A 71,352-nucleotide genomic window follows, 5' to 3' on the forward strand; every position below is an offset into this window, starting at 1 on the left:
ACAGTACAGAGCTCTTTTAATGTTAGAGGTTTGTAATCTTTATCATCTCTAATTTATTAGTACCTTCAGGAAATAAGAAAATATTTCAAACTTACACAGTAAGAGATAAAGACTTTACTCAATTATAGCCATATAAACACAATAAGAGCTCACAGCATCATTTCTACAGCTGTAGCCATGGATCAAAAATAAACACAGAAAACAAAATCTTATCAGTCCAGATCTTGAAGGGTCATTTTCCTTTCCAGGGAAATATTGTCATGGTTGATTTAGCTCATTAAAAAACAAACAAAAAGACTAATAATTTCCATTTCCCTCTGATATGTCACCAGCAGAAGATAATTCCTTACCTCCACCTGAGAGAAATCACTGAGTGGTCAGATCATAAAACAAAATTTCTAGTTACCACTGTCTCTAAAAAGGAATAATTTTTAGGTTACGCACAAATTATGTTCCTATATGCAGGGTACTCTCCTGACTGCTCAGCTGAGTCCAGCCTAATGGTCTGATAACCACTAGATCCTGGATCCAGTTGTAGAAAGACCCAAGCAAGAAATTTTATAGACAAGTTGCCCTGTTGTTTATGTAGTCACAATCAGTTCATCTGATAACCATTAATCTTCAACCTCAGGTGTGGAAGGAATACAGTCCTAAATCTGACATAGAGACATCACAGATAAATATACCTAGCCAAAAACCAGAAACACAGAAGCACAGAAATAGAAAGAAGAAAAAAAAAACCTGAGAAACTGAGATTCAACAAAGGAAAGGTTCTTGGAATTCTGGGAAGCACCGACTATGAGTTTAGGTTTAAACAGCCCAGGAGCTGCATGTCTCCAGAATCATAGATTAATTGACTCTGATAGCTGAGTCCACTAAGAACGTTGGTGAGATTACCTCAGCAATTGTTATACTAATTAGTCGTATGATTTTCAGAAAGTTGAAAACACGATTCATACAAATATACAATGAAAATATGTCAAAATTTAATTCACTCATGAGGATATCCAGCAGATGTTTAAGACAGCTTCTAAGGGAATTTCTGGAATGCTCTCAGAAACAGCATACTGAAGTAAGTGTGCTAAGTTAAAAGAAAAATTTTAAAGTTAGTGTCAAATGTCCAATGGGGCAATAAAACTGCATCCTTTGAGGTTCTCTTTTTTTTGAATTTTTTTGAGACAAAATTCCTCTAGAGAGTTGGGTAATTTCTGGAAGGACCCATTAGACAGTTTTCTGAATGACAAGCCTCTCTTTCTCCTAATTTCCTATATTTGACATTTTTTCTTAACAGGCCCATGAGAGATATTTGTTTTTAGTATGGATCCCACAGGAGTGATTCTCTCCACCAAAATAGTACAATTCCTACACCTTCCATTGTTTCCTTAATTAAGAATGTTCTCCAAGTCTGCAGAGATCAGGGATAGAATTCAGGCCACCCCACTACTCTCCAGTACTTTCTGGTGCTTTATGTCATTGCTCAAAAGTTTTGATCATTGCCTGCATACTACCAACTCATTAACCTCTTTTCATAATAACTCTGCAAAATGGAAGAATGACTCATATTTGCTTCCAAATCTGCTAAATATTGTTATTTTTACTGTCTTGCAAAGGGAACATTCAATATCAAGATCAATACATCTGAACATTTTCATATGAGTTATCTAGTAAGTGAAAGGAACAAAGAAAAGATGGCTTGGAGCTGACAACATAGAATGCTTGGATAATATTTAACCTCCTAAAACATTTTGTAAAATTTACATTTTTGCTCATGAACATATTGACAGAGGATCTGTAAGTTGTTTCCCAGGTCATTTTCAATGTTTCAAAGGTCATTTTCAAATCTTTTCATTTTCTCTGTCACTTTATAGCACTTCCTACTCACAGATGAGGTTACATATTTACTGCTACATCTCTATGTTTCCAGTGAGGCAGAGCTTCACTATTCTTTTAGGAGTTTGTCAATTTAGTCAACTGTTTTATGACTTACACCCAAATAATGGGGCTTTTTGTGGAGAAGGGCAGGATAGGAAAGAAGGAAGGAAGGAGAGAGGAAAAGTGATAAACTCTATCATATTGGGATTGCCTTTAAAATCCCACACAGACTTTCCCCCATTCAGATAACTTGCTGACCTTATCCTATGCAACATCTGATTGCAATTACTTCAGTTTGTTAGGCTGACCAATTTTAGAAACTTGGACAATGTACTTCGTTGCAATCAGATCAGAGCGAAAACCCAGAAATGAAGGATAAATCAGTTACTGCCACTGAAGTTGTTAGGGCATATTTTCCCAAAAGAAATATTCTCATGTCAGCAGGCCTGAATTTTCATTTCTCCAAACTTCTTACATATCTTCTGAAAATAAGTCTGGTATCTTCTACATAATTAATCTATAATGTCACAAAACTCAATTATAAGTTGTTTCAAAAAACATTTTTTCCTAGTTCTTCTTTGTAAATTGTGTAAGTGGCAAAAAATTTAAGGTACAAAGACAAAGAGGAAAAACACTGAGACTTACAACATAAATTTTTCAGCATTAGACTATAGACCTTTCCCGATCACTCATAAATTTCAATTTATCTTTCTATAGGTTGCCATGTCCACGGGTGGAGTGATCTGCCCATTTCTTAACACAATGTGTTTGAAGGGCACAAAAGAAGCTATGTCTGATTTCTAAATTCCCTCCACAAATTGGCTTAGCCTCCAAAATCCCCATCCTTTCCTTCTGGAGCAGAGGTCTGGAAGCAGAATGTCTGTTAAAATGTAAATGTTTCATCTGAAAGTGGACTCCAGGATCTATGCTTAACATTTTGTAATTTCCCAAGTATAGAGCAAAGCCTCGAGATGAGATGGAACTTCAGGAAGACACAGTGAGTCAAAGATAGATGCAGGGCCTTTAGAGCATCTAGGCACACCCTCTTGGAATTATAAAATTATGTCTGTTTTTGTTGGCAGGGAAGAGCAGGACTAGGTGAAATACTTTGGCAGGACCTCCAACAGGTGTGAGATAATGAGAGCGCCAGCTGCTTGCCAAGCACTGGTGCTATCAAATACGTTATCTCGTCTCACTTAATCCTCAAGGTAAGCATGAGTGTTAGGGGATACTATACTGATGGAGAAGAAAAAATGAGCCCTAAGGGACCCAAGTTCACAGAGCTACTTTTTATCCACATCTGGATTTGAATTCATGTCCAATACTTTCAACTTCACTATTTCACAGAAAAAGCAGGAAGGCAGAACAAGTGGCACGTAACACACGTGGGAAATGGAGGAAGCAGAAAGTCACTGGTGCCTACTTCTCAATTCCCCTTCTTGCCATGTGTGGCACGTGAAAGTGAAATGAACCCAAATTCTGATTAACTCTAAACAGTCTAGAAAAACTGGTTTCCAGATGAGTAAGTAGCTACAAATTTATTTCATGAGGTTCCTCTCCCATCTCTTCCCTGCATTCACCCTATGCTCCAATATCCCACTCTGCCCTATCTATGCATTTGCTCATGCCTGTCCCTCCACCAGGAAAAGTTTCTTCATCTGTGTTTGTCAAAATCTAATAAACCAGAGAAACTTCTGGCACCTCTGGTCAGGTTGTAATGTCAACACACAGGTATAATCAATTCAAAGTTACTCTGTGAAATTCCTGAAATCACCTTTCCCTGGACTTGTCCTTGCAAACCTCTACAGCACGAAAGGACTAGAGACATTGAAGGATGGGCAGATTCACAGCTCCGGTCTCATGCTCCCTCCAGAATGTATCTCATTAAATAGAAAGGGGGTTGGAAACTGCTGTACCCTAACATAGTTGCTTTGCTTCTTTCTTCCTCCCTCCCAATTAGAGCATGTATAATTCAATTCAAGTAAATTACGCATTTGATACAGCTTTTCAGTAACTCATTCAAACAGGACAAATATGACGCTTCTTCAACAGATACAACACTGCCTTTTCACTTCTTTGACACTTATTCTCCCTTATGATGTTATTTTTATTAGACTTTTTCTTCTACAATCCATGTAGACAATTTAGCCACAAGAGATTATCTAAAGAGTTCTGTAGTCTAGAGATTTCTGTAGTCACAAGTTGTGTTTCATGCATGTTTCTAGGTCCTGCTATGTATAACCAATGTGTTGAATTTAATCAAAGTAAGCAGATAGTTGTATATAGATAGTTCTATAGTAGCCAGAATCACTTGCTAAAAAGTATCCAGGTATTTTATAATTTCTGTGTGTGTCAGAGTGATCTTTATGGGTAACAGGAAGGTTGTGGGGAGTAGGAAACTCCTAGGAGAGCAGAGGCCCACGTCTGCCTGGCAACAGGTCTAACCTGTGGCATCAGTGAGGCAAAGCCAGTGGTTCTGGGTTAAGGTCAGGAAAGGGCCCATCTCCCTGCCATCCTCAGGAAGTGCCAGAGGGGTGCTATAGTGCTCTGTCAAGGTGGCCCCACCTTGGGAATCATGGACTGTTTACTGGAGTCCACAGTGCCTCAGTGCAAATAGAACACTGCTGAGGAAGAGAAGTGAACAGAAGTCATTGCAAAAATTTAGGAAGAAGTTTCACAATGAATTGAAAGGCAGACTTTCAAAGCTGTTTCCATGAGAGGCCAACAGGCATATAAATTCCATCTGAAGAAGTGAACTAAAATAAGTACAGTGGGGAGATTTTTCTTTCCCACCCTCTTATGGACTCAATGCTGGTTTCTCTGTTTAAATGTCTGTTCACCCTGAATTTATCTTTCACTGTTGGCAGGTTTTAGGTTATGTGACCTTGAGTGAGTTCTCAACTGTTCTGTCCCTCAGTTTTTCATCTCTCAGGTGGAAATAATTGTTATGCTTACCTCAGGGGGCAATTTGATGGATAAATGAGCTAGTCTATACAAATAACACAGGAAAGTATTTGACTCTTCATAAGCTCTCAATAAATACCAACCTTGCACCTTATTAATCATTATCAATTCATTTGTTAAGTGCGATTTGGCTTTCTATCCTATTTCCCACTGCTTAACTTCACATGCCCCAGCCTCTGTACCATCTCAGTTTCAAGAGTGCTTGCATTCCTCTCTCCAGTTGAATGGCAGATCTATTAGTGCCTCCTATTATCTTTTCTCTACCTCTTTCCCCTGAGTTTTACCTGGGCCCCAAGCCAGCCAGTTGAAGACTACAATTCCCAGACTTCCTTGAAGCTAAATGTAGCCATGTGACTAAATGATGGCCAATGGGACCTGAGATACATGAGTATATGCAATTTCCAGAATGCCATTAATAAAGAAGGGGGATGCCCTCAACTCTGCTGGCTGAAGTGTGGCCGTACAACAAGATGGAAGCCACGTTGTGAGGATAACAGAGAAAGAAGACAGGATGAGCCTGGGTCTAAGTTGACTTCCTGGAGCAAAGCCACCCACATTTAAGCAAACACAACAGATTAATTTATTGTCCTTATGACATTCTTTTCTACTTGGTACCTCTATTCTTTATGGTCTATTATAACCTATATGAGTCACAAATATATTAACACAGCGAATCAGTTTGGGGTACAAGAACTTCTGACCTTGAGAGATCTGAAAGTGAAAAAAATGTCAAGCTGTTTTTTCCAGATTCCACTTTAAAGACACTTTCCAGGCTGGGGTCTTGCCCCTTCTTTGCTTCCCTTTTGGTTTGAGGAAAACTGAATTCTCATCACCTACCTCTTTTTCTTACTAATCAGTACAATTTCTAAAATGGAGGTACTTTGGCTAAATCCAAAATTTTTTATGCAAATACCTTCCTTATAAACATTTGCCATGACTCATCTATGATTGTTCCAAAGATTTATATGACCAATGCATGTCAGTTTTTCCACAGCATGATCTTCATTTTTTCTCAATATCTGTCAGCACACATCTGTGCTGTGTGTACAAAATTTCACCTCTTGAGAGCCCCACATATGACAGAATCAAGTTGCCTCATTTTTCAAACAGTGTTAATTCAGTTTAAAAATACTTTTCTCATTATGTTATTGCAAGGGTCTACTTTTTTTTCCATCTCATGCTTTAGTCTATCCTGGATCTAACACTTACTTAATTAGAATGTTACTGTTGGGAAGGAGGAGATCAATAAAATTTGGCTACCGTTTCCCACCCCTGTCACATTTTTTGTGGTGCATCAGAGGGATGAAGGAAGGTATTACTTCTTCAGATAACACGAGACAAAAACTAGATATGCAATCCATTTAGAAAATGTCTTCCTCATATCTTTTATCTGTAGAGTAATTTCCTTTGTAGTGGGTTTCACAATGCAAATTAGACACAGTTTGTTTATACCCAAGTCCAGGAAAATGAATTTATACGTACCCCAGAGTTAAAGCTTCATGAAAACATCCAGTTTTCCTCACTTTAAGATTGTAAGAATCTCTATAGTATGTCCCCTTCTGTAAAGATAATAGGGATATCCAATAGAGTCAGTTTTCATAAGGCAAGATAGCTCTGCCCCTGCTCTGCGTGGGAGACTAACTAGAATCATCACTATCACTTTAAATGGTCAGTGTGTTGTTACAGTATAATTCAATCACCAACATAGATTTATTGATTTAAAATTAGAAGATAAATGCTGCCTTTCTAAGAGATACAAGAAAGTATATTTCTGCCCTTGCAGTTGTGGAAATCCAGTTGCAGAAACTTGTAAGAGTCTCTAGTCTCTCAAGTCATTTTCAGAACAAAGTCTAAAAAAGTCACCCCTCAGAATGACTACACTGTCCCTTGGCTTTTCAAATTCATTATATTTCTCATCACATCACCTGAGTTTGAGTAAACTTTTTAATCTTCAGTGAATTGATTTCTTAGCAGGGGCTGCATCCTATAAATCCTTTCCTCAATGCCTAATCTAATGCTGTATACACTAAATACATTAATGAATGAATGAGCGAATGAAAGAGTGAATAAGTAAACTTTTGATACACTGCCAATATAGTTAACAAAACTAATTTGTTTTCAGGTCTACATCCAACACAAAAATAGCACAATCATATCTATTTACGCCCCAGGACTGAAGATCCCTTGCTTCCACTTACATCCATCCAAATCTTTAAGTATTTATTGAGGGCTCAGTATGTGTCAGATAATGTTTTGATGGTGAGAATACAGTGATGAATAAGCCAAGAATTTGTCCTAATGAAGCTCACATTCTAGGGAGGAAGTAATGCTGAGGAAAGAATTTCTGTATGGTAAGTAAAGCAGCCAGTAGGGCAGGAAGGAAGATTACAACCATGTCGTCCTGGCTTATAGGTAAGCAGAATTTATTTACTCAGGCTTTATAAAATTGAGCAACAAAACCGTTTTGGTCTCACAAGTCAATAAACCAAAATGAATTATCCCATGAAAAATAGAAATGAAAATTTATTACAATTCTCCTGTACCTTATTGGTACTTCCATAAGGGAGACATTTTAAAACTAAACTAAACTAAAAATTTTTAATGCACCTCAGGAAAGAAATAGCTGAATTATCACTTTGCATGAAATTTTATTCTGTGCTGTAAGCCAATATTTCTCTAGTTTATGTGCTATCCTCTCTCAATTCCTTCTGTCTCTTTTAACAGTCCCTTACCAATGCATTAATTTCTTCACTAAAATTCACATGAGGAGAGAAACACTGAAAGACGCCCAATTTAAAAAAATTACTTATATCTTATGTAATCTACTGAATAAAATACTGTTAATGGAAAACACAAAAGTGATGCATTTAACGCATATGCAAGTTTAACTGTTCTTAGCTTCCTCCCTGTGACCCCCCACCCCCCCAACGCTCCCTGGAATGAGTGGCTGTGTTCAGGATTAGTGATAAATGAAGTGAAAGTTTCTTTCAAAAATTTAAATTTCTAATTTGGTATCAAATTGAATCAGGATTTAGCCAGGTCCCTATCATCACCATATGTAAAGGTGGAGAGTGGAAATACAACTTTCATTAATTTGAAGAATTATTTTTAAAGTAGGAAATTTGGACTTAAAATGTTACTGTTTATTCTTTATTATAAGTACTGCTAAATCTTGAATTGATCTAGATATAGTTTCCTCCACATATTTGTGACTGCTGAAAATATTTGGCTAAATTCATTGTGAAAATACTTCACTTCTATGACTTGATCTAGGCAATGACTATGTCAGGAAGTTTGCATCTTTTCTGTTGAAAATAATATACTGATATATAGTTGTCAGCCATATTTTAGTCTCATTTTTACTCTTTTAATTCTTGATGATTAAACATATTTTAAAGTAATTCCTTCTGAATTTTCTTCTAGACCATCTGTCCATCACTGAGTTAAGCTTCCCAGTAGGGAAGTATTGGTACCTGGACCAATAAGGTACCTTCAGGGAGGGAGGGGCAGAAAATGGAAATCTCTCATCAAAGCACCTAGAACTCAGTAGACTCTAGAAAGGAAGAAACACGGAGAGAGACAAGGGGAAGAACAGACGGAGGCAGACATCTGTGTACAGCTGGCCGGATAATAACAAACTAATTTCTTCTGCTGCATTCAGAAATAAGGTATATTTGCCACCCCCTTGCAGGGGGGAGTGGCTATCAGACTGAGTTCTGTGGGATGAATGTAGGAGGATTGCCACCTCCAGGCTTGAGCCACGAAACTGGCAGCACAAACCTGCGCACACGCCTTCTCCTCTGTTCTCTTCTGGGTTTAGCCACTACAGAGGGTAAAGGGAAACCCTCTCGGGAAGCACCAGGTGGTAGAGCACGCAGCAAAGCACCCACGTTGGATGGGTGACATGAGGGAGCAATAAATCTTTTCTGCCCTAAGTCACTGAAGTTTGGGGTTGTTTCTTGTAGCTGTAGCCTTTCCTGATTAATATAGCACCCGAAGAAATGAATTGGTAATGACGAACTCCTTAGCTTCTAGTCCTGTGAAGTAGCTGATCCTTCTCAATAAGACAATTAGGACATCTACAATGAGAAAAGCGCAGCACTAGAAGCTTCTCCACATCCACCCAGCAAAGGATGCAGCCTGTGCATTTATACACCATAAACATCAGGGGGAGGATTTCATTGCTCCACATGGAGATTTAATATTCTTTGAAGCTGTATTGATGGCCAATGATCTCTTTATTCCTTTGTGGGGAGGCGAGAATCTTGGGGCAGGAATGTTAGATTTCACTGACATACAAAGCAATTTTGGCAAACCTAGTGAGCCTTTTGGTTGTGATTTATATCTAGTCAGGGAGAAATGACATCTGGGATGTCTGATTTATTCACTAGCAAAATGTTGGCTGAACCTAAAATAAGAAAATAGAGATTTATGTAACAGATTGCTGTGCCTTAATTTAAGAATGGATAGGAAACCAGCAGACACTCCATGGCTCTACTTTGCTTGGAATTATGTGCTGCAAGCTAATATTACCTTTTTCAAAGTATTAAGTCACATGTTGAGAGTTAGGGCATTATTTCTTCACCTGAACATTTTCTAGGTAACTATTTCATATCCAAGTAAGTCCTGGCATTCAGTACATGTTGACTGCCATAAAAAAGCAAATAGTTTTTGTGGAATGCAGTAGACAGCTATAGTCTATTATAAGCCTACTTGCAAGCCCACAAGCTACTTCATATTAAACTCCATGCCAGGAGAAGCAGGAAATACTGGAACTTGAGAGTAAGGAATTCTGTCCCCTCTACTAAGGCACCACTTGAAGTCAGTGTCATAATTGTTTCCTTTCCAAAACCTAACAAAGTGTTCCTGGAACATGCTCAATGTTGTAAACACCAAAATGTGATTTCTCTCAGGGCCCCCACTGGGTATGCTCCTCCTGAGCTACCGATTTCTTCTTGTCTTGGGAACACCAAGACATTAACAGAGTCCTGCTTCCGGCTCTGCATTGGCTATGAGAAAGCTCAAAGCCAGCACACAACCCCCTCTTGAGAATGTGAGGACTCCCCGGCATGACTGTGGTGTGCTAACCTTGTTCTGACTCTTCCCTGCATTTCCCTCTGTGTTCTGTCATTGTTACCCATGTTCTCATCATGCATTCGTTGATCAAGCAAGACATTAATGATGTTAGCTGGCTGGGGTTCTTTCTGAAAAAGGCTGGGGGACCCACAGCAAGTGTAAAATGATAAAAGAGAAAAGAACAATGAAGTAAGAAGGGAAGAAAAAAGGGAGAGAGGAAGCAAAAGAGGATAGGGAAGGAGCAATAGGATAGAGGGAGGGACCCAGGCCATATTTCCATCAGTGTTTGCCAGGACAGAAAGTCGAGTGCCTTAGCAAAGGATGGTTCAGTAGGTGTATTTAACTTTTCTTTAGAAAAACTAAGGCTCTTGCATTGTTACTTCCTTCTTTTAAATTCCCCCCACAGTGAAGGGATTGCACTGAAAAATCTCTCTTGCAATGTGAGATTTTGTTGCCTTATCCTGCTTTCCTTAATGTTGAGATTTGGGGAGAGACACTGTTGTATGACTGGGGGTGAGATTTTCAAGATGAACCTTGAAAAGCCTGCTGAGGCTGTTCAGCTGCCCCATTTACTTTTTTACCTTCTACTGGAGATGGATTGTAAGTGTTTAGGGAAACATGGTTTCATGATCTTTAACCCTTTACTCTGAGCATCGCGGCTCTCAGGATAAATAGTGAAATGATTAAGTCCTATCTTCCTTCCCCTTTCAGGAATATAGCCCTTTGCTTAGGCAGACCGTGCCAGCTCACTATCCATGGACACTTCACTGGCTTGGCAAAAAGCCTCTGCCTCTGTATCTAGCCCCAAAAGTCCTAGGATGAAGACTTGATTCTTTTTCCCATAAAAATTCAGTGCTTCCTTCCTCTCTTTCCTTGTAAGAATTTAATAAATCATTTTTCCATTAAATACTAGCAGGTTCCACTGCCATAAGGAATGGGAAGAAGATAAAGTCACAGAATCTGTCAATATGGACTTTTATTATGTGTTTAGAAATCATGCCTTTATATGCAGCCAGACAGCCAGACAGGTGGCCTTGAAGGTGAGCTATGAGCATTCCTTCTTGTCCATCTTTTGGGGTGTTTGATCATGAACACTAGGTTATACTTCCTGTAGAAATGTTTGTCCATTGAACAACAAAATTTTTTCTCTAGTCAAAGGGATGGATATGTAGTAGATATGAAGTTTGGTACACAACACGAGAGGGCAAAATATGTCACATTTATTTCTTTTCTCAATGTTCTCCAAGTTCACTTTTCTCTGAAGTTATGAGAAATCCAATTGCTGTCATTATTGGGGCTCTTGTCCCACCTCCCAGTCATGCAAAGTTCCCTGTGATTTTATGCCTTTGACAGTTTTAGGGGAAAGGCCCTGGTTTTCTGTTCATATGTGGTCATCACTGATATGCCTGCTTCTCAAGCCCACAGTGACCCCCAAAAGGCAGGGAATTCCTTAGCTTCTGTGCCACCCCTAGGCCCTAGCGGCTCAACTTTTATGATAATCCATTCCTACCCCCGAGAGAAATCCCTCCTGTGGGGATACGTGAATGATAGGCATAGTATCTGATGCTTTCTTGGGCTTCTAATTTCTTTTCCTCCTTTTCAGCCCAGTCAACCCTATCCTTTGAATTCCAAGCAGTATAAGTCATCTGCCCACTCCTCCTCCAGGACCATCCAGTATGACAAGCTTGATTTCTCACAAATGAACAGTGAGCATCTAAGAAAGAGAATTGCAGTCTTTGCCTTGAAATGCCTGCCTTTCTCTCTCTACCACACATGCTTCCAGGGTAAGTGAACACAGAGACCTGGCCACAGAAGAAATAACAATCAACAACTCAAAAATGATCCTTCCAGAAATAATAAGATGTGGAATGAGAGGCATTACTGAATAGCTGACATGGAAGAAAACGTAGGGCTGAGTGGGCCCTTGCCTGGCACCACGCCCCTCCCCTGGGGAAGGAGCACTACCACATGTAGAACAACTTTTTGACAGAAAAATTAAGACTCAAATATGGATTCTATTATTTAGAACCTGTGTGACAGGGTGCAAATAAACCTCTATGCTGTATTTTTGTGCTCTCTCCATAAAATGGGACAGGAACACCTCCGTGCTATACTAAAGTCCTCTCTAGGATGCTGGGCGGAAGGGCAGGAATGGCAGAAAGTCCAGGGGGAGGCATCCTAAAAATCTACAGAGAGTTTCCTCTCCAGCTCAATGTCTTATTAGGCTCCACCTGCCAGACAGAGCAGGTGAAAGGCAGTGCTTGAAACGGAAGGCCACTATTCCTACCTCCTGCCTTCTTCCTGTGGCCCTGAAGGTGATCTTCCCAAATACAGCATCACAGGTAAACTCCAAAGCCTTACAGTTGATTGGACCTAGGTCTGGATCTCAGCTTCATCGTGGGCACATGGAGTGAGCCCATAGTGTCTGAAACAGGGCCAATCCAAAGTGCAATAGGAGTTATTGTATGAAAAAAATGAGATGACACACAAAAGGTTTAGTCCAGTGGTTGCCATTCGTCACGGCACTCCTATTTTATTATCATAATCGTGAACAGCTGTCTGCTTGCTAAGAAACCTTTCAATAAAATACATCAGTTACCAAGACTTTTCCTCTTGTTTAGCTGATTTCATTCTCAAACAATCTCTTTAGCCTCTCCCTGATTATGTTTGCTCATGCGTGAATTCCATTAATCCACTAATTGGGAATCCTAATCACCGTCAGTCATTCCACAGCAGCTCCAAGGTACGCGAGGTCACAGACAATGCAGAGTCGCTTCCATGGAGCTACGATGCATCCACGCTGCCCCGCAAAGCGTGCAAAGGATACAGGCTTATAAACAGTCTCTCCTTCACCCAGGATACCATCTTTTGTTAGTATTGTTATTCTCTTTTTTCCTCTTCAAGGCTGACAAGTTGCACCAGGTATTTCCTTCTTGCTTAGATACCAAAATAAAGACTCTTCCAGAACTTGGGGCTTTTGAGTTCTTATGCCAGGACGTCAGAGCCAGCGCTTCAGGCCGAGGGGAGGTGGTTTTCATTTCAGAAACTTGGCTCAGCTTCCTGGAGACTAAACACAGCAGCATGAATAAATAGGGGAGAAAGGAGGCAGTGATAAGAGGAATTTAAACTTCAGTTTCAATATCAATTGACAAGTATATAATAGTGAAACATGGCTATACAACAGAATGTATTTCTTTTTGGTAAGGGTAGGATCAAAATCAGAGGCAGCACATGGCTGGATTCTGCCATCACACAGCCAACATGGACGTACACAGCATTTTCCAAAATGCACAGCCTTTTAATTGAAGTAGCCCAGACTTTTCCTGATGGGTGTTTTTAAGTACCGTTTTTTTTTCTTTCTTCATTCTGCAAATATTTATAAGCACCACCTATGTACCAGATGCTGGGGACACTCAAGGAAGGAGATGTCAATGGCCCCAGACTCCATAGAGCTTACCTTGTTCTGGGAAAGCTCCTAAATAAGGATCTGTCCCCAAACCAAGGGAAGATGAATTAATTGTGACCCTGGGCAAGTGTCTTATCCTTCTCATGCCACTATTTCCTCGTCTGCCTATGAAGAATATTAATAGTCCTTACATCAGAGGCTTGGTGCGGGAGTGAATCACCATGAGTTACGGCTGTGGCTGGCCCAGGGCAGGCCTCCGCTAGGTGTCAGCTGTTCGTACCCCTGCTGGACAGCGAGCTCAGAGTTTTGTTCTGTTCACTGCCATATCCCCCGTGTTTAGAACAGTGCCTCAAACAGAATAGGTGCTCAATAAAATATTGTTGAATGGCTGAAATAAGAGTAAAATCCTATACTGTGATTCATGTTATGAAAGATGTGCACAGGGTCTTCTGAAAGAAGAATGCAGAGGAGGGTGGTGACACCACCTGAAGGGTCTTTCTGTGAAGAGGCAGGGGAAGGGTATTGCACTAGGCGCGAACGCACGCAGATGCCCTGTGGCAGGAAACGCTTGCTGTCTTAGACTCTCCTAACACTGCGGGGGTGCGCGTGCACCTGCCTGCTGCCGGTTCCAGGCGGTGTCCCACAGAGCCTCCAGGGTCTCTCTCCTGACCTTTCCTTCCCTGAGTTTGTTGTCCTCACAGGGCAGCACACAACTTCTCTCAAGTTAAATATTTCCTTTAAGGAGTAGCATTAGAATGCTATTGGAATGCCAAGCATTCTGGAAGTGGAGGAATATGTTTTTCTCAGCTATTCCAGCTCCCTGCAGCCTTGGAGGAACCTGGTTAGACCTAGGGTGGTCCCCCATGAGTTCCCAGCCATCTCTCCCTACGTCACTCCTCGTGTTTCGCTCCTTCCTCAGGATGCTTGACAGCTTGAAATTTCCGAGACTTGTCCTTAAGCTCCTACACAAAGAGGCTGCACCGTGTCTCACAAACTCATTCCACATTAAGGGAATTCCGTCCTCTGGGTCTCCACCCCTGTAAGCTCAAAACTCTTACAAAAGGAGTTGTGGATGTGTCTTAGAAATGCTCATATTTGCTCAAAGGAGAAAGTGGTATTTATTTTCTCCTCATAAAAATAAAGCAGACTTCCCTCTGTGTTATGATGAAACCTCAGATGGTCTGGTAGGATTTGCCTCTGACTAGAAAAGCAGGTGGGAAGGAGAGCCCTCGACTGCTCCTGAGAGCCAGCAGGTTAGCCAGGCCAGGAGGTGGCCCTCAAGACAGGGAGATGTCTCAGCTGCTATCCCGCAGTTCCCAAAGCTGTCCCCTTCCCCCAAGGGGCTCACTGTCAGCCTTCACACATTCATTGTTTCCCAGCCGAGGCAAGAGAAGAGGAGTAGCTGAAGAGCTATGCGTTCACTCTGGGAACCAGAATCAAAGAAAGGAGCAGAGAACAAAGCAAGTCCTCTGTTGACCTCTTTGTCGGGGTTGTTTAATCTCAGATGTTCACCCCGTTGAGAAATGCAGTTCCTGTGGGAGTGGGTAAAAATGCTTACATTACACAACATCTTCCTACTGGAAACCAACATTGGTCTCCCCTGTCTTTTTATTAAAACAATGTGGTGTACTTATAAAAGTGCCCAACTGGGAGCTGAGGCTTGGGGTGTGAGTCCTGGGGGTGAAATTCCGTTCCTTGGTGAACCCCTGGGTCCTGCAGCATCGCCGTCCACAAAATGAAGGCCATCAGCCTTGGTATCTGATTTAGCTCTCAAGCATTCTGTGGATCCGTTGGGCAAGCATAAACTTGCAGATGTTCACTGGACACACCCAAAGAGGAATTCATCTTGTTCAGGCACCATTTAGCAAAGGCTGCTGTTATGTTTCTGCTAATAACCATTGAACTTACCTAGTTCACATATCCTGCTATAGCAAATTTAGATAGGATTATTTTTTATTTAGATTTTTTAAAAGAAAAATTTAATATATATATCCTGAACTGATGCTATGGAACATAGGCTGTGGCTTACTAGTATTATGCTTAAAGACCCAAAGGTATAATAATTAACATATGGAATTATAGGGTGGTTTATTGTATGACCTCCAATCTTTTCTCGCTAATGTACTGATAAAACATTTAGCCAGGTACCCATAAGGCAAATATTTCTATCCTAGTCCTGTTCTTATCTTCCCTTTGTGAGCCTTGCTCAGACAGGGCAAGAGCCCTCCTATGTTCTATACTAGTCTGTATGTGTCCTTTATAGACTGATTTGGAGAATTCTTAGTGTCTTCTATGATTTCACAACATTCACACATTAAAGTTCAGCATCTTCATCAGTTGCCTTTATATAACTCTAGCTATTTCTGTTCCTACTTGTGAATGCAGACATGCAAATGCAAGAACTATGGGAAGCATGGCTTGTCTCCAGGGCCCACTCTACAGCTTGGGAGGGATTGCTGCCACTTGCCTGCTACAAACTGCCTTCTCCTCTCTGCCCCCCAGCTGTGGAAGGACTTTCACAGACCACCCCGACTTCTGGAGAGAAGAGAGCCTCTGAAATGAGTTGCTGCCTAAAGAATCCTTCCCCACTATGCAGAAGCTGTTACCCCAAGGTACTTCCTGAGTCTCATCGGCCAATGGCCCCTGAAAGATAGCAGCTGTGAGTAAAACCATGGACTTTCTGGTCACAGGGATTTTCCTGCTTAACTGCTTAACCCCCGTTTATTCCACATTATACTCACTTGCTTGTCAGGGATTTATCTTCTTTTGCCTGGGACTTCAGAACACACAGTTATCTGCATGCATCCAGCGATCCACCATTTGTTGGGAATTAGAGAAGAGGAAGCTCAGCAAAGCCTCCTTTCAAAAGTTGGCTCAAAATTATGCAAGTGAGTTGAAATGAGTAGTAGAAACAGATGCTTTTAATTCCTCTCATCTGTTCATTACCTGCAGTGCAGATGCATGTGTTCATGTGTATTGCAGCCTATGTTCCAGTTTCCTTTTACCACATCCCTTGAGCCCTTCAGTGCACTAGAGATACTTAAATTTCCCTTCTTGGAAAGTTATATATAATCTCAGCATTCCTGAATTTCCATCCTGTGATTTTCATGTGATCAACACAAAATATATAAATGATTGTAAAACATGCAACTTCCTGTTTCCGCTGAGAAGCTAAGATTCATTTTCAGCATTTCCTTGCAATGTATCCCCAGGCCCACTCCCCTCAAAATGTGGTACTGGAGTTCATTAATATTACCATTTCTGTTACTTTCACTATAAATATGTGTTCAGTTTCAACCTTAGGAGTCATGTGTATTTGGTGCATGCAGATTCTCCATAACCTGATGTGGTTTATCACTTATGAAGAAATTGTCTTTGTATCATATACTCAATAAATCTGCAAGAAACATATGTGGTGGCCTCCATTCCTTATGATAGCTAATATTCTTGTCCTGGATTATCCTACTTGAGATGTACAAATGCAAATGCTATCAAAATGCTGAGCATCTTTCATGCTCAACACAAGCCCCTGTATGGAGCCTTCCACGATGCCTTCCACCTGCATGGAGCACCGTCTGCCCCGCAGTCCTGTCACGCCACACCAATGCTCTGCATCCCTGCATCTAGCACTTAATCAGATCCTGTATCAAACTCTTGCCTGTAGTTCTGCATGGGTTACTCTTGTCTTGCCAATTATATTAGCATTTCCTTGAAGGTTACATGTAACCACCTCTTGGAGTCCTCCCCTGGGCCTCGGCTTCTTCCCCTTATAAAGAATAAAATGAAACATCTCTGTGATCCCTTACCACCCGTTTTCTTCTTTAGAATATAGTTTTTACACTGCTTATAGTTTTTTTTCTCACATTCCTGCATGTACCACTAGATTGTGAACTCAATAAAGGCAAACCCATGCCTTGTTCATCTTCATATAGTCAATGTCCAGTGCAAAACAAATTTTCAGTAAGTGTTTGTTCCACAATGAATGGATAAATGGATGAATAAATAAATTTTGTCAAGAGTTTTTAACTGCTTATACTGCCTTAATCTAATGTATTAACAAAGCACTTACTAAAGAGGCAGGGAATCAACAAATACTATGCTTAACAGTTCAATATTGAGGACTGAACAGTTATTTGCCCTGATCATATTTTCCCAAATGAGAAAAACATGAAATACTGTGCAAGAGGAACGCAAACATTGCTAAGATGCAAATAAAATGTAGCACTCAGTGCTGAAAAATGTGACCTGAAAAGAGTTGCTAGTTTGTACATAACACACCTAGAGAAGTGTAGAAATGTTCAAACCGTGATTCCTACGTGTTTGATAGCTCCAAGAGTGACATCAAAATATCATTTTAAAAAATACCCTGCTATATGTGAAAACCTGACAGTCTGCCCTATCCCCACTGAGGGTCTACCTCATGTCTGGTAAGTGGGAGAAACATTTTCTTTGTGTCATCACAGTTGACAGTGAATATCAGTGGACTTTCCCCTTACCTGAGACCTGTCACTACATTCCCCTCTGCTTCTGCCCTCTAAACTCTGCCAGTGAGCTAGCCCAAAACTCACATCACCCAGTTCAACCCGCTGTTTTTTCCAAGTGCAACTTACAAGTGAGAAAGAAGCCTGTGGCAAGCCGTTCAAGGTATTAAAACCGTGACTCACTGCCAGACAGAAAAAAAGTATTCTCTGCCCAGAAATTCAGTAACATGTTACTGCTAAAATTAAAAAATAAAAAACTCTCAAAAGAGGCCTGCATTGAGTTTGTATTCATGATGGCATTACAACATAAATCTGAAATGAAAAAGGTCTAATTTTCCAGTAAGTTCATGGAAGAACATTAGATAATCTAAAAATAGCAGCAGTAAAATAGAGGAGATAGTTCCTGAAAAATGTGTTCTTAAAAGGAATGAAGTCACAGAGTAATGAGAGGGAAAGGACAGTCTGGCTTTCTCAGCAAGACTGTATTTAGACCAAGTATGGAAGACATTTCAAAAAGAATCTCATCCCACAAAATGTGTATCGGCCACACAGTTTTCAACAGCTTTACACCCATGGCAGAGATTCCTGCTTGTGTTTTTGGCTCATGATGGGATTGACATGATCACTAGCAGTGACCATCAGGGCCTGGGTTGTGCTTGGTGTCTGGACACTCACTGCATTTTGCAACAAGCCACCTAGTCTTTCTGGAAGCTTATAATCATGTACCAAGAGCATATCAACATGATAAAATGAGGCAACAATTCAGGAAAAGAAATCAATGTTACTGTTAGAATATATTGCTTTATATTCTTTCTCTCCAGGTAGTTAGTTGCTCAAGAGTGGTGAGAACAAGGGAAGATCAATATGTGTCTCTGCAACATCAACATAGGTTGAAAAATGAAAGATCCATTTTAGTCTCTCCATTGTTTGCATTTTTGGTGTAAACAAATACTTGACCCTTTGGGAATTGAATTGGTCCATTTGGATATTGAAAGCTAGAGTGGGACTTGGAGGGATGATGAGCACAGACTTGTTTAAAAGGACAAAAAAAGAAAGGACAAAAACACGGACAAGAGTAATGGGGGACATCTGGGAGCTGAGGCTACAGAGTGTGCTGGAAAACAGTTTAACATGCCCATCAGCCAGCTGAGAGCAATTTCTTAGAACACCACCTAAAGATTCAAGAAGCTTTAATGACTGGAGCTCATGATCAACAGCCCACTTCCAGAGCTGTGTGAAACATCCCCTCGCCCTACATAGGCCTTAAACATAGAAGTGACCTAAACAAGCATTCATAAAGTAAAAAGCTAAGTAAGTTTATATTAATTATATCCTTTACCCACTACAAATAGATTCATTGAGAAAGGTTTCATAGGGCAAAACAGAACCAGATGCATCTGGAAAAGTTTGGGGGATGGTCTATACTGTTAGGAAGACTTGTCCTGAGCTCTATTGTTCTCTATACATTATATGATAATACAGATGCCGTTTCTGTCATTCACATGAATGAAAAATAATTGAACTGAGATCTGGAATTATCTCAATGGGCTGGAACAATGGTCTGAATCTCTCAAGAATGAATCATATTCTTCCTTCACGTCTTCACCTAACTCATATTTCTTCAGCAAGGTCTCACCCAAGCCTTGGACTACGTAAGACCTCCCATGTGCTTCTTTAGCATCCTGCTGGGTCCTTTTCTTTATCACAGACTGTAAGTGTATTGTGGAGCAGAGACTGTGTCTGTCTCATTCAGCATTGTATCCCTAGTGGCCATAGCAGTTCCTGGCACAGAGCAAGCGCTCAGTGAATTTTTGTTGGATTAATGAAAGAATATATAAAAAGTTATGCATACAGACTAAAAACACTGTGTGCATAATTTAAAGATACAGCAGGGTAGAGATTGTGATTGCTAAATAACAGCAGATGTGAGAGCAAGACGTGGAAGATTCAGTGTGTCAAGAATGAGTCAAGACTTCAAAAAGTGAACGCTATACTGGCTACATAAATAAATTCAAAATTCCACCAAAGAAGGTAATAGTTCTTTCCTAATCTTCCCTGAAATATTGTATCCAGTTCTGGGGAAATAACAAACTATAATTTATCCAGGGGAGAACTATCATGAGAGTAGGTGCTGAGAATCATGAAACATGCCTGAAAACCTCAGGCCAATGAAAACCAAAAAATAAGACTCAGGAAGACCTGCAAGCAGTCTTCACATATTTGAAGGGTTATCTTGGAAAAGAAGGATTGCATTTTTTATTGCATGTAGATCTGGGGAGCAGAGAAAGGATCAATGCATATAAATTATAGAAAGGTAAGTTTTGGTTTGATAGGAAAAAAGTCCAAGGTAATTATAACTCTTTTTAAAAATGAAATGTGTTGTTATGAGTGATGTTTTTTTAAAGTGATGTTATGAGAAAATATTTAATGACAAAGGATGATGAAAGTTGGTTCCAAAATATGGATAGTATGTGATAGTGCATGCAGGTGCACACGCACATGCACACACACATATACACACACCAGGCACATACATTGAAATGTTAATAGTGGTTATCTCTTTGTTTTTTGAAATTATGTCAGTGAAGGCAACCTATTTTTCTAATGACAGAAAAATACACCAAAAATGGGACATGGGGAGTTGTTTTTTGTGGGAGATATTCAAGCAGAGCCTATAGTTGTTACAACTCTCAGAGATGTCAAAGGAGGAGCCCTGTTTTAGGAAAGAAGAAATCCCTTAGCTCTATCAGTCTCTAAGGTACCTTTAGATTCTGAGAGTCTATTGCACAAAAGATTAATCATGACTATTAGAGTTATTAATAATATATAATATATATAGTTCCCAATATTATTATTTTAAAAAAGTCATACTTTCAGATTTATCAGGGAACTCAGAAATAATCTTTTCTAGGCAATACAGACTGCACTAAAAATCCTTTAGGCAACAAGTTCAAGTAGATGGTTGCCTGTGGCTAGGAACCCACATCTTTTCCTGTTGTCTATTTCAGCATGGTCTACTCTGGCAGATAAGAGACATGTCTGTCCTAAAGACACCCAGCCCAATGGTACATGAAGCAATTAAATCTGTTCATTTCTCAAGCATGAAAGGATAGTCTACACTCAAGCCTGGGGGATTTTAACCCCTCTCTGATTTTTCACAATGAAAATACAGTAAGTACCTCTTTATCCTATTTATACAGAATATTTTCCTTGACTTGAAAATCTCAGCGTTTATTTCTTCAAAACACATAACTTTTTCCTTAATCGTATCTTGTGTACTGTTATCAAATCTATTTTTGGTTCTTTCTGCCCAGAATTTCTGAACATGTTTACCTGGAGTGATTTTAAGTACAAACCTAAGTAGATTCAAAATCAGCTACCTAACTCTAAAGAAAGCCTTAGATAAAGTTTTGAAGTCTGGCATATATTTAACTTGAATGCTAGAAGACATCAAAATTCTCCCTATAGCATCCCCTCTCCACTTCCCTCGGGAACCCGGTGCCCTCCCAGCCCTTCTCTACTCCGCCACTTTAGAATCAAAAATCACTCTTAGGAAAGAGATCTGAAATTTTTTTCAAATCAAACCAATTGAATAATTTTGTAGTTGTCTCTTAGAGGCTCTGCACCATACAAGACCCCTTGGAAGAAACAAATGATATAAGACAGTCCCTATTTGAAAGAGCAGACAACTTAGGTGGGAAAACAAAAGAAACCCATGATCATGAAATTACAAGGTAGTATGTAGTAATTAACAATCCCATATTACAAAGAGCAAATGCTATTGGTAAATAATGCTTAAGTTCAGAAAATAAAATGTACTCATCTTAGACAGGCCAAATTCACAGTGCTACTGAATGAATGAGGGTGTCACTGCACAAGGTGATTTGTGACCAGCACCGTCAGTTCCGCTTGACAGCTTGGTAAAGATGCAAAATCAAGGGCCCCACCCTCAACTTCTGAATCAAAAATCCCTCTTTTAACAAGATTCTTGGATAATCCACAGACACATAAAGTTTGAGAGGTTCTGGTCTAAACAATGGAGAGCCTGCCCACTTTCTTCACACTTTGAGTTTATCAAAGCTGCTTGCTTTGTAAAAACTATTACTATGCAGCCTGCAATTGTTGCAATTGCAAAGTTAGCTCAATCCTTGACTTCAATCTCTTCTGATTTATTTCCCTCCCACAGCTCCTATTCATCAAAGGAGGTAATTAAGAATGGTTGACGATTGTCAGCTTCAACCCACTAACCGGGGAACTACCCTGCATCCTACACTAGGGGGTGCATGAGGACCGAGATTAGGAATCTTCTAGGCCACCGTCTCCACAGGGATTTCTGTCAGCTACTGCCCCCTTTCTCCAGAAATGGCTTCCCAGTATCGTTACTTGAAAGAATAAAAAGTTACTAGAAGCCTCTACACCCACAAACCAGGCCTTTCCTCAAGCATGGCTGCTTTCTCTACTTTCCATCACAAGACATTTGTCTGAGGGACAAGGATGCCAAGACCTACCCACAGGGAAGACTGCCTCTGGGCATCCTGTCTGGAACTGGGCTCCAGAGAGGGAAAGGGGAACACTGCCTTAAACACAAGGACAGATAAGAGGCCTTTAGGTCCATGTAGCTGCTTTCTTTTCTAACGGGTTTCTTATTTTATCGAGTTATACAGCATTGAGAGCCTTGGGAACATCCTCTCATCCTCTCCTCTTTTCAGATTCTATTTCAGAAGGCCACTGTCCCTTATCATCTAAAATTTTTCATCTCCTGCTCTCTTCTCTTGTTTTACTTAAAGATGTTAAGAGACATCCAGACAGTGAGCAGCTAAGTGGTGTGAGCATGAGGAATCCAGAGATGGCTCTGATGCCCGAAGTTACTCACTCACCCTTTAGCCTGGAACATTACTACAAAATTTAACATTTCATTCTTTTGAGAAGCCTTTCTTTTTCTCCAGTGCAACCGTACCGGATACCCTCTCTGTGGCTATGGTATAGAGAATGTCTAGTAGAGCCAATTTGCTGAGTCCGCAGTGTTCATCATTGCTTACATACAGTGCTTTAACAGCAGGTGACTCACCAACATGTTTTGGGAAATCACTATACATTTTCAGTGTTGTAAGGGTCTTCCACCTGAAAGTTTTGTCTTGGTGGAATCTTTTAAACAATTGCTTAACTGTATTGCTTCCTCATAGGGCTCTATTTCAAATGTTTTACATTATGACTATTTGTGTCAATGTGCAGCTCCACACTTAAACAAATCGGAGCCCACTCCAAAGTAAAATTAAAATGTTTCAAAGAATGATAGGAAAACATTTTTTTGGCAAGGAACAACAGGAAGCCAGAAGGAATAGAGGAGAAATCCAGTGGAGAGTGTAAAGCAATGAAAGACCTTTTCCATATGTGTGACCATTAAAAAAATTATTACAATCCCTTATGTTGCATATGTGGGATACAACTCTATCTCATAATAAAAATAGTCTTTTTTTTTTGCCATTCCTGTGGATGTTACCAAAGAGTGTTTCTTATAAAAGAAAAAGAATTTGCTGAAGCAACAAGGAACATAAAAATTAAGACCCGGGGCCAGATAGTATACCCAGCTGACACTCGGCAAATTCAGGTGGGTCACAGTGGTTGACTGAACTGTGTCTATGACATGGGGTGAGTTTCTTTGCATAAATTTAGACATATAGAACCAGCTTCCTTGGGCTTCTTGTCATAAACATCATGTGAACAATTTTACAGCACAGCCCCCTGGGCCCTAAAGTGTTCAATCTTCAGTCCTGTTCTGTGTGAAAGTAGCATTTCCCCTTACCTATTGGCCCCTTAGCAAGAGATGTGCCATCTCTAGCATGTCCCTGGTTATATTTTCATTAGGTGGTTAAGCAGCCATTCACTGATCTTGCCTCCCATCCTATCTGTTTTCATTCCATGATGCAGTTTATTGATATCAAAGAAAAAAAGAAGTTAGGTAAAGTATTATGTACCATGTATTCACCCCTAAACCTATTCTACCTTTTACCCCCAGGAGCATACCAGCATTGCCCAGTTAACTTGCCTTGGGTTGGATACCCCTCAAGTCTTGAAGGGCAGCCTGGCTCCCTGGATGAGCCAGCAACCGCTGGCATTAGCTCACTCATTTCCTCAGGAGGTTCGATCTGTTTTGTAATTGGGTAACTCTTTCATTACCATAAATACAAATATTATCAGGATCTCAGATACTTTAACAGGCACACAAAAGCCAAGTGCCTGTAGGTACGGAGTCCCACCAATAGTCAATTTTTTCATTGTGATAATTTGTTTCCTTAACATAAGTCAGCAGGTGGAAACATTCCATTTGCAAAACAAAATAAAAAACATCTACTGGTCCCACCTAAATACATTTATATGGCTAGGATGAGAGGAAAAACCATTGTAAGCCTAGTGAATAATGCCAGTGGAAGCAGAGGAAGGAAGCCAGAGGAATAGGTTGGGACAAGTGCGAAGAAAAGGATCAGACCCAAGCAAAGCCCCACATTGCAGCACAGGGAGAATTCATTTTGGCCGAGTGAGCAGGACAGGGTGGGCAGTGCTCCAAGACCTAGATCAGAGGTTGTGGTTATGGTGAACTGGGAAGCGTGCCCTGACTCTGAGTAGAGCTGCCGCATGATGAAGAAGGGAAGGTCAGGAATGCAGAATGGATTGGAGTCACAGGTATCTATGGTGAAACTGATCAATGTCTTTTAAATAGCTTTTTGGTTACAAGCACCAGAAAGCTGGAGAAGTTAGGTTGATCAATAAACAGGAATTTATTATAAAGATGCTAAGTCATCCTCAGAACCTCATAGAAAGAAGTGTAACCAGGCCTCTTTGACTCTGCTTCATTCTGCATATTTGCATTTTCTTTTTCCCCACAGACTGACGTGTTTCAATTCTCTCTGCAGACGACCACCGCAGCTCCAAAATGATTGTCTGAGTCAGACTCCGATGCCGCCTCGCTTTCCCTAAGTCCCATTTCAAATCCTCAAGGGAAAGAACATGGTTGTCCAGCTTGAGTGAGTGGGAACTCCGATGCAATCTGTGATCAAAGTGGAGGGGCCCTGGAGATAACAGTTACTCGAGCTTCTCTTCTGTGGAGAGGGGAAGGATTCCTGGAGAAACTGTGTCATGAGCCGGGGAGGAACTTGCTGTTTACAGTGACCAGTCAGAAGTCTACTGGCGTATTTTAATCCTGCTGTGGCAGCAGCTTGATGTCAGTAACAATGAAAAAAAATGTGGATAAATATAAGGAATTTCTGTCTTATTCCTCATAACAGAGCCAGTTTCGGACACATAGGAATGTCAGCCATGGGGATGGCCTGGGCATAGCTGAGTGGGAAGAAGCATTTTCACAAGACTGCCTGAGACGGTTGAGCACTGTGCTAGCCTTGGAAGAATTCAGAGACTGCTATTTAGGATGACTCAGGGCATCTCCTGTGTGCTGGCTATCCCCTTTAATGTAGAGGGGCATGTGGATTCTTAAAGAGCTAAGTTAAGATCTGACAGGTCTCAAAATATAGGAGTTGGTGCTCAACCTCAGAACATCCCCAGTATTAGTGATCAATTCCCCAAATACTCATGAAGGCCCTACTCTGTGCTCAGTGCCTCCACTGCTGTAGTGTTGGGTTCCGGGCTGTGGCAACAGAACGCTGGTCCTTAGCTGTGCTGGGGAAACTGGGCCCAGCTGTTGCAGGAAGGCCCTTCTGGGCTCTGTCGGGAAGCCTGGGGCCAGGACGTTGAGTCTCCTCTCAGCCTCCTTCCACAGCTCAAAGGAGCACGTGCCCCTCCACCCTCGTCTTCTGCCTGCCAGAACTCCCAGATTTGTTCTGTTTCGCAGTTGCATCAAGCCACACCCCCTTCCAACCCTAGCAGAAGGCATAAATTAACATTTTATTATGTGTACTTTTTAGGGTCTCTTAAAGTAGACATGCAAATGTGAGGCTCCCGTAGTAAATTGGGGCATACCCAGATTAACTGAAAATGAGCCAGGTTGTCCTGGCCAAGCCCTTGGAAAGCAGCACCTCGCTGAGCTATCCTGGGACAGACACTCACCTCAGCTTCTGCCCCCAGTTGTTTATCCTGGCCACTGGCCATTTCCGGCTCCGTTTGGCACCCGGTCCCCTCTGTCCAGCTGCCATTGGCTCATATGACTCCTGGTTGACTTTCATTTACAAGGAACCAATTTCACAGGCAGCTGTAGGTGAGCCTTTTACGGGCCCTCTGGTGAGGGAGAGAAAGGCCTCGGGGCCTTCTCCATCAAGCAGCTGGACAAAACATCTGCCTTGGCCTCCCACGGGGACCAGGCTATTTTGAGGCTGCCCTGTGATTGGCTCTTTCTATTACTGTGCCTTTAATTTCAGCTTATAGCTCTTAAAACCTTATATAACAGGAACTTCAAGCTACATGGAGTTTGATTTGATTTGGCTCAGCTCTAGTGGAGGAATTAGTAAAACCAAAAGTGAAAACTACCTGATATGCCACTGACAGCGCTAACAGGTTGTTTTAAATTGTTCTAAGGAATTTCTTTTCTAAAGGCCAATTTGGTCATATATTTGTGTGCAGTGACTGGGGAAAGGTGGACCCGGGAAAGAAGGAAAAGAACCTTTGCCATTGCCCCTTTCATTTTCCAGGTTGTCTTTTGCATCCCTTGTGTTTTCTGTTATTGGAAACATGTGCCTTCCTGTGAGCATGAGTGGACGCCCTGCCCAGAGGAAGGGAAGAGGGCAGAGCCTTCCAGAATTCAGCCACAGGCATCAGTCGTTCATGGGGAACCCTGGTTCCAACCTCGTAGATGGAAGAACTAAATGCCAGTGATCTTGGACCAACCTATGTGTGCACAGGGGGTGTTTGCAGAGTTTCATATTTGAGCCTCCCTACCTCAGAGGTTATGCCAGAAGTCACCTTTTGGTGGGTCCTGTGTAGTGAGAATAGCTAGAGATGCCGCACAGATTCCTGCCCTTGATTCAGGGTGCAGACTGCCTGTTGCCCTGCGGCCAGTGGTTCTCAGGAAGTTGATGTGTTCCTTCTGAGTCCTCGGGGATGCTCCATACCTGTGGCCGCCACTCTGAGTGTCCCAGTTCTCGCCTGCCATGTTGCTGTCTGTGTTTCCCTCCTCCTCCTCCCAAGCAGATGCTTCTCCCACCTTTCTTCCAGCTTTTCCACTTCCTTTCTCTTCCTGTTACATTCTGTTCTTCTTGGCATCTCAGTTCACCTTCCTGCTCTGTAGAGAGCGATGTGTGGTCCTTACCTTCCCCCCGTGGCATTTAAAATGTTTCTTAGTGCAAAACATCCTATTCATTGCCATAGAAACAGGAAGCTCAGTGTGGAAGAAAAAGAAAAAAAAACACACCGAAGTCTGGGAATCTGAAGCTTTGCAATTCTGTTATTTTGCCCAAATCCATAAATGGCAACATGCTGGGAGATACGCGAAAGCCTGCTCACTGCCGGAACAAGAGGAAGGGCCTCCCATTCTTGGGAAACTTTTCACAGGTTTTAAATCCTGGTTTAAACCAGGAGAGAGTGTCAGCTTGTGTGAAAAGAATCTCTGCTTTTCCCTCATGTGGAAGCGCCCAGCTGGGTCCAGGGAAGTCAGACAAACCCTACATTTTCTGGCAGCACATAGACCTCTTCCTTGACGCCCTCAGCCTCCTCAACTATAAGCTAAGCATACTGATAACCCCCAGGGCCTTCTGGTCAGGGTCCCATGCGGGTGCAGCTTCACTGGCCCCCTCGGCAGAGTCACCATTTCCTCACCACGCCCTTGGACAGCATGAGCGTGGGTCACCTGTTCTCACCTGCAAGCCCCTCCCTGATATAAAACTACAAGAAGATAGTCACATGGACCTCATTCCTAAAATGAGGCCGATGAGCCAGTTTTCCTGGAAATTCAGTGAAATGTGTTTGCCATCTTCAAGCAAAATCTGGAGAGGAATCTTCTTCCGACCATTCATCCCAAATATGTGTCTTCAAACTGCCCTCAGTGCTGTCCTCTCTGTCTGGGTCTCCAAGTGCCTGGGAGCCCTGATGCCTAAGCTGAGAATGGCCCGCATACCTACTTGGACTGGAGTTTCAGGTTAATGCTGTGAAGTTCGCAGGTTCAGTCTCCGCTGAGGCAGTGCATTTTCGGAGGCAGTCTATATTCCATTCCCAGAAATGCGCCCTACCTTCAAACAACTGTTCTAACTGCAATTTTCATAGATTTTGTATTTGTCTTTTGGGCATCCATTATTTACAGGGCCAAACATCTCCCCTGTGTTCCAGGTTTTCCAGAGGCACAAAATGCATATTACCAACCCCTCCAGCCAATTCCAAGCCCATACCCTCAACATCTCTTTGAACTCTCAGTCTCGCACACCGAGCCATTATTTCCCTGCCCTAAATCATCCAGGTACCAGACAGCTGGCGACCACCTCTGTAGCCCAGAGCCTGCCAACATCATCCAATCCTATGCCATTCCCCCTGCCCCATGTTGCCTTTTCCACAGAAAGCACAGAAAAGGCTCTGGACCATGCTTGCCCCTGGATCCTGCGTCAGCCTCCTGAGCAACCCTGGTGCTTCCCTGTGTGGCTCTGTGTGACATGACATGCCCTCTCCTCTTGGAAACTGTAAGTAATAAAAATCTTCTCTCAACACAGTTAGAGTCTGTGCTGTCATCCAGTCACCTTTATAAACCAAGACCCGGGCATATATCAACCTTGCCCACATCTTTCCTATCAGTTAGAAGGATATCTTGATAAGGAGATGTAACTGGCTCATTGCACACACATCACAATTATAGGACTATCCCAGGGGCACGCTTTGTTGGTGCTAGTTCAGCAGCATCTTCATCTATAAATAGGATGACCATATGTCCCATTGTGCCCCATAGAGTCCAAGTTTACCCCTGTTGACCCATGCAATTATTAATAGTGCCCTCGTTCACTCTCCTAGTTTGGAATATAAATCATGTAGTTACTCTAGTATAAAGTGCCAAAAACTAATCACCCACTTAAAAAGGTAAATGTCACAGAGGACCAGTTGCAACTTAAACATGTAAGGCCACATTTTCACTTTAGGAAAGGGTCTAAATGAATGCTACAGACTTTCTAAAAATACAAGTGTTTATCTTCACATACTATGCAAGATGTTAAAAAGGAAAAACCAGCTGCATGAAGTATATATTCAGAGCAAAGCAGTGAATCTTAATTACCCTGAGGTTTCATTTGTGAGGACTGAGGGAGATGGCAGTGTTGTCTACCATGGTGGAGAAGCTGGACAAGGATAAGAGCCTCCACGGGCCAACAATTACTCCATCAACTCCACGCATTTAATGTTTGTATCTGAGATGAGATACAGCCACTCAGTCATTCCACAAATACATTTTGTCTCTAAAATAGGTTGGATTCTGCACTAAGTGCTAGGGATACAATTAGAATTATCTTCAGTTCCTATCCTCAAGGAGCTTATTCTACAAAAGGAGAAGCTAAAACACAGAAGTGGTTCAAAGGTATGAGCACAAGTTACTATAGGCCCATCTCAGAGAAGGACTTATCCTGGTTCTGGGGGTTGTGAAGAACTTTACTACTACAGTGAGCTGTAGGAAGGTAGGTCGGCGGATTATAAGACCCTGGTAGTAGCTAAAACAGTGAATGTAGAGACCATTGTTCTAGAAACAAAAGGACAGAGCCTGAATGGATCCCAATTCACAAGCATAGAATGATGCCTGAATGCTACTGAAAGTCTGGCCCCAAGTCTTACTAGCTTATCTCCACATGTAGCCATGAGGAGTGTTACGGACTGCCAGTAAGAAAAATGACTAACGCCAAAATATGGAAGAATTGATGCTGAATGCTCCTGATTTTCACCCCATCCCTGAACAGCCATGTTTTCCTTAGGTGACCCAGTGGGGCTGATATCTGCCCTTAGAATTGCTAGCCTCAGTTATGTAGGGAAGGATCAGCCATGTCAGAGGGACAACTTCCTCACCATTCTCCCGGGGATGCCTGTCCAAGGTTGTTTGTAATCAAGCCCTAAAAGTCTCTGACATGCAGCTGCACTGTCTGTAACGGCACGAACGTCAATGAGAAAAATTCATGATTTAGGAAGGCATCTGAACTATGTTTTGCTTCTCCACGCCCTAGTCAGATGTAGGGTTGTTTTGGTCCTCTACAGAGTTATAAATAAAGAACCAGCTCTAAAGATTTGCTGAAGCAAACCCCAGGCCGAAGGAGCAATCCTTCTTAATTGACCTGACTTACACAATGCTTTTGGCATATGGTCTTGCTCTCCCTAGGCAGAGAGAACTCCTATAAAAAGAAATGCATAATATCAGCCCTAGCATTATTTTAGAGTCATGAAATGTTAGACAAAGAAGGAACATTAGAGGTCTCATTGCCCTATGCTTTCATCTTAGAGATCAGCAGTGCCAGGGGTTGTAGAGCTATTTAATGGAAGTCCTCAAGTGGGATTCTGTTTTTTTTTTTAAATTTTATTTTGCACCTTGTGTTCTGTTTTTTTTGAATTTTATTTTATCAAATATACATCACAGGGGTTCAACAGTCCCCCTCGCTCCCACCCCCACCCACTCCCCTCCCCGTTGGTAACCACTAGTCACTTCTCAGTGTCTATGGATCTACTGCTGTTTTTCAACTGGGATTCTTTTTTATTTTATAAGCAAACACAATTACATCCAACACCTTGGCAAATGGAATTCTGTCATACTGCCATGCTATAGACAGTGGTGTCTGTTGTATGATTCGTAAGCTTAGACTGTCTGCACTTCAAAGTACTCAATACTTTGTAGTTCAGCCTGTGATCCCCGGGGGCCAGCATGGGGCATATCATTAATGCCCCCTATTGGGAACAGTCTTGCCTTCTCTTACCCATTATCAAATTGCCCTTTTATATTCCCTGTTATCAGAGCTCTGGCAGGTGAGAGCTAGGTCTGATAAACCTAGTTCATAAACTCATACACCCCAAAACATGCATGTATGATAATATCCTAATGAGAATAAGTTTATAAAATACTTATCTACTAAATAAAACTTTAAAAAATAGTTGCCAGTATTTTTTAGTATAAAGAGCCAGGCATTGCATTGGCCATTTTAAATACAACATCTCATTTAATCATGACAACACCTCTACAAGATATCATGTTATTTATACTTTTCAGATGAGGAAAGTGAGGTCTGGAGGAGTTGCTCAAATGTCATACTATTATTAAGTAGCAGTACTGGGATAGGAACACAGGCTATTTGAACTCAGAGTCTATGGACTTCACCACAGTGCCTGTAAGGAAGCAGCTGCTTGAGGAACTGTGACTGCTGTAAACAAAAGCGGTGATAGTTGCATGCCTGCCATAACATTTCCCCAAAAGCACAAATAGTGGTCTTTCCCATTCCATCCCTTTCTGATAGCCTTCATTTGGAGAGTTTAAGCAGACAACTCCATAATATTGCTGTCTTGGCATCCAGTGTATGGCCAAGTGGCCTGCAGAGGCCCTGAATTGACACCAGCCACTCCCGCAAGCATGCCTCAGACAACCGCAACAGAGTCACACATAGATGAAAGTTCCTGAAATGACTGCCCCCATCCGCCTTGTGACTAAGTCTCCCCCACCTTGCAGAGCCTTCCCCTTGTGTGCTCCTGAAATAAGACTCCCGTGAAGCTTACCAAAACCCTGCTCTTTTTGGTTTGAATTGACCCATCTGCCCTTAGCCTGGGAACACCAAAGGACTCCAGACTTGGAGTTAATAAAGGCATGTGCCCAGGTGTGGCTGTGCCCCCTGCCCACATCCTGCCTTGAACCCCACCCCACCCCACCCTCCACCCCCATGGCCTCCGGAGACATGCTGCCTCCTCCTCCCGGACCTGTGATTAATGAACTTCTCTCTTTCAATTCCCTTGGGGTCTTTCGCTAAGTTTGTGGTTCACCATCCCACACCCCAGGGCTCTACTTAACAAACGTCACAATACTTCACATTATACCTTATCAGTAGTTTCCTCATGTTTCCAATCATTGGTTTAACCCTCATAATTTCAGTGGATTAAAAAAGTTACCAGCCAACAAACCCTCTCTGACAATGAAGCTGCCTCCATGTTTCCAAGATGAGTAGTTGCAATTTCTGCTCCATCCTCCACCCCTGTTTGCAGCTGTATCATCTGCATCATTGTCACCACCACTCTGCTTCCTCCCTCCCAGTTCTGCTCAAACTCCACTGCTCCTGGAAAGGGTCTGTGTTACAGGAAATGGCTGCTGGAGAGAGAAGGGCCAGCTCACCCTAGACCATCCCGAAAAGTCATCACCCCTTCTGCTTCCCCTTCCCTTACTCCTCCTTAGCTTCCTCATTTGCAGCAAGAGACAGTGTGAAGCACAGGACAAAGTTCTGAAACACGCTCAACATTCTACTGTTCATGGAGAGAATAGTCACCTCCAGGCCAGGAAGCTCGTTGTCCACCTCTAGAGCTCTGAGGAGAAGGGCCCATTACGTCAGCCTCCCTGGGACAGACTCCGCCACTCTGGCACCACCACATGCAGCCACGCTGCCTGCACGGGGGGTGTTTTCACCCTCTCTGTCTCTGGAGCTTCTGCAGCTGACTACAAGTTCTCTAATCCAATCAGGGCTACACTGTCCTGTTTCTGTTATCATCATGCTCAGATTGCCAGACGGAAGATACGCATCCGCTCTGGCAAACCTGCCTCTCTCAAGAGAGGTCCTCTCTGAGGCTGTCTAAACTGCCTTAGCTGCCTGGGTCGTCTGGGGACCTTCTCAGGTAAAAGCCCACTCTCCATCCAAATCTCTCTTACTCTCTTCAGGATCCTCTGGGGCAATTTAGTGTCCTTGATAATGTCTTGAGAGTGAGGGAGCCTCACATCCCACTGCGAAATAGAAGGGATGACTCACAAAGGCTGAGCTCTCTGTTCACAGCGTTAAGCCCGTTAGAACTGTCAAGTTCTCCTAACAGGCCACCTCTAAACCCTCTCTAGTGGAAAACTGATCTATCAGGGAGCTACCTGCAAACAACACTTAGAAGTTCCCTATATATTTTTTGCCAAAATTATAATTCCATTTTTTTTTTCAAAGTAGGCAGAATAATGATGACCCCCTAAGAGATGTCCACATTCTAATCCCTGTAACTTGTGAATATGTTACCTGACAAAGAGGACCTTGCAGGTATGATTCCATTAAGGAAAAAGTGTACCTACCTTGAGGTAGGAAGTGTATCCTAGATCACCCAGGTGGGTGCAGTTGAATCACATGGATCCGCAAAAACAAAGAACCTTTCCCAGCTGTGATCAGAGAAAGATGCGATAACAGAGAGGAGCCATTGTTGACTTTGAAGGAGGAAAAAGGGGCCACAAGCTGAGGAATGGAGATGACCTCCACCTGCCAGAAAAGGCAAGAAAATGAATTCTCCACTGGAGCCTCCAGAAGGAATCCCACCCTGCAGAAACCTTGATTTTATCCTGGTGAGACCTGAGTTGGACTTTCAACCTCCAGAATCATAAGATAAGATAATAAATTTGTATTATTTTAAGCCACTCAGTTTGTGGTTAATTTGTTAGGCAACAATAGAAAACTAGTAGAGACTGAAAAAGAGCAAAGGCAGTTCAAAGCCCATGTCTTCTTAGAAGCCCATTACATTAAACATTATCAAGTGACACCTTCTCCACTGGCAGTTAGCTCTCAATGTGCAACTGTTACAACAATAGAGAAGGTCACTGTGTCTCCAAATTGGACTAAACACATTTTGAAAACAAAAGAAAAAAGATCAAAGTCCAACATCATCCAGGGCATTCTGGATAATCTCAACTCACTCTGAAGCCTGAAGAACTTGCCCATCGACCCCTGAGCGTTCTGTATCGTGGCATTTGGCAACTGGACAAGGTCTGATCGCCAGCCTTCAAGGAGAGTGGATTTGATTCAGTGCTATTTCAGTATGAAATGAAGCGTCGCCAAATCTGGTCCAGAGCATGTAAAGCAAGCGTCAAGTTAATTGATGTTTTCTTTTATCATTAGTGTTTCATTTCACAAGCCCTTCAAAATACTAAAAACTTGGATTTCCTTTCTCTTCCCGCTCCACCCTTGAGTACAATCTTGAAAACAGTTTCATACTACCTCTTACATTTATGAAATTATGTAAAGTGGAGTTAATAAACATTTTACCATTTATGGAGTAACTACTATATGCCAGGACCTGACACTCTGTCTCACTTAATCCCTTAATTAAGGATTATTATTCCTTGTCATTAGAGGATGAAACCAAGTCTCAGAAAATTCAGATAACTTTCCCCAGCTCACAGAGGTGAGAGGTAGAAAAAGCCAGAACACCTTTCCTCCCGAGTAGGGGGCCTTTTAGGTCTGCTCCTTCTTCCTTGTATTTCTTGAGTGTGATGTATGCTCCAAAACAACAGTAAGAGTCAAATAAAGTGCATCTGGGTCCAGTGTTAGGTCATGACTCCATTGCCCCAACCCAAGTTTGGGGTTCCCCCATAGCAGCACGCAGAAAAGGCCCTGGGCTTCCCTGTCTGGGATGGACAAACACAAGGGGCTAGTAAACCTCTTCCTTGTTTTTTCATGTAGTTTTTATCAGTCAGAAATAATCAAATTTCTTTTGTTAGGGGTCCTTCTCAGAGCCCTAGAAGGGTCAAAATATCTACATGGTTGAAGGCACATGTCACACTTTAGGGTTACAATTAACTCACCATTTCTATCAGGTAAGGAAACAATAATGTTTGGTTTGGTTACTAAGACAGTACTCCAGTTCTCCACTTTGCTGCCTTAGTTTTATTGCTGTTCCTCAAAACTTTTTTTTCAAAGAAATATTTAATATCCTCTTGCCCTGCAAATTTACCACTTCTAGGGTCAAGGGAGTTAGCCCCAAACATTCCCTCTCCTAGAGTTCACAACTCACCCTCCACTCTCTACATCAAAACAGTCATTTCATGGATGTTTCCACAATGGCTGCTGCAGAATAATTCCTAAACTTGCTCTCTTTTCTTAGCTCTTCTTTAGCTTCTTCAGCTCTGCTCCTTCTTGTATTTCGGAGACCAGTTTTAATTTCCTCAATTTGTTATATAGTTGCCACTCTATTCTGATCTCCTTGTGAATCACATCACAATGCCCAGAGCCCTTATCAAGTGGGTGGAGTACTTTAACCAAAGAACTAGTAATAGTAGTATGATTGTATTGGCTGTCACAGAAATGAGCAAGCATAAAGTAAAGTAAATTCATTTCTGTTTCCATTCACCAATGAGCCAACTTTAGTTTATTTGTGTAGTGATACATATCTATAACACCTTGCCACTTATACAGGTATATAATTAACACAATTGTTCAATATGCTGTGGCAGTAGATAAAAGAAACAGGAGAGGTGACGAGAAAAAAATGGAGGTTTGGGGGACTCCTATTTACAGGCTTAGAAGAATCAGAGACACCATAGGCAATGTACTCCTAGATGGGTCAAAATATAAGAGTAATGGCTTGTGAGGAGGTAGGTCACCTGTCCTATTACCAGAATAAAAGAAAAAGTAATCCTTCTGGGATCTGTCTTTCAGTTTTCTGATTTAGAGTTCAGGCCTAGAAGGAAGAAAACCTGCATTCTACTCCTATACTTGGTACTCACTTCTCCCAGGGTTCCTCAGGGATACAAGAAATGAAAGTGGCAGGGGATTGTAAACAAGAAGAAACAAACTTCCTTCTAAAACCTTGGGCAAGGGTTGGGCTATTCTACAGACTCACACAAACTGAAGTTCAAGGAAAATGAAATGGGCAAACAGAAATAAAACCCTGAGTTTTATGCCAACTCCACATCAGGAAATCTACCCACCTGTAATTTGCCTTAGTAATGAAGTGAAATGAAGGAATTACAAACAAGACTGATGAAAAATAAAGCGCAGCTGCCTCCCTAGGCGCAATCAGACCTTACACACATCCAGATTCAATGTCAAATGTCTTGATGCAAAACATTTCCTCAAGGGAAGCTGTGAAAACCTTAGTATATTAAAACAGGAGTGAAACAAACATTGTGTTTGTTATAAGGATAACTGTTACATGCACCGATCACACATAAAATCTCATGGTGGGTAATTATTTTCCCCAGACCTCAGTGGTTCTAATGCACACTTCAGTGTAATGGGTTTTCTGTCATTAAGGGTTATCAAGCATATTACAAATTTACTTGAATGACTGTAACGTGGGAAGATTAAGGCAAGATGCTAATATTTTCTTCAAGTAACAGACCAACAAATAGTTAGAGACAAGTTGAGTGATGTTTTCAAAATCATGTGTTAGGCTTTTATTTCTAGCTAAGATAAAGTAGTTTGCAGTAGGCCAATTATTCTGGTAAGAACAAATAGAAAAGTCAGGTAAAACGTTATAGGAAAAAAAGCCCAGTTAACAATAGTCCTCTGATTGAAGGCAGTGGAAAGTGACTGAGGCGACCAGGATGTGAGGGGCCAAGATCTGGGGGAGACAAGGAAAGGGACCACAGAGAGCTGAGCTGATACTCTGCATGTAGCTTTTCCCCCGGGGCAATTGCTAGTTTTTGGCTTGGAATCAGAGGCTAAGAATCACCTACAGAGCTGTGGCTGGTAAGCAGAGAAACAGACTTTATGGAAATCTCACAAGGCTGCAGACCAAAAAAAAAAAGAAAAAAGATTGAAAGAGAAAGCGTGGTTAGGAGGCTTGTTTGCTAAAGCATCCAAGACTTCAGGAAGCAGAATCCTGGAGAAAGGCAGAAAAGTGGAACAAATTAGCTGCTTCGTTTTCTCCTAGAGGCATAAGCCAAATTCTTAAGGTGCATGGGACAAGAGGCTAAGCAGAAAGTCATAGAAAATCAGAGCAAGATTTTGGCATCCTAACAGAGTTGAAGGGACGGAGTTTACAAACCTGACAAGGAGGAGGAGCCTAAGTGAACATGCTAAGCTCTCAGCTGGGACCCCTGGGGGTTCCACCACTGATGAGGAGCAGACGGGAAGAAGTAGGACAACTTTCAAAACTTCAACCCGGCCTCAAGGCTGTTTAGTTGCTAATTGAATCAGAATGACCCTCCTCTTCTCTGACTACATGCAAAAGGATAGGGTAAGCTTTCTCCAAGGAAAAGAGTGCCTTCACGATATTCCATCTATAATATGCAACATTCAATAAAAAAATTATGGTCACATCAAGGAAAAGGACAAAGAGGAAAAATCAGTAATATAATGAGACCCACATATATTCCAGTTATTAAAGTTATTATATTTGGATTTTCAAAGATCTAAAAAAATTAAGAAAATATAAGTCAAACAAATATACTCTCAATAAAACATAAGTCAAGGATAGAAGAGTTTCACTGTTCTGATTCTACTGGTATTTTAGAAAGAATCAGACGAAAATCATAGAACAGAAAAATACAACATTTGAGATTAAACACCTAATAGATAAATTATTGGATTTAGCAGTTGGAAACTCAGCTGCTTTGTGGATTAATGCAGGAAAATAGGCTAGTAGAAAATCCACCTAGAAGCAGAATGTAACCTATGTGATAGTTAATTGTACTGGTGAACGTGTCTGTGCCATAGTGTTCAGTTATTCGGTCAAGCATTACTCTGTATGTTTTTGTGAGGATGCTTTTTGTGGATGAGATTAATATTTAAATCAGAGTACTTTGAGTAAAGCAGTTTGCCCTCCATAATGTGGGCGTTCTCATCCAGTTAGCTGAAGGCCTTAATAGAACAAAGACTGAGCTCCCCCCAGCAAGAAGGAATTCTGCCAGTGGGTTGCTTTTAGACTTGAACTGCAGTATTATGCTCTTCCATGGGTCTCCAGACTTCAGACTTTACCTTACAGATCTTAGACTTACTGGACTCCATAACTGGATGAGCCAATTCCTTAAAATAAATCTCTCTGTATCTCTATACACATTCTATTCGTTCTGTTTCTCTGTAGAACCTTGACTAATACAGATCATGAGAGGCATATGGGCACCAGAAGTTACTGCTGAATGGGTACAGAGTATTTTTTGTTGTTGTCTGAGTTAGCTCAGGCTGCTGTAACAAAAATACCATAGGCCGTGTGGCTTATAAAAAACAGAAATTTATTTCTCACATTACTGGAAGCTAAAAGTTCAAGATCAGTTTGCCGGCATGCCCTCTTCCAGGTTCCAGACTGCCAACTTCTCATCGTATCCTCACATGGTGGAGAGCAGAGAGCAGAAGCAAGCTCTCTCATGACTCTTACTAAGAGAACTAATCCCAATCATGAGGGTTCTACCCTCATGACCTCATCTAATCATAGTTGCTTCCCAAAGGCCCTACCTCCCTAATACCATCAATTAAACATTGGAGTTTCAACTTATGAATTTCTGGGGGGATTATACAAACATTCAGTCCCTAACAATGGTGATGGGAAAGTTTTGAAAATAGATAGTGGTGATGGTTGTACAACATTTTGAATATAATTAATGCCATTAAATTGCATACACTGCACACTTAAAAAATGGTTAAATGGCAAATTTAAGCTTATGTATATTTTATCACAAAAGGAAAAGAAAAAACAGCATATTTTAAAAGTAGCTAAATAAAAAGAAATACAATTTTCAAAAGATTATCAGTGAGACTGATAGCTGACTTCTCAACAAGAATACAAAATCATAATATACTGATAACTTTCAAAGTCCTAGAATATAATAATGTTCTACCTTGAATTCTGGACCCAGTGGAAATAGCCTGCAATATTAGAAGTAAAATAAAGACACTTTTAGAAAAAAGAACAACATTTGTCACAACTGATTTGCATAAGAGAAATGTTAAAGGATTGTTGAAAGCAAAGGAAAATGGTGTGATTTTAAAATAAGGAAATGCAAAATGGATAAAAAGCAAAGGAAAGGACAAATATTTGTCCAGTATAAATAAATGCTAACTGTACAAGCAATAACAATGTGTCTTATTGGGTTTAATATATACATAAAATTAAAATGCAGGAAAACAATAACCAAAAGACAGGAAGAAGCAAATGGAGCTAAAATTTATAAAATCTTTTTTGAGGGAGAGGGGTAAATATATTGATTTGTGTAAGATATTGATATATTAAGGATATAAACTGTAATCTCTAAGATAATGACTCAAAGAAAAGTTGAAGAATGTATAACTAAAAAGTTTGTAAAGAGGAAAAAGGAACTGTCAGCAATAGTTGATTCATCCAAGAAAAGATTAGAAGTGGGGCAGAAGGCAATTTAGAGCAGGGAGATAAAATAAATAGAAAATAACAGTAAGGTGGTTGATATAAACACAAATAAATCAGTTATTCCATTAAATGTAAAAGGATTAAATATTCCTATTATAGGGTAAGGACTATCCAACTGAATTTTTAAAAATTCATGTATCAGGGCTACTCTACAAAATGAGCCAGCTTTGTCTTCAGCTAGCTCTATTATGGGAGGAGATGAGAAAACCCAAGGGGTTTCAGGACCCCACAACAGGTGCAGCTTCTGATCATTGGATTTATATATTGACTTCTGTAGTAAGTATACTTTTGAAGGAAAAAAGTGCTGTTCACTTTAAAAAGGGGGTCAGAGGTCAGCAAGAGACTAATAAATTCCAAGAAGCAACTAGTGGTTGCCCAAGGGGAAGGGTGGGGGGGGTGGGGAAGGAGGGAGAAGGGGATTGAGGGGTATTATGATTAGTACACATAGTGTGCAGTGGATCATGGGGAAGACAGTGTGGCACAGAGAAGACAACTAGTGACTCTGTGGCATCTGAGTACACTGACAGTGACTGCAATGGGGTATAGGGGGGACTTGATAATATGGGTGAGTGTAGTAACCACAATGTTTTTCATGTGAAACCTTCATAAGAGTGTACATCAGTAATACCTTAATTTTTAAAAATTGTATAAAAAATATTAGTTGTGGGTAAGGTATAAATCCTAGTATTGATCTCAGTAAGAAAAAACAATAAACAAAAAAGGGGGTTAGAGGTGTTGAAAACCAGATATTTAGTTCAATGCCTTTTGTTTTACAAATGATTATGAAGAAGAAAATAAGATTATTTATTATGTGGCTCACAGTCACATACCTATCTAGCTAGAGTTGGAAATAGAACTGAGGTTGCTTGATTCCCCAAGTGTGCATTTTCTATGCACAACACAGCAGGGAAAACGGGGAAAAAAACAATACTTGTGTGCTTATTGCATCTGTTAATGATTAGGGTATGTCTTGATGATAATCTAGGGTTTAAATGGCAAACAAGAATGTGGAACTGGAATGTCCCATTCTATAGTGTGTCCTAAGAAATCTCAGAAGAATTGGAGATTAAGCAAAAGGTTGAAATCTTGGGCTGAGGAAATTCTTTCTAGATATGCTTGGTAACCCACAGCCTACATTTCCCAGCATAAAGAGGCTTGGTAACCCACAGCCTATATTTCCCAGCATAAAGAGGCAGCATGAATCCTAAATAACTCTTATCAGAAGTTTCCCACCAGGAGCACCATGATGGAGATGCATCTCATAAATGAGCAGAATCTGAAGTTTCTTGCATATTTGTTATTTGTCAGGGGTGGTTGGCAGGACATCTCACGACCATCGTAGGGTTGCACTGAGCAGTTTGCCAAATGCATCGTGCCAAGAAGAGTCTATAAAGGAAGTGCTGAAGTCAGTTGAAGGGTCTTACAGACCAGAATCTTTTGCATATGTGTGTATACACAAGAGCCTGCAGAATCAAACTGTGAAGTGTTTCTCCTGAGTTTTAAATCTGTAGTTTGTGGGCAATCATGAATGCATAGAGTCCCATGGGGAACCTTAGACATACCCCAGAAGAATTAAGAACTTCTGCAGGTAAGACTCACATCATTGTTTTTTTAATGCCGCAAGTGGTTTTAAAACACTATCAAGGTCAAGAACCACTGAGTCAGAGGGTACAAAAGAAACCCCAAAGAGGGATAGGAGGAATGAGAGGGAAAGAGAAATTACTTTGTCCCAGCCAGCCAAAGTGACTCACAGTGAAAGCAAACCTCCTCAGTGCTGAGTGACCGGGAGTGTGTGGCTGCCACGTCACCAGCCTACACATTCGCTATCCAGTGTACCTCTCCCCTGGGGTAAACGTGCCTCTGGAAATCTGCCTGCAGGGCCACCACCCAACTGTCACTCACAACTCCTGCTTCCACTTCTTGGAAATGCTTTTTTTACCTCCCATCTTCCTTGAACAATGGGTGTATATCTTCCATGAACCTTTTACTGGGTATATATGTGTTTTTCCCCACTGTGGGTGAACATGAGAACTTTCCCAGATACTGCTGTTTTCTATGAGGCCCTAATGGGATCCTTCCAGTTTCTTCTCACAGACTATGTCCATCTGTAAAGGGAAAAGAAATACTTCTGGAGATGGATTTTCCTTCTTAAGTGCATTTTTAACCCTTGCATTTTCCAAAGCTATGGCTGCTCAGAACAGCTGCAATAGCAGAAAGAAACTCTGAACACCTCTGCTAGCTCTAGTGGATGTTCAAATGCTGTTGTTTTGTCTCTGCTTAGAGGTCTTTGCTCATCCTCTGTTCATAGCCTCCAAACTGTCCACCTTTTCAGAAAGCAAGGCAACATTTCCCATGTCTGCTTAACTTCCATGTGGAACCCACCACTGTACAAACAATACTGGAACAAAGTACTTTTTGTCCTGGCAGCCTATTTAATACAGGCTGGGACTGCTCAGCCTTCTGGTAGACCTCTCATGTGCTACTGTCCCAGGGGCATCCTGACAGCCCACAATTCTGGCCCAGGGAGGGGGGGGAAACTGGAAATGCACCCAATCTCCTGTGAATATTCCTGCATACCTGTGTTTTCATTTAGTTACAAGGTGCTTTCTAAAGGCCTCTTCTGTGCCATGCCCAAGGGGTTGTGGAGAATTAGAGCTCTTCTGAGGCAGGTGGGACAATGGGATAATAATAATTTTAGGAATCAGGAATGTTGAAGTCCAGTCCCAACTTCATCACTAATGTGCATGGTACTAAAGGCAAGGATCTGTTTCCACAATCCTACAGCAAAATGATCTCTGAAAGCGCAGGGGGAAGGAGGGATTGACATTTCTGTAGCTAAAAATCAACTGGAGCATAAAGGAAATTACAGGTTTTCCCCACTCTCCAAGAATAGAGCATTCCTATGAAATCTTTTGTAAGCTGAAATGTTGTAAAGCAAAGAATTTCTATGTTCTATTCAATTACCACTAATCTACATGGAAACAATGTTGAACATTCTTGGACAAAAAAAAAATAGAAAATACCCTCTCTTACACTTTTCTGATACCTTAAGACACATCTTGCTCACAGACGCACAAAATGAATTGAGATAAAGCACAGATGCTCACAGGCCCCGCTCAAAGCTGTGCTGGCTTGATTTTGGGATACTGAGTATGGCACCTGGGAAGGGGCTTGATGGGGCCACTCTGCTCAGAGGCGTGCGTTGCCTCTGTAACAGCTCATGGCAAAACAAATGCTGAAAGCCATTTTCGCCTTTTCTTTTAAAGGCAAAAATCCTCTGAATTTCTTTCAGTTCAGGGAAACAGGTAGCAATGTAGGTCTTTCATAAAAGTGAAGTGAACTTCCAGAAACCATAGGATACCTGAGTATCTGAGTAAAGTCACAGGGCAATATATACACAATTTGGAAGTATTACCTTTGATGCCTTAAGAAAGAATAAAGGAACAATTATATTAAAGGAGTGGTGTGTGAACCAAGAACTGAGGGCACTGAATTTCATGAGGAAACAGGATTATTACTATTTGAATCACTTATTGCACATGCAGGAATTGAATGTCCCCATTTCCTGAACATGCAGAGCCTTTGTTCTCCATATGCTCTGTCTACACTCCACGCACCCACTTCTCATCAGCAGTATTCAGAATGCCCAAATCTTGGAGAACGGGGATGATTTTGCATCTAACGATTTGGCTTCCTATTTGGATCTCCTGGGAAATGAAATTCTAAAGGGAAATTTAGTCTAAATGAAGCCCCCACAGGAAAAGCTTGCAGGGTGCCAGTTCCCGCTTTTCAGAGCTCCCTCAGTAATGCTGAGAATGGCAGGCAAACATCAAGAGGAGACAAAGAGCCAAATGTGTTTCACAGATATAGATGCACTGTGAATGTGCCAGTGAATATCTGAAGACATCCCTGACAGCACAGGCTGCTCCGTCGTGGACCCAAGGAAGCCCCAGAGCTCGCCAGATCTAAAACTGGCCAGAGAGTAGGCTGACACACATCCTTCGTGCCCCGCACTGTTCTGACAGGGAAACCCACAGTGCATCCTCATCCAGAAGGTCTTTTCCTCTGTGGGGATCTGGGGCTCTGCAGGCTGGGAGCTTCGTGGGATGAACAGAAGGACGGGGCTGTGCATGTTCACACATCTCATTTCATTCATTCACACTTCAAAAGGCTCCAGATTCTGTTAAAATTTTAGTTCTTTCTTATTCTCAATCCATTTTTGAAGCTGGCACCAGCATGCTCGAGTTCCAGGTATAATATATAGCTCCTCACTGCCGCCCACTTCCAAGCCTTGCTACCAAGTATGCCACTCACATTTCCCTCCTTTCAACACAAATGTGATGCTTTTCATGCTTTTCTTTGCAAATGATGGATAGTAGCTGAGCTAAGTGTAGAGTGAGTGGTTACAGACATATTTTCTTCCCACTACATGTTCTACCTCTTGTGTTACTGCCTTCTTGGCTTCACATTAGCTCACTTCCGTCCTAATCTCTAAAACGTAGGTGCCTGTGATTGCACCCCTGGGGGTCAAGAGGCAGGCTAGACTCTAGAATATCTCGAATATCTAGAATATCCATATTCTAGATACATCTGTGGGTCTAAAGAATGACTCTATTTTAATCTGTAATTTCCCATTAGGATGGAGTAAATCATTTGTCACTTTTGTGGTATAAGATAAACATGCTTCTTGAAATTTGGTAAACCTATTGTTTTACGGTCAACTGATGATATGAAGGGTGAATTGTGAAAATGGCAACTTCTGGAAAACTGGTATTTAAAATTATTCTCTAACTTTTAACAAGCTAAACATGGGGTCTTGTGTAAACCCATGAATACTGACAGAGAATTGAGTTCCCAGGCTTTGGAAATGACAGTCAGTCAGTTTAGTCTCTTGTTTCTGCCTCTTTTGAAGGCGGACAAGCTGTTTATACTTAGAGAGCCTGCATTTTCCCAATCAAGGGTCCTACGTGGATTTGAGTGTCATATCTCTTTAGTTTCCTTTAATGTAGAACAACTTGCTGTACTTGTTTATTGTCTTTCCTGATGTTGACATTTTTTAGTAGTTTGGGAAAATTGTTTTGGGGAAGTCCCACATTCTGAATTTGTCCTATCATTTCCATGGATTAGATCCATATTAAAAATGTTTGGCCAGACTACTACAAAATTGGTGTGTATTTCTCAATGCATCTCATTGAGTGGCACATAACAGTCCCATTACTTGTTTAAAGTAGTTTCTGCCAGAATTCTCTGTTCAAAAGGAACTTTTCTTCTCTTCACAATTAATAAATAATAATATTTGGGGGAGTTAAAATTTGAAATAGTATGAATATTTAGTTTCTCAAAAACATTTTACCTAGTGGCTTTATTATCCATTAATTATTCTTGCATTTACTCATTAAGGTTTGCAATCCTGCAGTTTAAAATAGTCTAAAGTCTAATGTTCCTTCTGCAGATATTAGTTGGCATTCCTCTGTAAAAAAAAAAAATTTTCCCCTTTTTCCTCTTTCTCCCCTTCTGTCTCCTCTCTCTTTCTTCCTTTTCAGAGCATCAGCATGAACTGATGGAAAATTGCTGCAAATGTGAGCAGTGGAAGCCCATTCAAAGAGGCTCCTATGAAGTTTTAGCTGTTTCTTTTTGTTTTGTTTTTAATGGTGGCCTTAATACACATATTTAACTAATTGCAATCTACTTTCAAATATTATACTGCCTCACAAATAGTTTAGGAACTTTATAATAATATGCTTGCATATCTTCCCTCCATTCCTATGTGCTATTACTACCTTAAAATTTACTTCTGTATGTATTATAAACAAAATAACAATAGTTATTTTTCCTTTAAACAGTTATTTTAAAATAATTGAAAATGGGTCAAAGTTATATATATTATATATACTTTTATATACATAATTTTCCAATACTCTTGATTCCTTTCTGTAGATCCAAACATCTGTCTGGTGATTTGCAACTACTTGAAGAACTTTCTTTAACATTTTTCTAGTGCAGGTCTGTGGGTGGTGAATTATTTTGGGTTTTCATTGTCCAAAACATCTTTATTTTGGCCAAGGGAGTTTAGATTTTATTTTTCTTTCAGTACTTTAAAGATGTCATTCCACTGTCTTTTAACTTGCATAATTTCTGACACGAATCCACTGCAATTATTAAATTTGTTTCTCTGTTAATAATGTGTCATTTTAGTCGCTTTAAATTTCTTTTTCTTTAGCATTGGTTTCAACAGTGGGATTATGGTGTGCTTCAGTGTGGTTTTTTCTTTTAGGTTTATTATGTTTGGGATTCACTGAGCTTCTTGCATCTCTAGATTTACATATGTGTGTATATAGATCTCAAATTTGGGATACTTCGGCCATTATTTTTTCAAATACTTTTTCTAATTTCCTCCTCAGATTCAATTACATGCATTTATATTTTTTGCTATTGTCAAATAGCTCACATAGCTTTGTTTTCTTGTTGTATTTGTTTTGTGGTTTTTCTGACTTTTCTTTTTGATTTCTTCTTTTTTTCCTCTTCCTTCTACTTTCCTTCCTCCTTCCACTTTCTTATTTTCCTTCTTCTTTATTCATTTTTCCCTCTGTGATCCATTTGTTAGTTTCTATTTCTATGTCTTCAAGTTCATTGACCTTATCTTCTTCAGTTTATCTGCTATTAATACCATGTAAGTGTATTTTTCAATCCAATATCTTTCATCTTCAGAATTTCAGTTTGGATATTTTTGTAACTTCCCTTTCTCTTTTCATTATCTTCCACATTCTGATGCACATCAAGCATATTTATAATAGTTATAATATAATGTAATATATATGTTAGTATACATTAATCATATATATTATACATTGTATAGATTTACATATAAATTTTATATATAATTTATAAGTAAATAATTATATTTATACACATAAATATAATAGCTGTTTTAATGTCATTATCAATTCCAACATCTCAGTCATTTTTTTTAATTACTTTTTTGTAGACATAGGTTATATTGTATTACTTCCTTATACGGGTAATCTTTTTTTTACTGGATACTAGACATTGTGATAGTTAGGTTGTCAGGGGTGTATTTTGTTGCCTTCTATTAACTAATGTTGGAATTTGTTCTGGTGTGTGGTTGAGTTACTTAGAATCAGTTTTATGCATCATGTTATTTGGAATAGTTTTGTTGGTGTGGCTCCAGAGCAGCCTTTAGTCTAGGGCAAATTTAACCCCCACTACAAAGATGATATCCTTTTGAGAGCTTTATACACTGTCCTATGTGTTATGTGGCCTTTTTCCCCTGATGGTGGAAACATAATATATTCTCCATCTTGTGTGAGCTCTAGGAATTCTTCAGTCTATTGCTTTCCAGTAGCTCTTTCTTTGGCCTTGAGTATTTTCTTCTCAAGCACTCATAAAGCAGCACCCAGCCAAAGCTTTCTCAGAAGATCCTCTGCAAATCTTTGGAGCTCCCTTTGTGCAGTTACCCTCTTCATATTCTGCCCTGAAAATTCTGGCTAAATGGGTGTCCCTGAATTCTAATCATTTTCTCCTCAATTCAGTGAGACTCCCAAGGTCTGTTGGGTTCTCCCTCTCTGCCTGGAAATTTACTTCAAGCTTTAAACCAGGTCAATTGCAGGGCTAACTTCATTTGTTTCTTTTTCTCAGAAACCATGGTCCTGTGATATCTATTATCCAATGTCTAAACATTATTGTATTTTTTTTTTGCCCAGTTATTACAGTTACTGCAGAAAGGATGGTAAGTTAGGTACCTTTTACCCTATCACTGATGAAAGGAAAAGTCCCTCTTATGTTTTTGTTGAGTTCCTATCAGTATTTGATTAGTTTTTTGCTTTCTAACACAACTGGGTATTCTAGGCTCGCCTTGTGCTTTTTCAGTCCCATACTCAGAATCAGCCATTTCTTTAAGGAGCTCATAAGCAATAGTATTTAGAAACCAAGGATACGGGTGCTGGATTTGTTCATTTTACTGTAGCATCATTTAACCCATTACTTTTAAAATCATTATTTCATACTGACATCTTTAATTCAAATCTTACATTCTCTTCATTTTCCCACATGTCATACATCTCTCTCTCTTTTACTGCAGTGAGAACCGTAGTTCCCAAAACATCAATATAGTTACTCATTTGCTCAGTACATACAAAAATACTCCTATAATTATTCCATCAACACTACTGCCACAACAAACCTAATAATTAAAGTTTAGGATTCTTTTACAATTCTTGTCTTTAAGCTATTTCTCACATAAGATGTGCAGAGCTAAAGTACTGTGTTCAAAAATTATTTGGATTAATTTTTTATGTGGTTTTATTAAAAATTTGATATATAAAGTTTATTTTTGTGCTTTTATTTAATTTTAGAGTTTGCTCTTATTTCACCATTTTTAACTTAATTTTATTTTTTGATAATGGTTAATATTTACATAGTACAAATATCAAAATTAGCAGAGAAGTCCCACTCCTATCCAGTTCCCTCTACTTTACTTTCATGAACCCTAAGAATTACCATTTTACTGGTTTACTTTACCTGTGTTTCTGTTTTGAAAAGTGAGCAAAAATGCATAATGAGAGAATAAATGTATATATTCTTATTACATTCACTCTTCCCTCTCTTTGAAAAACCACTATATTTGTACTTTTTTTCACTTAGCAATGAGCATGCCCATAAAAGATATCTTTTAGGCATCAAATTGAAGATATTCAAATAGGTAAATTGGACATAACACATATAGAGCTCAGAGGAGAGATTAAACCTTAAGATTTCTTCCTAATAACTTTTCTACCAATTATCAAGCAATACTTATCCTGCTAATTATCAAATAATACTTCATTTTGTTTCTTTTTAAGTCAACTCCTTTTGAAATTTCCTGTACACAACTTTAAAAGTTTTAAAACTCTCTAAAGCAGTTTTAAAAGACAGACTTCTCTTTTCCTGACAAATGAGCATTACATTATCTTCTTATCATCAACCTTATTTTTCGAAACTCAATTCTCTCTAAGTATGACCTTTTAAAACTTTCCAAGTTAACTACAGATTGCTTAATTTGAGGAGGCCTGTGAACGAAATGGTCCCAACACAGATTCAACTTCCTTATTCCCTTCTAAACATCTCTCTAAAGGTCAGGGACTTTTTGAATTCTATATTTGCTCTACAAGCAGATTTCCACAGGAGCCAACCTGAAATTGTGGGTAAAGAAGAGGTTGTTATTTGATTAAAGTGATCTTAGGGAAAAACAAGCAAATAAATAAAAACTGTATTTGCTGAAGAGCTAACATTGAAAAATGATTGAATCTCAGTTTTTGAAGGCTGAGCAGGATTTTGACAGCAATAAGTGACTTGAGCTACAGAGACTTCTGGGAGGCTGTTCTAAGACATGAGAAAAGACAGCTTTAATTACGGCAATTTCAATGGGAGTAGAGAGGACTGAGGGATTCAAAGGTCAAATGTCCGAAAACAGGAAGATTCAGCAATGTCACTGAAGGTCCCACATTGTACATTATTGAAAAGAACCTAAAATGAAGATTTAATACATTGTTGTGCTGAAAAAATAAAGTGAATTTCTTATGAATTTACTTCCCTTACAAGGTTGTGAAGATCAATGAAAACGAATGTGAAATATATTTTGTTTGTTGAATGGTGTTCTTGTTATTTCTGTTAAAAATAAAGCAATAATAATGTGGCTATTAAAAGGTGCTTTTTTCTTTGTCAAAGCCTGGAAGAGAAGAGAAAACTAAAGACTCAAGTGCGTTTTGCTGTAGAAAATCATCCTATTACAGGTTTCAAAGTAAACTCTTTGTAGCTCTGGCATTGAACATACTGGGTTCTACAATGGCAGAAAAAGGGTCCCCAAACTCGTTTTTAGTAGGAAAACTTTGTTGTTTTTTTCTGGAATACAAATTTCTTGTTGGAAATACAAACAGTTCAGTTTTTCCCAGGAGTGCAGGAAGAGTTGTATAATCTGGAGTTTTCTGGAATTATTTTTTTCCTCTTTCACTGGGAGTCAAGTGAAGACTCGTTGTGGCACAAAGAATCCAATTCTATGACCACTTCTGACCTTTTCTTTACTTTCCAGGGTATGTGGCCTCAGAAGGACAAATTCAGGACATTCGTTTCCAAAATAATGTATCGTCATCATCATCCCCATTATTGTAGACTGAATGTGTGCCCCCAAATTCATACATTAAAATCTAACCCTCAGTGTAATGGTATTTGGAGGTTGGGCCTTTGGGATATGATTAAGTCATGGCTGGTGAGCCTTCCTGAATGGGATTAGTGTCCTTACAAAAGGGATCTCAGAGAGTCCCCTTGTCCCTCTGCCATGTGAGTACACAGTATGAAGACAGCTGTCTATGAATGGGAAAGCAGGCTCTCACCAGGCACCAAACCCACCAGAGATGTGATCTTGACCTTCTGGAGCCTCCAGAACTATGGGAAATAAATGTTCATTGTTTAAACTGTCCAGTGACAGTGTTTTTGTTATAGCAACCAAAACAGACAAAGACAACCATCCACAAAGCATTGTAATAACTATGTGGTTTCACATGACAATGTGGTGAGTGGTGTTTATAGAATGACCCTGGCCTTGCCTGTCCCTGCTGGTGCAGATAGCCCAAGGCATAGACCTTGCAAATATACCTCAACAACTACAGTGCAGTATGTGTTTCTTATAAACAAGGAGAGTAATACTATTTAACATTTATTGAGTGTACATTGCACATTTGGACACTGTTATAACAGAGTCTCAAGTTCTGTCTTATTTAATCTCAGCATCAAACACCATTTCAGGTAAGTCTTACTCTTAACCTTTATTTACTGATGAGAAAACTGAGGCAGAGAGGAGTAGACAGCTTGTCCAAAATTACACAGCCTATAGGGATTTTAACTCAGGCGGTCTGGTTTCTGAGTTCCCCTTTTTAACCATAGCATTGTCTCCAGCTGTGTATTTTAAGGGTTAGGAAAAGAGAAGGACATGTAGTGATTGGGGTCTAAGAGGAAATAGAGAACCCTTGTATAGATGTGGGGTCAAGAGATAATGGCAGCTTCCTGGGTTAGAGTAGAGAGAAGAGGGCAAGTAAGACAGGCCTGGGTTTGAATCAGAGCTTCGCCACCGGCTGACATGGTGACGTTAGGGAACTACTTTGCAGTGTCTGTTTCTTCATCTGCAAAATGAGGATGAAAGTCACACATACAGCAAAGGTTGCAGCGAGGTTTAAAGAGCTAATACATGTGAAGAGCCTGTGGGCAGTGATCGTCACATAGAACATATTAAAATTATTATTATTATAAGTAAGAATTCAGCTACCTGGCAGCTCCTCAAAGGATAGAGCTTTATATTCCTAAACTGGATTGGTTGTCCAGAGGTGCCAGAGAATTTTCTCCTCACATAGGAAAAGATGTGAATACAAGAGGAATTGAGGGAAGGGTGTTTGAGGAATTGAAGGCTCACCCAAGCTAAGATTCAAGATCTGCACCTTTGCCTCCCAAGCCATTACTTTGAAATGCACCACTGAAGTGGCTTCCTTCCTTCCCAGGACTCCAGCCTGGCTTCTGGCTTCCATGGAGTAGATTCTCCAGAATTCAGGCTCATTTTCAGTCATTTCCTCCTGTGGCAGCAGCAGATAGCACTGCCACTCACAGAATCCTGGGTGCCTACCTCTCACCGAAACACAAGGCAATGCTGTCTGACGCAGGACAGGCCCTGCTTTGAAGAAAAGCCCGGCAACTTAGAAAAGGGAAAGAGAGGGTACTAAGGCACAAGTGAATTTATAATTTAGAACCGAAAAGGATCTCACAGATCTTGTTTCAATTCTTTACTGAACAGATGAGGATATTGAAATCCAGAGAAGTGATTTGCCAAGTATCACCTACCCAGGGTGTGCAGAACTGGAATGACCAGATTTCTAGTCAAATGGGTTATGTTTTCAAACTATGGTCCACAGAGCACCTGGACTCCTTTAATGTTCTTCGGAGACTGCCAAGGGAGAAGGGAGTGGAGAGGATCTAGACATTTCCTCAAGGAGTGTGCCTCCTTGACAATGTGGTTTACATATGGGGCTTCTACGATTAGTTTTGAAGGAATGTTTGAGAACCACTCTCTTAGACCCTGCTGTCTCTCAGATGCCCATCACTGACTGAACAATTCCTAGAAAGCAAACTCAAAAGTTTCCCTATTGTGAAGCCTTTTGTTAAATATCCTAGGGGCCACTGAGGCTGTACAATTATACTACAGGCCATCAGATAAAGGTTGCAATAGACATGAAGATAAAAGGGAACACAAACTAAAGGGTATCTCTGTGTAACCTATATATATTTATGAATTTTATAATTTTCAAGTGAATGGTAAATAAGTTTTCCTAGTAGGACAGATATTGAAAGAGTATAACAATAATCTCTTCAGTAGTTACCAAGTGCCTGCTATATGCATCTCAAGCCCTTCCTGTAGCCTGAGTAAATTTCTCACACATATGCTCATAGAATGCACCATTGTGTCAGCTATCAGTGGTGATTTTACCAGTGATAAAATCCAAATGCATCTTGAAATGACGTTGAATTTATCAGAACTCTCAGTTGTGATGTTTTCAGAAAGTTCAGATATTTTCTCAGTCAACATTCCCCTTATTATAAGTCTATGATATTTTTTTAAAATGAAGAAGACATTCCTGTGTGAAAATTTAAGGTATCCTGGTTAGACAGCAAGATGGGAATGGGCCTTGAGTACTACATTCTGCTGTGCTGTTAGCATAAGACAAGGGAAAGATTTCTGAGCATCTCTAGGTTATTTCAGGTTCTCACTTGTTTTTGTGATATAAAACATGACCATAAACATACTATTATATTTTGCCACTTGAATTCAATAATATCTTCCAAACAGAAAGACAAGAACCTGGAGAAGTGAGCTGGTCACGTAATCTGGGTATTAATAAAAATGAAAATCTTTTGAAAAGGGATGTAATGTAACTTCTTTATTTCTTGCCAACATACGATGACCCTGTAACTACTGGGGGAAAAGCCCTACAGAAAAGTTAGTACTGGCTTAAAATAAAAGATGATCATAAAAGATTAACAGTTACAAGTGAACAGATAACCTAATCACCTGCTAATTAATATTACCATGGAAGAGTTGTACCATGAAAATTAGTATTACAGTAGTCAGATAAAACTGATAAAACTAGATGGAAGTGAAGATTCCCCACTTAAGGTTTACTTGGTGACTGGAGGAAAATCACAGGTAGTCTCAGCTGTAACAAAGATCTAAAGTAACCAGGCTGTCCCAATACAATCACCTCAGGAATATCAGGAACATTGGATAAGTGGTATCTTTTTGTGGTGGTTTTTCTGTTCTTAATCATGAACCACAGTTTGAATGGTGGTGCGAAGCCAGCTGGAGCTTGGAGGGGTGTCCTCCCAGCGGCAAGGAAGCAGTCCTGGAGTGAGGGGCAAGGTCATGGCCAGGAAGGCAGAGCCCATTACCAAGGGTTGATGCAGTGAGAAAAATAAAAGAACGCACCATTGTGTCAGCAGACTCCACTCCTGAAACGTGGCAGACAGAACTCTCAAAGGTGCCTCCTGGGCTGACCTGTCCCCAGTGTTTGAATCACAAAGTGCTTTTGCAATAAAGGCTATCTTTTGCCATTGGGCTTTGAATGAATGCACTGGACATCAGGAAAACTGCCAACACCTTCTCAGCTAAGAGCAACAAAAAGTTCTGCTGTTCTTGAATTTCTTGAAACCGTAACTGCCTGGAGTGGTCACCTTCCTAGACAATTGATATTCTGTCAGGTTAGTTTATCCAGCCTCACTGAGGCTCCTTCCAGCGTTTATACTCTCTAACTGTACAGTGTTATGGATTGAATGAGTTTCCTCAAGACTCATACACTGAAGCACTAACATCCAGTGTGACCATATTTGCAGGTGGGGCCTTCGAGAGGTAACCAGGTTTAGATGAGTCCTTGAGGGTGGGGATTTCATGGTTGGATTCGTGACTTTATAAGAAGAGGAAGAGACACCAGAGCTCTTTCTCCACCACATAAAGACTCAGTGAGAAAGGGGCCCTCTGCAAGCCAGGCAGAGGGCTCTCACCAGGGACAGAAGCAGCCAGCACCTGGATCTGGGCTTCCCAGCCTCCAGAAGTGTGAAAAGTACATGCATGATGTGTAAGCCACCAAGTCTATGGTATTTTGTTTCAGCATCCTAAACGGACTGATGCATACAGTTACAGGAGCAGGTCAGGTAACTCTTGACAATACATTGGTGTCTATTTACATTCCTTTTATTTTCACAGACCCACTGAAAATTCCTTTGAAAATAGATAAATGAAGAGCTCTTGAAAGATTTCCCCAGCTCTTGGAAATCAAGGCTCTAAGCACTATAAGGATTTGAGTGTGTGCTCTCATTCTAGATAATTTTTCTTCATTCACAGAATGTGTAAAAGGATCTTCAAGAATTACATAGAAAAGAAGAGTACCAAACTGGATTCACTGGGGATCCTCAAGAGAGGGCAAGCCAGGAACATCTGCCAACAGTGAAAGATTGTGACCTGCAGTCACTGTAACAACCTGCAGTAAGACTGACTTGGCAGAATTCCAGGTAACACCTGACAGAGCTGCTACCAGGAAATTACTAACGAAATGCCAAGAAAAAGTGACTATAAATTGCAAGGTGTAGCCTCCTTTCCCCAGGGTAAGAATCTTATATTTATTCCTCTATATGTGTGATCTTTTGGATTTAGAGTTTTAAATTGTGACCTGTTTAATAACATTCCCTTAGAATAAATGTTAAAATCATTTGCCTCATGCAGTTTTACACATAGCATCTTCTGGGGAGGGTCAATGAGGGTGGTGTACAGGGTATGAAATTGTAATGGGAAAATGAGTATGAAATCACATTCCCACAGACTTGGCAGTTTTAAAACAATTGGCTTTAAGTCCTGTGTTGTTTCCTTTGCTTCAACTTCCTCCTGTTATCAGTAAACCCCAATTGGGTTCCTCAAGTGATCAAAGGTCAACTTACCAGCATCTATTCCACATCTAAAGGCTCTTCCTTTGCATTTTCTAGGTGAGTACATCATAGACCTGAATGTTTCCATCAGCAGAGATCAGCAGCCATGCAGACTGTCTGGGGATTCGGCAAATGGACAAGCTATAGCATGAAACGTGGATAAACCATGGGCACTGTGTTTCCCATTCCTGTAATGCAGGAAGGGCCAGTGCCAGAGGCCCTTGGGCTCTGAGAGATAAGGAAGGTTCTGCACCGTTCAGAGTTTTTAGATAGACCACTGGGATTTTGTGCAAGATATGGAGAATGCAGTTCTAGACGGAACAGATAGGCAGCTGCTCTTCAGGTGTCGTCACCCACTGGAACTATCAGGACCTGGGAAACATGGATAGCTGGGATTCCTCTCTGGGCTGTTGTGTGTATGTACAGATAAACTCAGATCTAAGGGCCTCCCCAGCCAGTGCTGTGGAATTTCATTCATGGGAGCAATGTCCATAGTAAGTGAAGCAAATCAGTTTGCTAGAGCTGCATAAGAAACCAGGCTTAGATTTGACAGCCCAGTGCTGGGTTAAGGGATCAAATGAATCAGTAGACAAATCATTAATAATTTTTTTTTTATGTAGCTTGAAACACAAGTCCATCCTGAAGCCAGTTAGGATATAATTAATAAGAGAGCATGATACCCAGAGTTGTGATGTTTGCATGCTGGAAGCTTTTACTTATTTGGAGGGTTATTGTGGGGTGAAAGGGGGTCTACAAGAAGGAATATCTGTATTATGATTATAGATATATGTATAATCCCAAACAAGGGATATTCAGAAACACTAAAACGCTTCTATTATAATATTCAATAGGAATAAAAGCAGGAAACAAAAGTTAAGGACATCATACAGCATTCAATGAGGATTTCAGGGTAGAAATTGTGTGTCTGTTCACATGGCAGAAGGGAGGCATAAGGAAATGATAGTAGTTATATTCTTGATGGACACTGGGTCTTTTTGGTCCCCTGGGCTTGTCATACATGTGGTGTCCAGCAGCTGGAACAGTGGCCATGTAATTCCTGCTTTCTTTGGAATTCTTTAGAATGTACATTGAATGTGTTTTGATGTTAGGGAATTCTTTAGACATCTGCTAAACAACATTGTACCTAGAGGCAACCGTACTGTATTGTACACTTAAATTTGTTAAGAAGGTAGATGTTCTCTTTAGTGTTCTTACCACAGTAAAATATATTTTAAAATATAAAATAAAATGGAAGACTACCTCAAAAGCCAGCTGGTTTTCCTGTTTTGCTCCTAGAACTTGTTTACATTGGTAACATGAGCATATTTCCTTTGGCTGCACAGCTTCCTCTGTAGAACGTATGTAACCCAAATGCTTCCCTGAGGTGGGTGAAGGAAGTATTTCAGTGTTTTTTTTCTAAAATATTTTCCTAATGGAAGAATCTGGGTTGGTGGAGACATTGTCATACCAAGCACGCTCACTACCACATCCTTTGGGATCCTACTGGTGAAGGCCACTTTTCTGCTCTTTAAGTGTCAAATCAATACCCCTGAAAATTCTATCAACTGAGCTATACCCGGTGCTTAGGTTAAATCTCCAGGAGTAATATGTGATTTCTTTTCTTTTCTCACCCAGCACATCCTGTCCTGACAGTATAATCCAAACCTTAAAAATACAAGTGTGACTATTTCTCATAACTTCTACCACTGTCACTCTAGTCCAAGTCACCATCATTTCTTCCCTAAACTGCTGCAATATCTCCTGATTGGTTTCCCTACTAATTAGGTCTTCCATACTTGCCCACCCTAGAGTACACTGCCTACAGAATAGTCAGAAAGATCTTTTAACACCCTATTATTACTTTATGGAAAGCAACAGAATACTTTGAGAGGATGGATCAGAATTGAAAATGTTGATGTGGACTCATAATTTATAAAACATGTAAGTATTTGAGTATGTGCATGCATGTATAGATATGGATACACACACATACACATTACCTGGTTCTATCTCCTGACAAAACCATGGGGCAGTGACACTCCCAGTAACAAAATACAATCATTCAGCACTCAGATCTTGACTTGTGACACCTTCTTCACTAAAAGGTATCAGAGATTCTGAGAGAAATGATTTTTTCCTGTCTGCGATAAAGCAAGTACAATAAGATACTGAAAAATCCCTTTATGTTGAAAAATTAAGGAAATGTTACCCCCTAAAATGATGGGGATTTGTTGCAAGGACAAGGGAACAGCTTGAAGGAGCTCCCACGGGGACAATTCGAGAAATAAAATAATTAAGGGCATTAATTAATCATTAGCCATTAAAAAATAAGAAATCCACAAGTCTACACCAGTGATACATAATGTAATAAAGGCTAAAGGAAAAGGGAGGCTTCCTTTTAATAGCAGAATGCTGTAAAGTGAGGTAAGTGCTGAATATGGAAAATCATGATTTTGTAAACATACAGTAATGAAGAATTGTTTACTCGGAGGCAAGGATCATCAAGAAATGCTGTATCTAGGGAGTTAATTATGGTAAGGAGCAGGATATCTGAATAATTGCTTATTAGCAGCAAGGAGATAAAAGTAACTAAACAGTAGACAAATTTGGTAACATCCTAACTGACTAGTGATTAAAGCTAATGTCACAAACAAGGAGCAGATGGATATTGTGTGCCTCAGATGGGATATGCTGGAAAGGGCAAACGTCAGCTCTGTGTTACTCCTGCCGAGAATACATAACCTGAACCTGATCATAAGGAGATGGTGGACAAACCCAAAATGACTGGTCTAGTAAAAGGGGGCAGTTGGGGCAGGGATGGGGTGGGAAGAGGGGGACTGCATGCTTCAAAAAAAAAAATAGTCATGAAAGCAAAACAAGGCTGAGGAACTATTACAGATTAAAGGAACTAAAGAGACATGAAAACTAAATGTGACATGATCCCAGTCCGAATCCCAGACTGGAAGAGAAAAGACAATGTTATGAAGGACATTATCGACTCATCTGCTACAGATGGATAAAAGGTGATAGTTTGGATAAAACTATTGTATTCATGCTATGCTTTACTTACACTGACAACTGTTCTGTGATTTGGTAAGGAGCATTAGTCAGGGTTCTCCAGAGAAACAGAACCAAAAGGAGACAGAGGACAGCTAGCTAGCAGGATAACAAGGACTTGGCTCACACAATTATGGCAGCTGTCAATTCCCAAGAACCACCGGGGGAGTCAGCAAGGTGGAGCGGAGGAGAGCTGGTGGTGCACTTCCCGTCTGAAGGCCAGCCCGCCTACGACCCCAGAAGAGCCGGTATTTCATTCTGAGTCTGGAAGCAGCCTTAAAAAATAAAGCACCCTGACGTTTTAGTTCAAAGGCTGGCAGGCAGGAAGAATTCTGCTCACCCAGAGGAAGGTCAGTCTTTGTGTTCTTCACAGGCCTTCACCCAACGGGATGAGGCCCACACACATTACGGACGGCAATCTGCTCTACGCAGTCTATTGATTCAAGTGTTACCCTCACTCCAAACAGCCTCACAGAAACACCCAGAATAATGTTTGACTCTACACTTAGGCACCCCATGGCCAAGTTAATGGACACGTAAAGTTTTAAGCCTCACTTAATGGAATAGCCTTTTACTGGGGATACCCTTTGGAATATTTAGATTTTAAGAGCCATGGTGGGTGAAATTTACTCTCAAATGGTTCAGATAAAATGCTTTGAGAGAGAGACAGAAAGAGTAAATGATAAGGGAAATTGAGAAAAATGTTAACAATGAGTGAATCTGAGTAAGGGGTGTAGATATATTCTTTGTACTCTTTAAGCTAAATCTTCTGCAAATTGAGTTTTCTTCAAAGTCTTTAAGTGTCCTGCTAAAAATACTCCAGCTGTTTCGTATGCATTAAGGAAGAGCCCCACTTTCCTTACCTGCCTGTGCCTGCTTTTCTCCTTGAGGGTCCTACGTACCTGCCACAGAGACCCCCACTTGCTCTGTATGTTTTTGCTTCCAGAACAGTCAATTCATTCTCTCTACAGAACTTTTACACTGTAGTTTTCTCCACCTGAAAGTCCATCCCCACTCTTCCCATGGTCACTCCTCATTGCTCAGGGGTCTTGTTAGATAGTGACACTTTCTAAGAGGGGAAGGAGCCCATCTCTAGTCAGATGGCTCTATTTCAATTTGCTCTCTGAGCTTATCAGGATTACTCCCTCTTTTACTTGTTTATGACACCTCACTGGGATATAAATTTCATTCCTGCTAACACAACATCCATTCTGTAGCCCATGGATCAAGCAGTAATTTCAACTTGTAAGTCTTATTAGAGAAATTCATTACACAAAGGTTTAGCTGCCATACATAGTGATTCTTCTGATGGATGTGGGCAAAGTAAATTGAAAACCTCTGAAAGGGATTCATCATTCTAGATGCCATTCAGAATATTTGTGATTCAGGAGAAGTCAAAATATCAACAGTAACAGGAGTTTGGAATAAGCTGATTCCAACCTTTATGGATGACTCTGAGGGGCTCATGACTTCAGGGGAGGGAATAACTGCAGATGTGGTGAAATGGCAAGAGAATTAGAATGGGAATTGGAGCCTGGAGATGTGACTGAATTGCTACAATTTCACAATGAAACTTGAAGAGATGAGTTTCTTCCTACGGATGAATAAAAAAAGTGGTCTCTTTTGATGGAAATTACTCCTAGTGAAAATGCCATGGAGAATGTAGAAATGGCAACACAGGATTTAGATTATTACATAAACTTAGTTGATAAAACAGTGGCAGGGTTTTCAATTTTGAAAGAATTTCTACTGTGGGTAAAATGCTATCAAACAGCATCACATGCTATAGAGAAATTGCTCATGAAAGGAAAAGTCAGATGTGGCAAATTCACTGCTAATCACGTGACTGCTATCTTATTTTTAAGAAATTGTGTCAGTCACCTCAACCTTCTGCAACCACCACCCTGATCAATCAGCAGCCATCAAAACAGAGGCAAGACCCTCCACCCACAAAAAGATCATGACTTTTGAAAACTCAGATAACAGTTAGCATATTTTTGTAATAAAGCATTTTTAACTAAGGTGTGCACATTGCTTTTTAGACATAAAACTATTGCCACCTTAATAGACTAGAGTGTAATGTATATAAAAATATCTTTTATATGCACTGGGAAACAAAAAAAAATCATTTGACTCACTTTATTGTGATACTGGCTTCATTGCGGCAGCCTGGATCTGACCCTGCGGTATCTCCAAGGTGTGGCTGTAACAGAAAACCAGTGTCACCATTAACATCCTTGAAGCTCAAGGGAAAACCGAAATATCAACCCAATATTTTTCTTTTCTAAAATTGAGATATAATTCATATAGAGTAAAATTCACCTTTTTAACCTACAACACCATGAATTCTGACAAATGGCATGCAGTCACATAACCACCACCGCAGTCAAGATGCGGAACAGTTTCATCACCCCTAAAAAAGTACCCATGGCCTCTGTTGCTAAGCCTTCCCTCTACTCCCGGAGCCTGGCAGCGGTTGGACAATCCAATCTTTGTATATGAACATGTTCATTATACCTCATTTTTTTACCCTAATAAAAGTAAGACTTTATAAGGAGGAATTCAGAGATCAAAATGGTATTTCATATGTATAAAGTGAGAAAAGACATTAATAATGATATCCTTACATTTGCTTCCACCATATCTTATTTTTAATTATTTTCTCTGTATTTTGTTACCAATATGTAAAACTCCTAGTTAACATAAAAAGGATGATAGTATACGTCATGGCAGGTAAGCAAAAAAATAATAATAATAATTTCAGTGCCCATGGCGAGCATATGTCATTTCCATAAGTGTCTAAATTATTAATTAGCTTCTATTAACCTTCTGTAGTGATTGATAATAATTAACAAGCCAGTATTCTAATCAGGGATGTGAAAAGGGTGTCAACTTGAATCCTAATTTGCTAGAGGCTGCCAAGCTTTCTAGGTTGCAAAGAATTCTGAGGCTTAATAGGAAATATTAGTATAAAAGATTTAAGTCATAGAAATTAGAAATATTACCTGTGTATTCTTATTTGATCCTTTCAAGAAGCCCAAGAGAGTTTTCCTATTGTTATTCCTCTACTATGAGAAGAGAAGCCGAGCTGCATGGAGAATAAGTAACTTATTCAAGGTCAAACAGGGGAGACATAATGAAGCTAGGTTTTGAACCCACATACCAGGCCCCACAGGTTTGCCTCCAAGCAATGAACCACACAGTGTGGGGCAAGTCATGCAGATTCTTCCGAGGAAGTGAATCTGGGATGAAATGTATGTGTTAAAAAGGGAAGGAGAGGGCCACAGAGTAAGAAAGGGCTTCTCTGGCAAAAGGCAGAGCAGGTGCAAAGGCCTAGGAGGTGCAAGGTATGTTGGAGGAAGGGTGTGCTGGTGGCCCACAGGCCCAGAGGCCCGGGGGAAGAGCGGTGCAGGAAGAGAAGGAGCGAGGACTATATGCTAGGGCACGGTAGCCCTGTGAATGACTTTGATCTTTCTCCCATGGGCATTGGGAAATTCCTGCATAGTTTTCAACTGGCTAGTTGACACCAACAGAGTGGGCTTTCAAAAGGTCGCTCAGCCTGCAGTGAGGAAGGCTTATTCACAAAGGTAAAATAGCTGGAAGAAGAACATTGCAAGCAATCCAGGTGAGGCGTAGTAGCTGTGTCAACCATGTGGTTTTATGTTCTCTATTCTGAAGCTTTGATATTCAGCACCTGGCTTACTCTGGAGGGACTGCCCTTCCCAGGGTGAGCTAATTCCTAGAGATTATAAACTGGCCTGCAAGCATGTCTTTCCTATGTAAGCCAACCAATTCAGAGCCCATACCCCCAACAGCTTCCTTTATCAACCTCTTACATCCTGGGCCCCTATCTACCTGCCCCAGTCACCCAGGGACAGGTGCTAGACCACCGGAGACAGACCCAGAGCCCACTGAAACCACTCAAATGAATTCATCCTAAACCTGCTCACTCCACCTTACCTTGGCTTTTCTCTCCCTCTGCCTCCTGACCTGCACTGGAGCTTCCCCGTGTGGTACCACATGGAATGATATGCCCTTTCTTCTTGGAATCGAGCTTAACAAGCTATCTTTTCAGTGGCAGTCTTCTGATCTGTTGGCTTCAACATACTTGAATAATAGCAAAACCTGTATTTTAAAAACAGTGGCATCCTGGAGAAAAGAGAGCATATCCTTGAGCTATTAGAGATCAGTAGGACATGGTGACTGATCGAATATGTGACATGGCAGAGAGTAGAGGCCAAAAGGAGTGTCTAGATTTCTAATTGGCAGGCAGAGAGAAATACTAGTAAACACACAGCAACTGTGATGTTCCAGGCCCTAATCCAATCATTTTGGATGTATTAACTCATTCATGTCTCTTAAAATCCTGTTCATTATTTCTGTCTCACACAGGTTGAAGTGGAGGCACAGATACGTTATGTAATCTGCTGTGGCAGAGACTAGCTAACTGTTATTCATCCCTTCTCTTTTACTTCCTGGATAGGCCGCTGGGCTGCATTCGAATGCACTGAATTCTGGCTATTAGAACATGGTGTGGGGGAAGGCATATGCACACTTCCAACCCTGGGTCATGAAATCCTCCATGTGCCGTCCAACCTTTTAGACTGATGAACGGACTCTGGAAGCCACCTACTGAAAATAGTGGAGCCATAAGGTGGATGGAGCTTGGGTCCCCAAATCAAGAAACAGCAGACTTTTTCTGTGAAATACCAAATAGTAAATAATTTCAATCTCCGAAAACCAAGAAGAAGAATTGAGGATATCATGTAAATATTTTTACAACCATTTAAAAATGGCCATTTAAAAAAATGTAAAAACCATTCTTAGCTCATTGGTTGTACAAAATCATGCAGCAGGTGAAAACCAGCCTTCAGGTCTCTACTGACCAAGCCCTGCCCTAAATCATCGCCTCAAAGAAAGTCAACTAATGATCTGGAAAACACCATGAGTGATCAATACAAGGCTTGTGTACCAAGCCACTGTCATTCAGGGGCCATTTGTTTCAGCAGTTAGCCTGTCATAACTTGCCCAAGGCCACATGGCTAGGAAGCAGCAAAAACAGAACTGAACACATGTAGTCTGGTTTCAAGCTCCTGCTCGCTCACACTGCCTGATGCTGCCTGCTGAGAAAGGGGACAAGTTTCACTCTTGTTGTCTTCCCAAGTGGGGGAGGGAGCTGAGGAGGCTTGTGTGTCTCCTACTGCCAGCCTCCTTCTAAGTCTCCACCCCCACCATCCATCCAGCCCTGCAAGCTTTCTGCACTTCTGCTGGAGGAGGGTGGAAAGGAGAGATGTGGAAGGCCTGCTCTGAACTCATCCTGTGCTTTTCCAAGGTCTACAACTCTTAGAGATATTTGATACCTTATTTGAAATGACTAAGGAAACGGATAAAGATTTGGTCCTGGAACACTATAGAAAGTAAAGATAAAAGGAAGGAGGTCTGGTAGAGAGTATCCTGAACACATCCACTTACAACATGTTGGATGGTATATAGTGCACCTTAAAAATGGGCAGCTCATCCTGGTACAAGTTTGGAAAGAAAGAAACCGGCATTCTAAAATACCACTCCTCCCCATTCTTGCTGTCTTTCCCACCAGGCAGGATTTGTTTACTTTGGTGTTTTTAGTTACCAGTTGGCTCAAAATAGATATTTTAATTCTGAGATCTCACTCATAGATAAAGAATGTGAAAAGAAGGTTTCTGTGGTGATGTTTGTACTTTTAAATTAAGGGTGCAGCTAATTAATCTCTCCTCTCTATCTCTGGAAAAAAAATGATGAGTGCTACGAAAACAGATGTTGTTCAAAGAGAAAACAGATAGTCATTTTGAAATTTTCCTTAGACTTTGCTTTTTTGTTTTTTTGTTTTGGTTCAGGAAGGTAGGAGAAAGAGGTTATTTTTATTTATCCTGGACCCAATATTATAAAGACAGACAAATGTTGATCTATAGCTATATAATCTGCCCTATTTGTGAATCCTCTGCTACTGGCATGGTTTGTTTGGCTCTAACACGCCAAATTCTAGAAATGCAAAGCACAGTAAAAATTGTCTTATTCCACACAAACAGAGCTAGAAGTTGGTTGGTTAGTTTTGAAAAGTCAAAGGATCATAAGAACTTGATACATACATCTTTAAATATTTCTTCTAACTTAAAAGTTAAAAATACCCATACATTTATCATCTTTCAGTGTAGCTTTCCTTTGAGCATCAGTCTGTGATTGGAGATCTAGTCAGACAGCTTAAATAAAACACAAACATAATATATTGCCTAAATTCCACTTTCACTTTATTTAAAGAGGAGTGAGGATTTAAAGACATTCAAGAATAAACTGGTGGGTAGAATCATTTATTTTATTTTATTTTTGAATCTTGTACAACTGAAACAACCACGCATAGTTTAATGGAAATTTTTAATGACTCCTCTGTATTAAGTCTTTCTAAAGCATTTAACCCAGCAGTCATGGATAGAAGCACTCTCTCTTTTTGCACTCATACTTCAGAGGTGAGTGGGAGATTTAAATTATGTAACTTCAAGAATCCACAAAACTTGCATATACTGGTTTGGGATTAAAATTAACTGCATATAATTCAACTGGTGACAGCAAAAATACACAGCTGTTTGGAGAGCAGCTTTGAACATTCAGCTTGGTTTCAGAAGAGAATGAGTCTATGCAAAGGCTTGTATGAGTCTGTTAGTTGGAGATCAATTTGAAGATCTTTGAATGTGTATGTAAGGTGATGGTTGCATATCTGAGGTTTTTACAAAATAACAATAAGGTAACAATAAGACTGAAATAGTATAATAGAAAAAGTAGTGATTATGGTGTCTGACTTACTCGAATTTGACCATCTTAGTAATAGCGGTAACACTGTGGTAAAAAGCAATTATTGCCACCCTTATTTTTAAATTGACATAAATAGTCTTCTTAACACACTATGGGTATACTTACATGTCACTAACTATATTCAGAATAGACTTTTAGGCACTGTCACATGCTTTGAAATATTTTCTTAGGCATAAACCCAAAATGTTTGATTCTGTGATATTGAAGATAAGCTTTTTACATTAAGTAAATAAATTTCTGTCTTATGAATTTCTATTCATCTTTATCTACTGCCCCCAGCTTCAACCAGACCGGTGGTTCTCAATGGGGACAGTATTTCTCTCTCTCTCTTTCTCTCTCTCTCTCACACACACACACACACACACACACACACACACACACACACACACACAGGGTATTTTGGAAATTTATGGAGGCTTTTTGATTGATGCTATGAATCTAGGGTGCCACTGATATTTAGTAGACAGGTTTCTGGGATGCTGGAGTTCCAGAAACATGTAGGATAGTTTTGTCCAAAATTTCTAATATCCCTCCAGACAAGACACTCATGAAAGTGAAAAATCTATTCAGATTTATATGAACCTGGAGACTAACTCTGTTCTATTATAGATTTTTTTTGAGGGAAGAATAGGTTTTTTAGTAAGTTATCTCTGCTATAAGACATGTGTTCTTAAAAATCACTGTGCTGTACAAATCATGCAATAAAAACTATAGGGCTTATGAGAAAAATGTGGTTAGGGGCAAGATATGCAAAAATTTCATTAGTGACACACAAAGGAAATTATAGGGTCCCAGTAAGAATAGTAGCACAGTTTTACATGTAACTTAATAAATACACAAGGACTGGTACAGTTGACCCTTGAACAACACAGGGGTGAACTGCACAGGCCCACTTATACATGGATTATTTTCAATAAATATACTGGAAAATATTTTTGGAGATTTGCAGCAATTTGAAAAATCATTTTCTTTTCTATGGCTACTTTATTGTACAAATACAGTGTATAATACAACATACAAAATATCTGTTAATTGAGTATGTTATCAGCAAAGCTTTGGCTCAGCAGTAGGCTGTTAGTCATTAAGTTTGGGGGAGTCAAAAGTTATACTCAGATTTTCCACTGCACAGGGAGTTGGTGACGCTTACCCTGACATTATTGAAGGGCTGACTGTATGCTTCACTTGAAAAAGGCCTGAAGTTTGCTAATGGAGTTGGGCAACACAAGAGCTGTGGTTTGTGAGTTCCTGTGAACTGGTAGAAGGAGGATTGTCTGAAAACGGATAGAGAGTTGTCATATATGCTGTTGTGGCTCACGACCCTTGTGGTGAACTGAGGCAGCTGGTAGGTGTTTGAAACGTGTTAGTATGCGTCTGTGTATCTTCCTACATGGTCATTCAGCTAAGTGCAGTTTTCTGGGTTCACCTAGTGTTTGAAAAAGTCATGCATAAGCAGATGTGCTATGTTCAAATTGTTCCTTAATATAACAGTTACGTTGAAACAAACTTTAAAACGTGTTATAGCGGAACTAACTGTAGACGGAATGTTTCTAGGAGGGCAACAACCATATAAATCCAGAAACATTTGTATTTTGTCTTGCTTGAAACTTTCCGAGATTTGTTCACCATTTCAGAAAATCATGTCCTTGAGGCTACCTGAATCCCCGACACAAAGTGCTAATATGAGCTGCGTCTGAGGCTGTCGTATGCATGGTGATCTATGGGGAGGTACAAACACTGAGCAACTTCTACTGCAATCTTTAACTGTAGTAGTTAAAGAGCATTTAACTATTATTGAAATTATTGAATAAATGAATTTTATTGTAAGTTCCTTTCCTGCCATTTCTCCCTTACATACAGTTAGGATATTAGAATTTTTGAAAGAGCATTCTAAATTAAGCAATAGGACAGAAAGGTGGCATTGGGTTTAATGGAGCATGAAACACTAATTTAGAGCATTAAAAAAAAACAAAAGAAATAGCGTCCAAGCCGAGCTCCCTATCCCCTCTCAACCCATCAGATCTATTCTCTCCCCAGTAACATCCAATAGAAATAGGATGTGAGCCACACATTCAATTTTCAATTCTCTGTACCAACATTTAGAAGGGGAAACATAGGAAGTCAATTTGAATAACATTTGATTTAAACTACCCTATCTGAAATTTAACCATTTCAACATGTTATCAGTGTGAAAAATTATAAATAAGATATTTGGCATCTTCTTCCTTGTGTTATGTCTTCAAAATTTGGTGTAGGCTTCACACTGATGGCACACATAGAAATTCAGACTTGCCGCTCAAGTACAAGTTGAGAGAATTTTATGCTGTCCTGTGACACTCAGTATATGATTTCTAGTAAGCCAGATCTGACAGTGTAACTGGGCTTGAGTTGAGTTGGGAAATGAACCATGGTCCATTCCTTCACAAACACGCTTTCATAAGAATGGGAGACCCTAATGCCCAAATATATCCATTGTGTGCTATGAATTAACTTCTCTCCTGTGCATGAAGATGGCACCAGTTATGTACTCTCCTTAGGAGGCTTGAGAAACTGGTTACTCAAGTCATTTTCTGGTGAGCTTAATTTCTTTCTGGAAAAGGTCTAGTTTTTTTTTACCTAAGATGCAGGAACTTTAATTTGTTTGTTTCAGTTTAATATTACTTGATTTATAATCTCACTGGTTCCAAAAGGGTAACGAAGTCATAGAATGTGTTTCGGGGAAAGCATCAGGTCCTTAGTGATGATGGGTTTTTTCCAAATGGGAAAATTCACAGTATTCATGTCCATGAGTTTGGCTACTTAGAACAGTGGGAAACAGTTGAAAAGAGAAGTCATTTCACCCACATTCCTCACTTAAGGGTCAGTGCGGTAGCTCAGTTAGAAAGAACAACCTCCATTTCTTCCCTCCCACTCTCCCCTTTGTTACTGTGGGAGAAGGAATGGCAGAGCTGTCCTATGATTTCAGGACAACCCCCCTAAGCTGATTCTTTGGTTCTGCTTCACTCTGATTTCCTTACATACGGAAGCAGAAAAGCAAGGCTTCCAGGCACCTCTCCTTCCTGTGCAGAAGCTGAAGGCTGAAATCAGGCCCTTCTTGGAGCCTAGTCACATCTTTCCCTCTAGACGTGCTGGAGAGGAGAGTGTGCATTTACACTAAGGCAAGCGGTAGGAGATTACACATTACCTCCTGAGATAGGATGCATTCTCCATCCTAGCTTATAACAGAGATTTTCAGCAGGAGGATGAAGAGGAGGTGCCTATAGGGGGCTTGTCTAACCCTTCATAACATTGTGCTCTGGCTGTTAGTCCTTGGGTAAGTTTCACGGTCCAAACCCAACAGCATGGAGCAATTGAAAGAACTGCTTCAAGAAAATCCCTAACTGGATATTTAGTGGTAAACACTGAGCATGAGTTCTACAAAGAAGGCATATGTTTGCATTTCGTTTTTTTGTTGTTATTCACTGCTGTATACCCAGGACCAAGAACAGAGCCTGGCACATGACAGGAGCTGGATATTGTAAAATGAATGAGTGCATTTAGAGATACATGGTACAGCTTGTCTGAAAGGCAAGCGTGCAGTCTCTCAAACTGGGCTCTCCCATTCAGGAACCATTTGCCACATGTGGCTACTGAATTTTAAATTCAGTATAATCAAATAAAACTTAAAATACAGTCTCAGTTACACTCACCACATTCCAAGTACTCACTTGCCACAAGTAGCTAGAGGTAGTGTCATTGGGAAGTACAGCCACAGAGGCTTGTACCATTTCCCAAAGTTCAATTAGACAGGGCTATGCTAGAAGCCAGCCGCTTGCTCTGCCACTTCCTAACTATGGAAACTCAAGCAAATTATTTCCCTCAGGTTTGTGACATTAAGCAAGGGACTGGGTGAAAGCACTTAAAACAGGGCTGGCACATAGTTATTTCTTATTGTTATTAGTTAAAGATGCTCTTGTGTAGGGATGCAGTCCCAGTATGTGGGGCTCTGCAAAGCCTAAATCCACCACCTACTCTCAAATCATGACAAATATATTGATTAGAATTGAGGATTGCTGTCTTATAATCAGACCTGGAACTCAAGGCAGATTCTCCCGCAGGATAAGGATGCTCAAGACTATGTGATTCTCATGGCCTTTGCCCTTCCCAAGTTGGGCACTTAGCTATAAATGGGGAGCCACACGAAGGTGCAGATTTCCATTGACTCTGATCGGGTGTTCAGAGTGAAGCACCCCAGTCTCCTGCCACCATGCTGTTTGTGACATGCAGACAGCCACCACAGCTGTTCAGGTCTCTCTATACTTTGTTTCCACTGAAGAAGTCCTGTTCCAACTTACTTTTTTCTCTTAATTATCCACAAAACTACTTGAACTTTTCATTTTGGTTCAGGAGTATGACTTAATCACTGGTATCATTTTATGACTCCTCAGGAATTTTTTTTAATCAAAAGTTTTTATTTTAGAATATTTGATACATTAACATGATTTTCAATGCATTAATAAAATGTTACCAATCATTCTGTTTTTTTGCCAAAATTTTATTCACATCACCATAATCATTAAATTTCAATAAGAGAATGAAGTTTGGAATCTATGTAAAGCATAAAACATGCCAGGGACCAACAGCTGAATTTGAAAACCATTTTAGGTATTTCATGAATGGAGAGGAAATCTGATGGCTTGATTGTTTTGATGACCAGCATGTATTTCTGAATGTCATCCTAGTTGTTGCTTAGCAATTGGTATGTACACATAAAATGACCCATAGAGTTCTAGAAAATCGAGAGTTGTACTTTCTACTTGTTAGTCCTTAGCACTTTTTAATGCCAAATAAAACATTTTCTGTTGTTTTCCCTGCTTTTCTGTTCAACTACTACAATGCTAAGTCTGGTTTATTAGTGAATACAGAGTATGGAGGGTTGAGCAGAGGTTTCTCTACACTCAGGAATCAATAGGAACATTTTCATGTTCTGTATGATGCCCAATAGCACGTGGGGGAAGAAAAATTATACCGTGGCAAAGTAGATACAATCATATTCAGTAACATACTTTAAACTACTAACAAACTTGCTTATCTAGGGCAGAAATGGCCTTTGTGTTTCTTGTGTTACTGAGTTCATTCAACCCTAGCACTTTTGCTGTAAATGGTTATGATTGTAATACTGGTCTAAATGAGAGCAGCATAAGTAATCAGAACTGCTCCGTAGGTGAATCTGGGCAGGGTGTTGGGAGATTTCAGTGTTAGCCTTTGTTTGTTAATGAACCATTTACTTCTCCTTGAAAATATCACCTAACTTCTCTGAGCTACAGGCTTTGGAAAAGACATTTGTAAATGACAGGTTAGTTTAATAATCTCTAATTAATTAATAATAAAGCTGTCATGATGCTACTAAGGAAATATAGCTTTATAATTCCATGTGTAGTGTGGTCTCAAAAAATCAAAATATGTTTCTAAGGTTTTGCTTTCTAGAAGCTATCTTATACAACTTGTGAGAAACAAGTTTCCAAAAATATGACATATACACAATGGAATATTATTCAGCCATAAGAAGAAAACAAATCCTACCATTTACAACAACGTGGACGGAGTTAGAGGGTATTATGCTCAGTGAAATAAGCCAGGTGGAAAAAGACAAGTATCAAATGATTTCACTCATATGTGGAGTATAAGAACAAAGAAAAAAACTGAAGGAACAAAACAGCAGCAGTCACAGAACCCAAGAATGGACTAACAGTTACCAAAGGGAAAGGGACTGGGTAGGGTGGGTGGGAAGGGAGGGACAAGGCGGAAAAAGGGGCATTACGATTAGCACATATAATGTGTGTGGGGAGGGCTGTACAACACGCAGAAGACAAGTAGTGACTCTATAGCATCTTACTACACTGATGGACAGTGACTGAAATGGGGTATGTGGGGGGGGACTTGATGATGGGGGGAGTCTAATAACCATAATGTTGCTCATGTAATTGTATATTAATGATACCAACATAAAAAAATATGACAGAATTATGTATAGTTAGGACTTGGCATACCTGAGATGTTTTGTTGTCTGAAATACATCTTCTTGTTCAGTTCACTAGGTCCACATCCTCACCCTTCCTCTTTTACCCGTCTGTATGCCCTGAGTGATTCCACCCAATTCTGTGCCCTCAGCTGGATGAAAACTGACAAACTGCCTTCCATTTTAGTCCTTTTTGAGACTGAGCTCCTCATTCTGAACTTCTCAGGGGAACTCATTTCATGACCTGCATCTCATACAAATCCACTCCCATTGCTGGTTAGTGACACCACCCTCTTTCTATTGCCCAAGAACTCCAATCATCTCTACCTCTCTACCTCTCAGGTGTGACATCAAATCAGTCACTAGCTATTATCAATTTGTCCTCTTTCAGCAATATTGTCCTTTCTTGCTCTATCACCTCATCACATCACTTGTTTCAATTGTTGCTGCCCTTACTTCCAAAGAAATGACATACATAATTAGCCTAACTGGTCTCCCTGCCATTCTCTCTCCCTCCAATCCATATCTTCATTGATGTCAACAGTGATTTTTTCCCCAATAACACCACCACTAACAATGGAAATGCTACTTTCTTGCCTCGGTCCTTCCTCGGCTTGGCTCCCCGTTGCTTACAGAGCCAGATCTGAGCTCCACAGGCTGGATAGGAATTGGTATTGGAAGCTGAACCACAAACCACCCTATCGCAAACCCAGGCAGCCAGCACATCCTGCTTTTCACTCAGTCACTGCTTTACACATCCTGACTGCATAACATGCTCTTGCCCACATTATTTAGTAACACCCTGCCTCTACTAGACAATTGGCTTCATGAAGACAAAGACTTAATCTGTTTTTTTAAAGTATTGTGCACCTCACACACAGAACACTGTCCCAATGTAGGTGATGAAAATGTATCTGTTGACAAGTAAGTCAATATATTGTCTCGACGATCTGCTCTAAGGCCACCTCTTCGATGAAGCCTGTGGCATCTCTGTTCGATCTCAGCAAGGTGATTGCTTTCTTGTGGTTACAAATACACCAAATGTACCATTATTTTAGCACTAACATCATATTGAACAGGTTTACTCACATTTATGTCTCTCCTATTAACCTGAGCTCCTTGATGGCTGGAATACTCTTATTCATCCTAACTGTCCAGTTCATAATATGTACTCAAAAGCTGTTTTACGAATGAGTGAATACATGAGATGAATTAGATAGAAGCAGCAAAGAATGATTTGATTTGGCTCTCACACATACACATCAATGAGGAGTAAGACACATAAATCACACTATATAATGGAATGTTTCAAGGATTCTTATTGGTGAGATAGATATTAGGCTGGCTGGCTGTGCTGACCTTTAATTTACATTTGTTACCATAGTTTAAAAAGACAGTGTGGCCCATAAAACAAAATAGTTCAGTTGTAAATCGACGAA

General features: G+C 40.4%; 1 long non-coding RNA gene across 1 annotated transcript; it reads right to left on the reverse strand.

The window, feature by feature from the left end:
• Positions 1-12,424: 12,424 nt before the first annotated feature.
• On the reverse strand, positions 12,425-60,161 carry LOC140845829 (uncharacterized). Its single transcript, XR_012124730.1, has 3 exons — positions 60,081-60,161; positions 59,214-59,278; positions 12,425-12,979 (listed from the first exon to the last, which is right to left on the reverse strand). It is a non-coding gene; the product is annotated as an uncharacterized lncRNA (long non-coding RNA).
• Between the last annotated feature and the right edge of the window lie 11,191 nt (positions 60,162-71,352).

Source organism: Manis javanica, chromosome 13, assembly GCF_040802235.1.
Source record: "Manis javanica isolate MJ-LG chromosome 13, MJ_LKY, whole genome shotgun sequence".
Taxonomy (NCBI): Eukaryota; Metazoa; Chordata; class Mammalia; order Pholidota; family Manidae; genus Manis; species Manis javanica.